The sequence below is a fragment of the Hemicordylus capensis genome, chromosome 8 (assembly GCF_027244095.1).
Source record: "Hemicordylus capensis ecotype Gifberg chromosome 8, rHemCap1.1.pri, whole genome shotgun sequence".
Lineage (NCBI taxonomy): Eukaryota > Metazoa > Chordata > Lepidosauria > Squamata > Cordylidae > Hemicordylus > Hemicordylus capensis.
In genome coordinates, this window is record NC_069664.1 from 9,322,247 (window position 1) to 9,393,965 (window position 71,719).

Below are 71,719 nucleotides of genomic sequence, written 5' to 3' on the forward strand. Positions count from 1 at the left end.
ACAATGAGCAGACGCAAGAGAACCCTGACCATGTTAATGTATTTAATCCTAAGGTTGTAGTAAGCACAAAAGATAATATACATGACATTTATAGGTATAATCATACATTTTGAAAACATGAACATATTTTTAAAAAGCATATGTGACCGTTCAATGAAGTCCTTGTAGGATAACTGGCTGCAGGTTACTTGGTAGTAAAGCCCATCCCTTGAAGAGATTAAAAAAAAGATGTAACTGATTGAAAGGGACGCTCCCAAAAAATCCTTATATGTTTGCCAGTCTAATGGTAACCAAAAGGGAGAATATAGAATCATCATTTAGCCAATGCCAAGCACATTTCAACCAACACTTGAGGGCCATTTGCACAACCTACTGGGCAGGTGGGGGGGAGGCCTCCCAAACCTTGCTCCCCCCTCGGACAATCCTTCATTGCTTGGTGGGAGTGGCCTCTGTGCTCCCACACTATCGGTCCTGCTCCGTGCAGTGCAGAGGCCGGGAGTCGTCGTCCTGGCCTCCGTGAAGCCCACAATGCACCACGCGACACACGCACAGCATCGGGGGATTCCTCCAAGAGATAGGTCCTTGAGGTGCTCATCTCTGTGTGTGTCTGGGCTGGAAGCAGCCGGTGCTTGCACATGAGCAGGTAACCAGGGGTAAAGGAGAGCTTGCTTCTGTAACCTTGGCTAACAGACGGGCTTAAAAACCAGGCTGGGCGACACTAAACCAGACTGGGCGTCCCTAGTCTGGGTTAGTCTGCATGTGAGAACAGCCTCTTGGTCTTCTTCCGTGACAAGAATATACTGGTTTCATTCTCCTCATGAATTACCTTGCTTAGAGAATGCCTAACGCCAAGTTTATACCAAAAAGGATTTACTAATGAATCTCACAGTGCTTGCAAATGACTGTTCTTTGTCCTGGTTTTCTGGTCTCGCCCCTCTCCATTTTCACACAGTCAAAAACTGTGTTCTACCCAGGGTTTGAGAGCTGTGTCTGCTCCCAATTTTCAGTTGTGTGGAAGCAAGGTAGGAGGAAAACGTGAGTAGAAGTGATTGTGTAGATGCAAGGTAGGAGGAGAAGCTACCCAGGTTTTCCTCCGACCTTGCTTCCACACAACCGAAAATTGAGAGCACACACCTGGGTCAAACACCAGGTCCCAAACCTGGTCCCAAACACCAGGTCTCAAACCACCAGGTCCAAAACCTGGGCCAAACACAATTTTTGATTGTGTGAACACAGTTTTTGATTGTGTGAATGGCCTCTGTTTGCCTTTTGAAGATGCCTGGCTAAAATGCTGTTAGCGTGAGTAGCTGCCAAAGATCCTTAGCAGTTGTCACCCTGCTAACTGAGCAAAGAGGCACCTTTGAAAGTGGCAATTCTCTTCTCTTTAGCAGGGGGAGAGCTACTGTCCCATTCCATCCCCAGCACAGCATCCCTCCTGAGGTTGTTGCTAGAGTTTACCTTATGTTTATTTTTAGATTGTGAGCCCTTTTGAGACATGGAAACAGGGGCATTGCTAGGAACTTAGAAGATCTGGGGCTGGAACCCCCCTTTTGATAATTAAACACAATCATCTGCACCCCAAGAATAATTACATATGTTTTTTAAAGTCTCTAATATTAAAATCCAGCAACTATGAAGGTGAAAGCAGCTGAGAGCTAGGCGAGGCTGGAAGCAACCACACAGGAACATATGCAACCAGGGCAGACCCTGCTTAGCTTAGGGGACAAGTCATGCTTGCTACCACAAGACTAGCTCTCCTCTAATAGGACACAGAGCTGTTCTCAGAGTGGTGGAACATAGGAAGCTGCCATATACTGAGTCAGACCATTGGTCTATTTAGCTCAGTATTGTCTTCACAGACTGGCAGCAGCTTCTCTGAGGTTGCAGGCAGGAATCTCTCTCAGCCCTATCTTGGAGATGCTGCCAGGGAGGGAACTTGGAACCTAGATGCTCTTCCCAGAGCAGCCCCTAAGGGGAATATCCCATCTATTCTAGGGGAATATCTCCATCCCTTGAGGGGAATATCTTACAGTGCTCACACATCAAGTCTCCCATTCATAGGCAACCAGGGCAGACCCTGCTTAGCTAAGGGGACAAGTCATGCTTGCAACCACAAGACCAGCTCTCCTCTCCTCTCCTCCCCAGCTCTGTGCAGGTGCCTCCATGGCTCCACTTCCTTTCTGGGAGAGATCATGAAAGATGGCGGTCTCTGATGAGATTCGGGCTCTGAGCCATTCTTGGGGTCCTATGTCCTAATGATGTCCTGATAATGTCCCTGCAGGACACCATCTTATTTATTTATTATTTTTCCAAGTAAACCGCTGTGGGTACTTCTGCTGAAAAGCGGTCTATAAATATCCGTAGCCAAAGTCGTATTGGCCCAAGGTCATCCGACGGGCTTCACGGCTGAGTGGGGATTTGAACCCAGGTCTTCCCAAAGTTAGCCCACCACTACAGCACACTGGCTCATGTTAGTTCTGGGCTCTAGGCAGGAGCACAGACTAGTTGCTTCTGGAGGAGCTGTGGTAGGTGCTCTTCTAGATTTTTTTTCTCTTTCTTTAAGCAGACGAATCATGGAAAATATTCCTCAAAACAAAAAGGAAGGCCAGCTTTGGAAAGCTGAAAACAAACCGCAGTTATAGGGGGTGTTTCTTTGGTAATGAAATAAAGCTTTTTTCCTATTAATTTTCTTTCTTTCAATTTCCTGTTCTAGTGCTTTTGCCTAATGAAATTAATATATCGTTTCAGCATGTGGTGACAGTCTGTTGTTGACTGCTTAGGATTGTGGCTGGGCTGATCTAATAAGCTTGCCTCTTTCCATGTGGGATGCATTGCTACAGAACTCTGGCAGACTTTATGGACCAGAATGTCTCTGGATAATCACTCGACCAAGGGCAGCACAAATGGGGGAAAGATACGAATGTAAAAGACTTCAACATTTTTACATAAGAACATAAGAACAGCCCTGCTGGATCAGGCCCAAGGCCCTATCTAGTCCAGCATCCTGTTTCACAAAGTGGCCCACCAGATGCCTCTGAGAAGCCCACAGGCAAGAGCTGAGGGGATGCCCTCTCTCCTACTGTCACTCCCTTGCAACTGGGATTTAGAAGCATCTTGCCTCTGAGGCTGGAGGTAGCCAATAGCCACCAGACTAGTAGCCATGGATAGACCTGTCCTCCATGAATTTGTCTACGCTCCTTTTAATCCCATCCAAGCTGGTGGCCATCACCATATTCTATGGCAAATGATTCCAAAGATGAACAATGCGCTTTTCACACTGTCAGAAACTGTGTAGGCCTCACACACAATTTGGGGTGTGTATGTGTGTGTGTGATGTATCACCAGGAGCATCTGCTGCTGCTGCTGAGATCCAGGCCCATAAATGTGGGTCCTTGATGCCATCTCAGGGGATGAATGCTCATAGTGATTTCTGGCAATAGCTACTCCGCTAGAGCTGGAAAATAGGTGATAGCACTGTTGCACTAACAGCTTTCTCTGTGTTGTCACTCCTTCCCTATCTCTACCCTCAGATGATCAGGGTAGAATTGTAGTCATTTTTGCACAGAGGAAAGAGTTAGGGTAGCAATGAACATATGGTTGTCCTCTCTCCATGGAGTGAGGACATTCCTGCCGGTTTTCATTTCCACTCCTCTGATAACATCAATAAAGTACTTTTTGTGTTCTTAAAACTTCTCAGAGCTTTTAAAACACCATGGGAGGAGAGCTGGTCAGCCAGCGTGACTTGTCCCCTTTGCTAAGCAGGGTCCACCCTGGTTGCATATGAATGGGAGACTTGATGTGTGAGCACTGGAAGAGGTTCCCCTCAGGGGATGGAGCCGCTTTGGGAAGAGCATCTGGGTTCCAAGTTCCCTCCCTGGCAGCATCACCAAGAGAGGGCTGAGAGAGATTCCTGCCTGCAACCTTGGAGAAGCCGCTGCCAGTCTGTGAAGACAATACTGAGCGAGATGGACCAGTGGTCTGACTCTGTATATGGCAGCTTCCTATGTTCCTATGTACTATTGCAAAAGTGGCTCAGGACCATGAAAGCATGAGAACACACTGAAAGCTGAAAATATTGCATGCCTGTTTTCCATCCCTAGAGTGCAGATCTTTTCCAGTGTTCCCTCTAACAGGGATTCCCAGATGTTGTTGACTACAACTCCCAGAATCCCCAGTCCAAGGCTACTGCAGCTGGGAATTCTGGGAGCTGTAGTCAACAACATCTGGGAATCCCTGTTAGAGGGATCAGTGATCTGGTCAAAAATCATAGTGAGTATTCTTCCCTCCATATGGTACCAACTACCCCAGCTGGTTCATTTAGGGGAAAGTTCTCTGTGGTGGAAAGTTCCCCCTACTTTGTGGGAAAGTTCTTTGTGGTGCAGGAAGCCCAAATCAGCAGCAGTCCACTCATGGCCCCATTTAGTCAAGACCATGCTTGTTTTCCGCTGAGGGGCTCTATCAGCCCAACAATCTCATTTGTAGCATGATCTTCCTCTGAAGAGCTCAGGGAGGGAGAGACTCCAGCTAGGAGTCATTTTCTTTCCCGCGAAACTTTTCCTTCTCTCCGTGTGGGATCTGAGGAGTTGTGAACTGATACAGGTTGCCTATCAGTCTATAAAATCTGTCAATCCTTTTGCTGGCCCGTCAGCTCATAATTGCATGCAGGCTGCTCTGAGTCTGTAAGTGCAAGCAGATGGACCCCACTGCTGAGACGTGAAATCAAAGCACAAAGACCCTCACTGTTATCTCCCATCATCAATTTACATGAAAAGCAAAGCAGAGATTTTTGCAGAGCAGAACTGAGAGATTAAATTCCTAGAGAATGTGGATTCCCAAAACACGGCCAGAAAACAAGATTGCTCAGGATAACAAAGTTTGTGTGTATATATATATATATATATATATATATATATATATATATATATATACATATACACACACACACACACACACACACACACACACATGCAATCTCATAGGAATCAAATATCTTTTATTTGAGAAAAGAGAGTAGAAAGAAATCCCTTCCCAAGGCTGTAGCAAAAGTAAAGTACCGACCAGTTGGTGTCGACTCCTGGCGACCACAGAGCCCTGTGGTTGTCTTTGGTAGAATACAGGAGGGGTTTGCCATTGCCTCCTCCCGCGCAGTATGAGATGATGCCTTTCAGCATCTTCCTAGTACCAGCAGGGATTCCAAAGGACCACTGAGCAAAAGTTAGGTTACCAAGCTGACATCTTCTCAGCATTAGCTGTCCTGCCCTACACAATGAGGCTACACTATTCTCACAACCAGCCAAAAGCGGGATAAGGGAGCCTAGCGCACTTTCAGGCGAGCCCGGTTTCCTCAGAGCGGGCAACCCACTTAAGTAGCCCTCCCCTTAGACGAGGTGAGCAGAGCGAACGCTCTGCTAACCCCACCTATGGACCGTGTATTGCCACGGCGCAGCTCTGTGCTGCGGCAACACACAAGCAGACCCCCGCCGGGAGACTGAGACAAGCCTCCCGTCCCTGGGGGTCTCTCCGGGGTGCCCTGCGCGCTCGCATGGGGCATCCTGGAACTTCCGGGGGCCGCGTGGGCCCCGATCCCCGCAGCCCCCGCCGGCTCCGTGATGGAGCTGGCAGTCCTGTGGGCAGCCGATCCAGCCGCCCAGGGCTGCCGGCGGGCTCGTCTGCAGGGAGAGCGGGCTAAGCCAGCTCTCGCCGCTAACCCCATCCAGGCACTGCTCGTGAGAACCGCCTCCGTGTCGAAGCAAAGTTGGCTTTCAGATGTCTGTATCGGCAGCAGGTGTCAAACTGAATGCTACCTCCCAATGAGCTGCAGGCAGGAGCTGGGTGGCCTCAGGGACCCTGTAGGCCCGGTGGCTGCTTCTTGCCCTGTCTAACTCAGGGCCCTCGTGCCGCATACTAAGATGCTCCAAAGCCTCCATTTTCCATAGGGACAAAGACCCACTGGAGGGCCTTCCAGGGCGCAGGCAACATGGAGCGCTCGTCCTATTTGGAGGCAACCACCCAGCGAAAAAGCAGGAGCAGAATCTGATCTCCTCACAGTGACCCAGGGAGATATTCTGTGCCGCCGATTGTGACCGCAACGGCCTGCCTGGGCCTGGACAAGGGGAGCTGAACCTGCCGGGCTTTGTGGCCATCGGTGCCCAGAGCAATGGCTCTGTAGTTGCCAAGAGAAAGAGAACAGGAGGAACTGCTCCCTTTTCAGTTCCAGCCCTGGGGATTGGGGAGACGGATGTTCTGCTGCCATTCATGGAGGCTGGGGCTAGACTGAGGAGCCAGACCTGGAATCTGTCACAGGAGCCACAAGAATCCTGTTCCCTTCTGAACCTCAGTCGAGACCAGGGGTTCTCAGCATTGGGTCCCCAGATGTTCTTGGACTCCAACTCCCATAATCCCCAACCAAAGGCCACTGGGGCTGGGGATTATGGGAGCTGGAGTCCAAGAACATCTGGGGACCCAACGTTGAGAATCCCTGGTCTAGATTGATTGATTGATTCATTCATTCATTCCTGGCATCTTGACTTTAGAGGCTCTAGGCGGTTCACAAAAATAAACACAAGAAAGACAAAACCAAACCAATGGTTAAAAACAGCCATTTAAAGAGTGGAAACATTCAAAGAGTACTAAAAGCCAGGCAGGGGTGTAGCGAGACCCCTGGGGGGGCCAGGGGACAAAATCTTATTAGGGGGCCTCCCCAAAGCGCGTGCCCCCCCATCCCCCTAAGCCATGCCCCCTGTACATGATGTCAGGTGCAAGGGGTGGGGGGTGACAAAATCTCACCGCCCCTGCCCCACCCCCGCTATTTGTGTTGGCCTGGGGGGAGGGGGAACCGAGTGGGGCAGGAGTTCTGGCCGTGATGTCACGGGCAGGCGACATCCATATCCAAACTGCCGCGTTGGGGCAGCGGCAGCAGCCTCACAGTTTGGCCAGAGAGGCAGGCAGAGAAGCTGGCCGGCCACAGCGGCTGCCGCTTGGCCAGGGGCAGGAGCGAGGGCCCAGGGACAGTTGTCCCTGTTTGTCCAAGGGGCGCTACGCCCATGAAGCCAGGCTGAAAATACTGAGCTACATGGACCAGTGGCCTGATTCTGCGTTCCAAGGTTCCTTGTAGGGATTTCCAAATGTTCTTGATTCCAACTCCCATAACCCCCAAACAAAGGCCATTGCATCTAGGGGTGCTGGGAGTTGGAGTCAACAAAACCTGGGGATCCCTATGACAGGGAACAATCCTTGTGGGCACTCAGTACAAAGCAGCCATGCATGGGTGTCCGGAGTGGAGGCAAGAGGGGAAGATGCCCCCCACCTAGATTGAGCCAGTTGCCACTGAATTCCATGGAGCCTTCCCCTGCAGTAGAGGGGATTGGGTTTTATCAGTGGGTCCTTTAGTAGAGCTGGAGCTTCACCTCTGGAGGCAGCCATAAGCAATTAGGAACATAGGAAGCTGCCATATACTGAGTCAGACCCTTGGTCCGTCTAGCTCAGTATTGTCTTCACAGACTGGCAGCGGCTTCTCCAAGGTGGCAGGCAGGAATCTCTCCCAGCCCTATCTTGGAGAAGCCAGAGAAGGAACCTGGAACCTAGATGCTCTTCCCAGAGTGGCTCCATCCCCTAAAGGAGAATATCTTCCAGTGCTTACACATCAAGTCTCCCATTCATATGCAACCAGGGTGGACCCTGCTTAGCTAAGGGGACAAGCCATGCTTGCGACCCCCAGGAAAGCTCTCCTCTCCAAATTGCCAAACGCTGCAAAAGTGAGAGCATAGATTCAAGGAATAGACCCTGCCTGGAGTAACCCACTGAGTCCCTAGCCCCACCCGGCCTGCAAGCTTTTCCAGCTCCATCTCTGTTGCAGAGCAGCTAATCACATCCACATGTGCTCACAGCGAAAGTCAGCTGCGGTGACCCTATCCTGTGAAACGGGGGCTGATCTGACAGGCCTAATCCCTTCCCCATCCATGAATGCTATTTGAGGAACTCTCCGAGTGCTGAGCCCTGGGACACTCGGCCCATATTTGGGAGGTGTGCAAAGGGGCCCGGGTGTCTGTCTGCCGAGTAAGGAGCAAATTTCTCACCGTTCCCCCAACTTCTGCTATAGCCCGGGCATTCTCAACTGAAGCAGAACTGACAGGGTGTTTAGCAAACATTTAAACCCAGGAAGCTTAATAGCTCTTTCAGCATTATTAAATAAACATTTAGTATGAGTGAGAAGACGGCAAAGGAAATTCCGGGGCGGGGCGGTGGGGGAAGCGAATGTAAACCTTCCTGGGCTCAGGGCCAGGGTAGGTAGGGCAGGGCAGAATCTCGCCAAGCCATGGGCCTTGGAGAATTTGAAAAGTGCCATCATTCTTTGGAATCCTGCACCAACAGGTAGTGTTCGTTTTGTTCACGAGACTCGAGCAAATGTTCAGTCTGATGCGAGCGTTTGGTTAAGGTTAAGCCAACTTTCAGTAAGAATGCCAAAATGTGTGTGTGCAGTGTCTTTCTTTCTTTCTTTCTTTCTTTCCTTCCTTCCTTCCTTCCTTAGTATGGCTCTGTTAAATTCAATTAAGCCGACTTTCCACCACAGATGTTTAAGGAGATCTGCATTATGGGGCCATGAGTTTTGCATATTAGGACACGATCAAAACAGTGACGGTTTGTATTACTACTATTATTTAGTTGTATTCTCTCACAACAAACAGATAGACTATGTCGTAATTTCAGCCGGCTGCCTAATGGCGCAGCGGGGAAACGATTTGACTAGCAAGTCAGAAGTTGCTGGTTCTAATCCCCGCTGGGATGTTTCCCAGACTATGGGGAACACTTATATCAGGCAGCAGTGAAATAGGAAGATGCTGAAAGGCATCATCTCATACTGAGCGGGAGGTGGCAATGGTAAATTCCTCCTGTATTCTACTAAAGACAACCACAGGGCTCTGTGGCAGTATTCCCTCTAACAAGGATTCCGAGATGTTGTAGACTACAGCGCCCAGAATCCCCAAGCAAAAGCCATTGCAGCTGGGCATTCTGGGAGTTGTAGTGAACAACGACTAGGAATCCCTGTTAGAGGGAACACTGCTCTGTGGTTGCCAGGAGTTGTGATTGACTTGACAGCACACTTTATCTTTAATTTCAGCTGACACTGCACCACTCACTTGTTTCCAAAGATGTCTTCATCATTTGCAAAACCCCCAAGAGGCCCCTGTTTTCAGCTTTAACTGCTCCCCACCCCGCCCGCAAAATGTTCATTCAGATTCTTTCCAACTGGCTCTTTTAGCAATCCGGTGCTGAAACAATTTGGAGTTGTATCATCGCTTGGGGCTGGCATGTTCTGTGATTTGTGGTCTCGACCCATGTGACTAATAGCACACTGGGCGGCATCGACTAAGTTTCCCCTGAGCAGCTTTGCTGAAACTCCTGCAAGTAACTCCTGAGTAACTTGGTCTGGATGTCAGCCATTACTTCCATGTAGTACAGGCCTGCTCCACTAAGGCCCCCCAGCTGTTTTTGGACTACAACCCCCATAATCCCCAGCCACAGTGGCCAACAGCTAGGGATTATGGGAATTGCAGGCCAACATCTGCAGGAGGGTCGAAGTTGAGCAGCCCTGGTATTGTAGTACGTTGCATCTCTCGTTTCTTGCAGGGACTCTGCAGGCCAGCGGTTCTCAAATCTGGGCCCAGAGATGTTGTTGGACTACAATACCCATCGTCCCTCTGCCCATTATGGCTGAAGATGATGGGAGTTGTAGTCCAGTTTACATTTGAGGACCCAACTTTGAGATCCCCTGCTGTAGGCCAATTTATAAGCCAACTTATACCTGTTGGCTGTGTGTGTTTGTTCATTTAAGGGGCTTATATCATGCCTTTCAGACACAAAGGTGGCTTATGAGAACTGTGCACCCTTACAAATGTTGGATCCCAACTCAACCCAACCTGGCAGTGGCACGGTTGAAAGGGGCCGTGTCAGCCCCTTCCAACCAGGGGCAGCTCTAGAACTAGTTGTGTGGTTCAACTTCAAAGGGGTATCAAAGAACATTATTAAGAGAGTGAAGCTCTTGCCGTACATTAGATACTTACAGAGGTAAGATAATTAACATTGTTTGTTTACCTTGTTAATGAAGTTTGTTGGACATTTTCGAACTTATTCTGGAAAATGGGCCAGATGTCTCTTCCTGTCCAAGATCATGTGACAAGGAAGATTGGAGTGGGGAGAGGTGGGTGCCCAGCCAGATGAAATCTGCAGGGGAGATGACCCTGCATCCCAACACCTGGTCACACCCATCCCAGTTTCTGGCCAGGGAGGAAGTGAAGGGCTTGGCCTGGTTCCTGGGAGGCTGGAGGAGTCTCCTCCCTATTGGCTGGCTTCTGCTGCTTGTTCTGGGGTAAAGGAGTGGGCCAATGAGGCATCTTTAAACAAGGGAGGCCTTTTAAAATAATTAATTAAAGCTATGGAACCATATTATGCTATGAGGCTGTTAGGAACATAGGAAGCTGCCATATACCGAGTCAGACCATTGGTCTATCTTGCTCAGTATTGTCTACACAGACTGGCAGTGGCTTCTCCAAGGTGGCAGGCAGGAATCTCTCCCAGCCCTATCTTGGAGATGCTGCCAGGGAGGGAACTTGGAACTTTCTGCTCTTCCCGGAGCGGCTCCATCCCCTAAAGGGCAATCTCTTCCAGTGCTCACACATCTAGTCTCCCATTCATTTGCAACCAGGTGGACCCTGCTTAGCTAAGGGGACCAGTCATGCTTGCTACCACCAGACCAGCTCTCCTCTCTTCTCATGAGCAGTCAAGGCCAGGCTAGGGCATGATTCCAAATGTGTTGGGATGAATCTTCTCTTTTGCGGTGGCTTCTTGTTTTGTTGTGGATCTCTCAGCTGAGACTGACCCTCTTTCTAGTTTTGTAGGACAAAAAGACCTCTGACCCATCTGCTGCTTAGAACACGATCACTCCGCTCCACCTTGGTTTTTAACTGACGGACAATCAGCAAATGGAAGCGCACCCAGTTCTTGAATTAGGGGACTGTCTCTATTCCCTATTCATGTGAGCTGTCATATACTGCAAAGCAGAACCCCAAAACTAGAGCAGACTCCAGCAGGGGCAGAGTTTGCAAGGCCCCCAACTTTCCCAGTCCTGTTTTTGGCTGGAGAACCCATCTCTGGGACCTTATGCATGCCAAGCATGTGCTTTATCACAGAGTCATTATATCTTCCCTCCATAGGAACATAGGAAGCTGCCATATACTGAGTCAGACCATTGGTCTATGTAGCCCAGGATTGTCTTGACAGACTGGCAGCAGCTTCTCCAAGGTTGCAGGCAGGAATCTCTCTCAGCCCTCTCTTGGAGATGCCGCCAGGGAGGGAACTTGGAACCTAGATGCTTTTCCCAGAGCGGCTCCATCCCCTCAGGGCAAGATCTTCCAGTGCTCACACTTCTAGTCTCCCATTCATATGCAACCAGGGTGGACCCTGCTTAGCTAAGGGGACCAGTCATGCTTGCTACTACAAGACCAGATCTCCTCCCATGGGATCTCACAACTCCCTCCAGTCATCAGAACCATATTTGCACTCGTAGGCCTTGTTATTCACCACCTTGTGAATTTTTAAATTTATGTAATGGCCAGCATAAAGATAGAGCTTGATTCAGATTAATTGCTGATGGGACCAATTCCTGAAAAGACAGCCGAGGATAGATGATGGCTCCCGAGAGGATGTTGCTGGACTTTCTGGAACGTTCCAGCCCATATGCTTGAATAGCTTGCTGATCAGGTGACCTTCACTTGCACTCTTAAGGAGACGTACAGTCACTCAGCATCAGCACCGTATAAGCATCTCTGCATGACGTGTTCGCCTCTCCGGAGCCAAAACTAACTCATCCCACAAGCATCACTCAGCACTTTCACTACAGACAAGGGCAGGGATCCCCTTTCTTAATCAGCCTTAAGTGGGTGGAGAGACACAGAGAAAACCCATCTTTAAAAAAATATTTTCACTTTTTAAAAATCGTTGAGAAAAAGTGGGGTGGAAAGGTTTCAGCCTGCCAAGAACGAAGTCAGCCAGAGGCCTATTGGAACCATGCGGCCCAATCCCATGCATGTCTACTCAGGAGTAATTCCCATCAGGAGTAATTCCCCTTCCCAGGAGTAACTCTCATCCACCACTGATGGGAATTACCCAGGAGTAATTCCCATCAGTGGCGGATTTAAGCAGGGGCAGAGTAGGCACTTGCCTATGGTGGCAACATTTTGCTGCCCCTCTTTGGGGGCGAAGGGAAAGCCCCTGTTCCCCCTCTTAAAAACAGCCAGTGTGCAGCGGAATACGGTCAGTGGCAAATGCGGGGAGGGCCTTTCTCCATGTGCAGATGCAGATGGGGCATGCAGTCATTTGGGAGGGAGGGGAGAGGAGATGGAAGGAACTCTCCTTTGCCGCCCATGCAGTGGCATTACTAAAAGGGGGAACTTCCCCCTCGGCCCACTACCACCTTCCCCGCTGCAGCTGCTGCTGTCCCGTCGCCTGCACGGGTTTTTAAAGGTAAAGGGGGGGCTTTTACCCTTGCCCCCCTCCCCGCAGTCACTGCTGTGTGGCCTTCACTGTCCTTATTGCACCGCACACAGTGGCGGTTTGTAAGGAGACAAAAGGGAGGGCTTTCTCCCTACATTTGCTGCAGCGGTGGGGGTGGCAAAAGACTTAATCCGCCCCTGGTAGAGAGCTGGGTGTGCTCCTGATTTTTGGCCGTGTGCTTGCAGACATTAAGGGGGGAGGAGGGGGAACATGATTGTGTGCGAGGCAGCAGCTGGGTAGGATGGTTTGCCCTCCTACCTCATACAAAGCTGGGGAAGGAATATGGGTAGGACACACACACACATTCTATCCAGCTGCCTCCTGGCACATGATTATTCTCCCCATTTCCTATCTTTTCATGATTGCCTTCAGGTAACGGAAAATCGAGAACATGCCTGGCGCTCTGTGCAATTTATCTATGGAATTCTCTGCCACAGGATGTGGTGATGGCCACCAGCTTGGATGGCTTTAAAAGGGGCTTAGACAAATTCATGGAGGACAGGTCTAGCAATGGCTACAAGTCTGGTGGCTATGGGCCACCTCAGGCCTTGGAGGCCAGCTGTCTCTAAATCCCAGCTGTAGGGGAGCAAGAGCAGAAGAGAGGGCATGCCTTCACCTCTTGCCTGTGGGCTTCTCAGAGGCATCTGGTGGGCCACTGTGGGAAACAAGATACTGGACTAGATGGGCCTTGGGTCTGATCCAGCAGGGCTGTTCTTATGTTCTCTCCTCCCTGCCTGGGTGCTTCTCTAATCCTGCCAGGGATCGAGTGAAGAAGCCTATTAACTGGAATTGAGCCTCCTCCTAAGTAAGCATGACTAGGATTGCAGATGGGTGGGAAATCCAACCTGCAGCTTCCTCCCACTAGTTCTCCTTGGACATGATCCACTGAAAGGTTCTCTGGCTCAAGCCCCCTTTAAATGAATGGGAGCTGCACAAGAAATACCTACACCACAGGAAAAATTAGCTGCTGCGTTGGGTATAACTCCACACAGCACAGAACTAATTCCACTGTCCAACCTTTGGGTTAGCAGCAGGCTCAAATAATGGGCTTCAACAAGATGAAGTTCAACAGAGGCAAATGTCAAGTCCTGCATTTGGGTCAGAAAAACCAAATACACAAATGTAAGATGCGGGAGACCTGCCTTGGTGGCAGCCCATGCGAAAAGGATCTAGGAGTCTTGGTGGATCCCAAGTTGAAGATGAGCAAGCAGTGCAGAGCAGCTGCTAAAAAAGCGAATACAATCTTAGGCTGCATTAACAGGCGCATAGCATTTAGGGATGCGCACAGACCTGTTTGGCGTTCTGTACTTAGGTCGCCAAAGAGGTTTGGAATCCCCGCGTTGGAACTGGTTCCGCATTGGAACTGGTTCCGCGTTGGAACGTGGTTCCCCCTCAGGTGCTCTGTGGATAAATATTCCGGCAGGGCGGCAGCATACCTCCTTGCTGCCCTGTTGTTTTACTGACCGGAAGTGACCAGAAGTACCATGTGCACATGCGCATCACGGGTGTACATGCACGACACTTCTGGTCACTTCCGGAGGTGCGCTGCTGCGCCACCGAACTATTTATCCACAGAGCACCAGAGGGAGAAACGCGCACCCTCTCCCATCCTTAAATCCACCCCGCCCACCATCGGCTCGAAGAGAGCTGGTTCCGTGCACATCCCTAACAGCGTCCAGATCGATTCTGCCCCGTCAGAACTCATTTGGAATAATGTGTCCACTTCTGGGCACCAAATCTTTAAGAAAGACATTGAGAAATGGGAATGGGTTCAGAGGCAGGAAACAAAGATGGTGAGGAATCTAGAAACCATATCCTATGAGAAACGATTGAAGAAGCTGGATATGTTTAGTATGGACGACGAGGGAATGGAATTGTTGTCTTCAAATATCTAAAGGGCTGTCTCATAGAAGGAGGAGTGTTGCTCTTGTGGGCCGGACAGAATTATGAAATGATTGATTGCTTGACTGATTGCTGTCGAGTCAGCGTCGACTCTTAGCGACCACATAGATAGATTCTCTCCAGGATGATCTGTCTTCAACTTGGCCTTTAAGGACTCTCAGTGGTGCATTCATTGCTGTCGTGATTGAGTCCATCCACCTTGCTGCTGGTCGTCCTCTTCTTCTCTTTCCTTCCACTTTCCCCAGCATTGTGGACTTCTCAAGGGAGCTGGGTCTTCGCATAATGTGTCCGAAGTACAATAGTTTGAGCCTGGTCATTTGCTCCTTGAGTGAAAATTCTGGATTGATTTGTTCTATGATCCATTGGTTTGTTTTCCTTGGCTGTCCATGGTATCCTCAAAAGTCTTTTCCAGCACCAAAGTTCAAAAGCATCAATGCTTTTTCTGTCTTGCTTCTTTGAAGCCCAGCTTTTGTATATGGAATTTTAAAAACCCACAAATCTGGGATATTTGCATTTACTTAGTTAATCTGCAAACCTGGTTCTGGTTGTTTTAGGCAAACAAAGAATAGGGCTATTCTCACAACCATTAACTGGACAGGATGAGCATCCTATCTTGCTTTGGGAGCTATGTGTGCTCCTGATTTCTCTCTGTGTGTGTGAGCTACAAGCTAGATTGGAGGAGGGGGAAATGATCATGTGAAAGGTGGGCACGTCTCTTTTTTTAAAGACTGGGAGCCCTTTTGGGACAGGGAACCATCTTTATTGTTTATTTATTTATCTTTCTATGTAAACCACTTTGAGAACTTCCTGTTGATAAACGGCAAATATTTGTTGCCGTTGTAGTAGTAGCAGTAGGCTCAGCAGTGTTTCCTCCTACCTTGGAAATATGCTGGGTAAAAGTTCTGGGTAAGATAATGCTGTCAGAGCCTGTGCCCACCTCTCACATGATCACTTTCTTCTCCTCCAAACTGGCTTTTAACTCCCAACCAAAAGTTGAAGCGTGCACAGCTCCCAAAGCTGTGCACGCTCTTCCTACCCAGTTAATGGTTGTGAGAACAGCCCTAATCTTGTGCCAAGTTCTGGGCTGGGACAGGGCCTGGGAGAAAGTAGTTGGGGTCCATGGGAAAGTAGGGTCCATGGGAGGCAGTAAGTGTGTAGTGATAAGGAAGGGACTGGGGAAAGCACATAAAGGGATGTACTGAGTACAGACATCCTAGCCCCTTGATAACCAGAAGTCTCTCAACCATCTTTCCTGCTTTATAAACTTGGAACTGTGAGTATGCCTTACATTTCTTCCCTACGGCCATAAGGACTAGGTACTTGATTAGGTTTCAAAATGACATGTGAAAGAGAAGTCCATCTTTTGTGTTGGAGGCCTTCCACTAAGGGTTACAGTGCCACTGCATCCTTTAAACTTCAATACCACCTCTTGGTAGTCACTTCACAACATAATGCATCCACACATGAGGAGCCTAATGAGACGGTCATGTAATAAAAGATGCTGTTTTTGTCTTGGCTAGTTTAAGAGAAAACAATACAAAGGGGTGGGGGTCTCAATCTAAAACCTGGATCTTCATCATCTCATATTTACCAGCAAAAATAACTGGACAAAATAGGTGGAAGCACAAGAAAACAAGACAATAGTATACTTTCAATCTAGAAAGAAAATTCCAGAGAGTCTTTCCTGAAAAAGAAAGAAGATTACAGAAAAACTGGGCATCTCTGCCTCCAGGGGAAAGGACTGGAGCACAGCACTGCTAAAATAACTGGATGCAATACCGAGCAACATTTTGTTTAGATTTCACTTTAAAGCCAAGAGTTAGAACAGGGATGGGCACGCGGCAGGATCCGGTCCCTGGAGTATTTTAACTGTCTTTTAATGGCCACAATCAAGATAAGGTAAGGCAAAGGTTCTCAAACGTGGGTCCCCAGATGTTGTTGGGCTACAACTCCCATGGATGATGGGAGTTGTAGTCCAACATCTGGGGAGCCACGTTTGAGAGCCCCGGGGTAAGGGGAAGAAAAATGTCTCAAGCAGTAAGAAATAATTCAGACTTTAATGTTAACTTCCGTCTTTTGAATCATGTATGCAAGTTGTGAGTGTACATAAACGTGCTAGGCCTGGATGCACGGGCTCTGTAGATTTGTTAATGCTAGGTGGCACCAACGTTTGATGCCACAATCAAAATAAAGCAAGGCAAAGGTTCTCAAACTTGGGTCCCCAGATGCTCCCTCCCTCCCGCTGATGACCACTAGGCACCACAGCCATGATGCGGTATAATGACATCACCACCCAGCACCTGTGGCAGAGGGAGCAAACAGGGCCTGTGGCTGATTGTGGCCCCCTTTCTGGTACGCCCCCTGGTGGCCTTTGCATGTGGCCACAAAATGGCAGATCTGCCCCTGAGCCCACTCTCTCGAGAATGAAGGTGCCCTCGGGAATACAGACTACCCCAGGTATTACATTTCTTTTGCCTCATGCTGTCTGTTTCCCATGCGGCTCCATCCCTCTTGTGAGCCTACATCCTGCCTTGGCAATTCCCCCTTTCAGGAGACAGAAAAACCAATCCAAATAGCTCTATAGCTCAACCAAAGACATGTTCTCGGCGGACAGGTCTGCTAACAGCTGGTAGCCGTGATGGCTAGATGGATCCCCCATATTCAGAGGCAGTTTGCTGCTGAAAACCAAGTACTGGGGGGCAAAAGCATAAGAGGGCAGATGCCTTCAGGGCCCGCTTGGGGGCTTCCCGGAGACATCTGGCTGGTTAATGTGAGAAGCTGGATGCTAGGTTAGATGGACCGATGGCCTCATCCAGCAGGGTTCTTCTTATGCCCCCCCTTCTGAACTTCCTCTACATTGTACCCACCCCCATAGGTGCGGTTGGCCCTCACCAACCACCTGTAGGTGTGACTCCCTGTGTGAAGCTTTGGTGGGAGCTGAACACTCTGCACAGTTCCCCTGGCACTGTGCAGAGGTGATTGTCCCCATCATGCAGTGCTGGGCTGATGCCAGCACCAAGGGACTGCTTTAAGGGAAACGGTGCCCTCGAAAGCCCCAGCGCCATCTTGGAAGCTGTGCACAGGGTGTTGGGATGGGTAACCCTTCCCAGCGCTTTCCTCCTCGAACTCTTAAGAGAGGGCACCCAGAATTGAGAAAAGTGTAGCACTGGGCAGAGGTCGGCTCAATGCGGGCCCAAATTATTTCAGTACCTAAGCCATCAACACAGCATTCGCTTTCTGCGAATGTACATGTGGCAACAGTGCGCTCAGATGTTCTCCTGCAAAAGTGAAGGACACCCCCCCACATGACCCACATCCAACAGCCCTAACCTCACAAGCAAATGGTTCAGTTAAGCAGATTTCCTTGCAAGAAAACCCCACTGGCACTGCATGTGTGAATGCTCTTGTGATCTTACAGACCTCCTCTCACATATGTGCTGCACCTTCAGGTTTTCCAAAGCAGAGCTGAGCTGAAACCACTCACAGTTTTTCAAACACATTTCTAGGCTCACTGGGGGCGGGGAACTGTGTTCCCTTTGAGGCCATTTATCAGTAATCCCTTCGCTTAAAAAACCCCAAACGTCCACTTCATAATATTGCTTTAACTCGCCTCATTCAATAATATGACTCTCACTCACTCCTCAGTGACATCATCATCAGATAGTCAACTTTAATTGGCTACGGAGTGTTGTGACATCATCCCATCTACGACAGGATCCCTGATTGGCAAGGATCACCCTTGTGAATGGTGAATGGTGAAGGATGGAGGATGGAGCAACTGCCAGGGGAGGGGGAAACGGGCACCAAACTTCAGCCAGGAAATGGGATTTTTTTTTAAAAAAGAGGGTGAATATGGAGGTGATAAAGAAAATGCGTCTACCCCCCCGCCCGAAAACATTGGTTTCTACCTGAAAACTGGAGAACTGTCTAGCTCTGTTGGAGAGGGTTGTTTTCAATATGGCCTCAGATGCTGCTGTCCTAGTAACTCCAAACCTACCTACATAAGCGTTGGAACATTCCCTTAGGGGGATATAACTGGAAGTGGGAAGAGATCAGGAAATAGAGGACACTAAAAACACAGAAAGAAAACAAGATGGATTTGAGGAACAGCATCCACGAGGAGGAGCTGCCAAGTCATAGTCTGTGCAAGTTCAGAGCCCGCAAGAAGGTCCCATCGGGCTCCGGTGGATCATTTGAAGACGGATTGGAATGTGGGGCATTCGGGGCTTTTCATTTTCTTCATGAACTTTTTGAACTCCTTGTTTTTCTTATCCCACTTGTGGATGGCCGTCAGCAGGTACTGGGTCTTGACTTTGCGCCCCATGATGAGGAACTGGTTGTTGAGGTTGTCCAGCTGATGGCAAGGGCAATCCGCCCCGTTCTTCAAGTACAGCACCAGCTTTTTGAGGTCTTTCTTCTTGATAGTGCCCAGCTTCAAGGGCTTCTTCTTCTTTGGGATGATCTTCTTGTCTCCGTTTTCCTTCTTCACCTCCTTGATTTTCATTTTTAAGGCTGGAAGACACAAGAGAGAGAGAGAGAGAATCTAAAAAGGAGAGCCAGCAGGGTGTAGTGGTTAGAGTGCTGGACTAGGACCGGGAAGACCCGAGTTCAAATCCCCATTCAGCCATGAAACTCACTGGGTGACTCTGGGCCAGTCACTTCTCCCTCAGCCTAACCTACCTCACAGGGTTGTTGTGAGGATAAAAATGAGCATGTAGCTCTGAGCTGCTCGGAGAAAAGCGGGATATAAATGTAAAAATAAATAAATAAAAATAAATAACTAAGGCCCATTCACACGTCACAGTATGAACACAGGTGCAGTCATTCGCACAAACATGTGGACAGACATCTGTACACTCATACAGCATCATGTCTGAATCAGGCTATAGCCTCCTGCAGAAAAGGTGACAACGGACCAGTTCAGGCAACTGAACCAACTATGGCAACTTTGGAGAAGCTGCTGCCAATCAGTGTAGGCAATACTGAGGGAGAGGAGAGCTGGTCTGGTGGTAGAAATCATGACTTGTCCCCTTAGCTAAGCAGGGTCTGCCCTGGTTGCCTTTGAATGGGAGACTTGATGTGTGAGCACTGGAAGATATTTCCCTTAAGGGATGGAGTTGCTCTGGGAAGAACATCTAGGTCCCAAGTTCCCTCCCTGGCAGCATCTCCAAGATAGGGCTGAGAGAGATTCCTGCCTGCAAGCCGCTGCCAGTCTGTGAAGACAATACTGAGCTAGATGGACCAAGGGTCTGACTCAGTAGAAGGCAGCTTCCTATGTTCCTATGTACCCTTGGCCCATCTAGCTCAGCATCGTCTACACTGACTGGCAGCGGCTCTCCAAGGTTTGAGGAAGGAGACTCTCCCAGCCCTACTAGGAGATGCTGCCAGGGGCAGATCAAGGCAGAGGTTTGGCGACTGAGCTACAGAACCATCCCAAGGGGAGTAACGTACAGAAGTCAGCGCTCACTTTTCGTCCCCCATCCAAATGCAAAGCATGGTGAACCCTGCTTGGCAAAGGGGGGGGGTGCATCCCTCCCTCCCTCCCTCCCACACACACACCTCTCTACAAAGGACCTCTCCCTTCAGCCAAGTTCCAACAAATGGGAAGTCATTAGCTCCCTGTAGTGATCTGCCACAAAAAGAACAGAATGTAACGGCCGCCCAACATTTTTCATGGGCTCCTCCAAACGGAGCCATTTCTCAAAGCTGTCTGTCTCGCCACTGAATGGATCGCTCTCACCATCCTTGGGAGATGTCCAGCGCTTGAGGACACCATTGCCAGAATGCTTCCTGAGGCAAGTGCCAAGAAAGTGATGCCTTGCCAGAAGGCCCCTAAAATTACCAGCTTAATATGACCCGCACAAGAACGTTTCCTGTTTCAGTGCTCCCAAGAGGAATACAAAACATAGGGACATAGGAAGCTGCCATATACTGAGTCAGACCCTTGGTCCGTCTAGCTCAGTATTGTCTTCACAGACTGGCAGCAGCTTCTCCAAGGTTGCAGGCAGGAGTCTCTCTCAGTCCTATCTTGGAGATGCTGCCAGGGAAGGAATTTGGAACCTTCTGCTCTCCCCAGAGTGGCTCCATCCCTTGAGGGGAATATCTTACAGTGCTCACACTTCTAGTCTCCCATTTATATGCAACCAGGGCAGACCCTGCTTAGCTAAGGGGACAAGTCATGCTTGCTACCACCAGACCAGCTCTCCTCTCCATTATATGGCATTAACAGAGCATGGCTTGACAAAACTCTGCTGCTTGTGGAAATCCTTTTATTTCTGAATTTACAACTGGAGGAACACTTCACTTTTACGACCAAATACAAGAGATCCTTGTTAGGAATAAATCATAGTCAGGGGTGTATTCCACTGTGCTTCTGTAAGAGTCCCTGGGCACACAGAGCAGGGCCATTACAGGGGGTCCTTGGCAACTTCCTGAGAAGCCTGTCTCTTTCCCGAGGTTGCCACAGAAAGAATAGTTGGAGAGCTCACTAAAAGTGTCGACAAAATGTGCAGCAGCTGTGAAAAGGGCTAATTCTGTGCTAGGAATTGTTAGGAAATGGATTGAAAATAAAACTGCTAATATTATAATGCCTTTATACCCAGCATATATACTTTATAGCCAGCACAGCAGAGTGCCTGGAATGTTGGACTAGGACCAGGTCGACCCGAGTTCGAATCCTCATCCAACCATGAAACTCACTGGGTGACTCTGGGCCAGTCGTGTATCTCTCAGCCTAACCTACCTCACAGGGTTGTTGTGAGGATCTGTACACTGCTCTGAGCTTCTTGGAGAAAGAGCTGGATATAAATGTAATAAATAAATAAATAAATGACTGAATGAATACAAATCTACTGTGCAGCCTCATTTAGAGTACTGTGTACACTTCTGGTCACCATATTTCACAAAGGACATTTTAGAACTGGAAAAGACACAACCAAGATGATCAGGGGCTTGGAGCACCTTCCTTTCGAGGCAAGGATACACAAGGTGCTTTTTCGCTTAGAAAATAAGATGTCATGGGGAGACAGGATAGAGGTATATCCAATGATGCATGGTGTGGAGAGAGAGAGAGAGAGAGAGAGAGAATGTCTCCCTCTCTCACAGCACTAGAACCAGGGGTCATTCCATGAAACTGACCACCAGGAAGTTTTTCACATGGGGTTTTAAAGCCCTTTAACTCACACCTCCTCCGGAATGGAGGGTGTGCGTTCACATATCGACCAGATTTACCCCGAACTCCCTGTGAGTTATCGGGGAGCAGTTCACACACAATTCGGGTGTTTCACTGTGCGTTAGAGTGCAGCCCGATTTATATCCGGGGTAAAAAAAATCCACTACAGTCATCGCTCGCCAACCACGAGGGTCTGCTCTGGGATAACCTCGTGGTTGGTGGATTCACAGTTGGCAAGGCACTGGATCTTGTGCAAAAGCTGCACAGATTTTACTGCCACCTGGAGGAGGAGCCCGTTAACTCAGACAGATCACCAGGCCAGTGAGGGCTGCTTTGGTAGCGAGAGGTCAGTTTCCCTGCCCTGATGTTTGAGATCCTCTTAACCGGGTGCAACATAGGAACCCGAGAAGCTGCTTTATACGGAGTCATCAGACCCTTGGTCCAGGTCTGCACGGACTGGCAGCAGCCCTCCCAGGGTTCAAGCAGGAGTCTCTCCCAGCCTGACCTGGAGATGCTGCCAGGATCGGAATCTGGGACCTTCTATGCGGAGATGGCAAAACTTACAACACTGATAAGAGACCCAAACTTAGAATGTTTTAAAGAAGACTGGAAACCATTTTTGTTGTATCTAAAAAATTATTTTTCTACTATGGATCTTGCAGCAGGATTTGAAATTTAGGGGGGGAAATGCAGGTTGGGAAGATTAACTGTGTTTGTAAGAGTTTAAATTTATGTTTTGAATTATTATTATAGCAAGGGTAAATTTTATAGTTGATCACTCATGAAGAGAGGTTGCGGGAAGTCCATTTTCATTTATTCTGTTTTTTTATGAATGATAATAATATTATTGTTAAAATCAATGAAAATTGAATTTGGGGGGGGAAAGGAATCTGGGACCTTGTGTGTGCACAGCAGATGTTCCTCCCCTGGCTGATGGGCCCTCTTTCATTGGCGGCAGCTTCTCCCCAAAGGCAGGAGACCCACTGCCCAGCTGTGTGGAAGGGAAGGAGCAAGGGCAGGAAGCAGACCGCCCTCTTTGGATTAACCTGACTATTCCTTGTTGAAAGCTGCCAAGTCTAAGCGCTGCCAGGAGACCCATTAGGTCTGTAAGACAAGAAGGCTGCCGGCAGTGACCTGCCAGGCACGGGGGTAAAGAAAAAAGCCACAGAGAAGGGAGAATTGATTTTATTTAAGTTTCCATGGCAAGTCAAGGAGGAAGCCTTCAAACTCCAGCTGAAAGGCAGGGACACAATTACAAAAAGTAAGGGGGTGTGTGTGTGGAAAGAATCCGTCCTGAAAACCGCAGGAATGGACAAGTGAGGTGCGAGAGACGCAAGGTCTCCTCCTGCAGAAGGTGGGATTCCAGAGGCTGAGCAGGGCTTGATCCGTGACGTTCAACCCACCGGGAAGTTCTTTTGCACAAACCCCATGGAAACAAAGAGGAGGTTCATAGGAAGCTACAAAGAGGAGGTACAGACACAATAGCAGGGGATGATGGAAGCAGTAGTTCAACATCTGGGGACCCACATTAGGAACATAGGAAGCGGCCATATACTGTGTCAGAACATTGGTCCATCTCACTCAGTATTGTCTTCACAGACTGGCAGCGGCTTCTCCAAGGTGACAGGCAGGAATCTCTCAGTACTTTCTTGGAGATGCTGCCAGGGAGGGAACTTGGAACCTTCTGCTCTTCCCAGAGCGGCTCCATCCCCTGAGGGGAATCTCTTCCAGTGCTCACACTTCTAGTCTCCCATTCATATGCAACCAGGGCAGACCCTGCTTAGCTAAGGGGACAAGTCATGCTTGCTACCACTAGACCAGCTCTCCCCTAGAGCATGGCAGTGCTTTTGTTCAGCTCATTAGAGGCAGTGTGCTGTAGTGGCTAGAGTGTTGGATTCGGACTGAGGAAATCCAGCTGAAAATCCTCTTTCATTGGATGACTCGGGTTCACCCTCTCTCTCGGGTTAACCTACCTTGCAGTGTTGTTGTGAGGATAAGCATAACCATGTACCCTGCTCTGGGCTCCTTAGAGGAAGAACGGGATATACATGTAGTAAACAAATAAACGTACATTTCAATTAGGCTCACACAGTAGAACTTCCTAGCGGGTTGCGTCCCATGTACTGTAAATGAGTAGGACGGAGTGTGCCATTTGAATTCTCTGCTACACCAACATAGGAAGCTGCCCATCTACTGAGTCAGACCCTTGGTCCATCTAACTCAGCTTTGTCTACACTGACTGGCAGCAGCGCTTCAAGGTTGCAGGCAGGAATCTCTCTCAGCCCTATCTTGGAGATGCCACCAGGGATTGATCCTGGGACCTCCTGGATGCAAGCAGATCCTCTTCCACTGAGCTATGGCCTCATTCCCTACAGGAAATATTTCACAGCAGTGCACACAGGTAAGTCACCCATCCAAATGCAAACCAAGGTGAGCCCTGCTTAGCAAAGGGGACATACTCAGGCTGGTCCCAACAGCCTGTGACTTTCTCCTTCATGTAAGCAAATGCTGACCAGCAAATGCTGACGGCCTGCAGAAAGCTAAGTAGATTGCACGCCGTTCAGGACACGGGTCTGGTTTGGAGGTCAAAGTCAGAACAGCATCTAAGGTGGGAGGCAGGATTGATGAGATGGAGCGGCAGCTAGAAGAGAGAACCGAGGCAGGAAGCTTACTCTAGAGGAGCTGCCAGGTCAGAGCTGCTCTCCAGCAAGCTCCTAACTGACACTGAGGAGCTTGTGTGAGAACAGGAGGTCTCCTCACATCCTGGACTTAAGTTGGCCCCCAGTTCAAAGCCCGTAGCAGGGATTGCTTCCTCTTCCTCCCAGGCAGGCTTGTGACTCCATCTGGCCACCTCTGTGTGGGGCTCTCTCTTTTGACTGCCTGGGTGCCAGATTATTCCTTCTAGCCCTGGGAACTCATGACCACTGCACCTCCAGCTTTAAGGCTGCCCATAGCGCCACACACTGACAGCTTATGCCACAGGCAGGTGCCGTGCCCAGCTTTTACTCTGGAAGCCCTTCCGCATCTGCCTGCACTGTGGATGCAAAAATAAAATAAAAATAAAAATGTGACTGGAAACAGCGAACCAAAACAGCAGCTCGTAATAAATCAGCGGCTGAGAACTGCTGCCCTGACATTCTCACCGGTCCCTTGTCTTACAAGAATCCAGGCCTCCGCCTACATTTACGACAGGGCATAGAGCGTTCTTTCTTTCCTGCCCAACGCTCCCTGGCTGTCCTTTCCCACCCTAGACATGGCTTCATTCCAGCAGCTGGCAAAGAGAATCCAAAGGTTAGCCTGGGAGGTGGCCCTCGATGCTCGACAAAAGCGAAGGGTACCCCTACGAGCAGGGAAGCCGTCACCTCTCTGCCTGCACAAGAGCTTAACTATTCGAGGGGTCCAGAGGGTGCCCACGCCACTCCCAAAGCTTACTGGAGAAAGAGAGAAGAAAACCAAGCCAGTCACACACATACAAGAGAGAGAGAGAGAGAGAGAGAGAGTGTGTGTGTGTGTGTGTGCGCGCGCAACCCACCCCCACACCCATAACAATGCAAGCTTTCGTTGCCAGGGTTGGCTTCCCCCCCAGAAACTGTTACCTGCCAGTTAGCAGTGTTTACCTTGGTGCAAATTCATGAGAATTCCAAGTTGGAATAGATTAGTTTCCGTTCTGTGCCAGACATAAGGCTTCGCCTGATAAGACACCCACCAGGGAACGCGAGGCCTTCCAAAGACTAAACAAGAGAGAGACCCAGACTTCTCGGAGGTGTTTGGCAAAGCTGGAGGCTGATTAGGGCAGAGACCGACGTGCGTGCCTAAGAATCACAGCTCTGGAGGGGCCCTTGAGGCCATCCAGTCCAACCCTCCTGCTTGATGCAGGCAACCCAAAAGATGACTCCCAGCTTCTGCTTGATTACCTGATATTCAGAAATATACTGTCTAGGTACATGGAGAGGTTACAAAGTCCTCATGATAATTTATTTTATTCATCTTAATATTTATATTGAGGTACCCTTATATTACAGTTATCCATGCCTTAGTCGCGTCACAGCTGGATTACTGTAAAATGCTCTACGTGGGGCTGCCCTTGAAGAATATCCGGAAACTGCAGCTAGTGCAAAATGCAGCAGCTAGGGTTTTCTCTGGAGCTGCCCGGTGGGAGCACATCACACCCATTTTGAAAGAGCTGCACTGGCTACCAGTTTGTTTCCGGGTCCAATTGTCTCTGCTGCTGCTCTTTGTATTCTGTCTTGCTTTTATGCTTTTGTTTTAAATTTTTAATCAGATTTGTTTTATATTTTTAGCTTAATATTTTAATTGTGTCTTTTTTACAAACTTGTTCTTAAATTGTGTCTTTTTTACAAACTTGTTCTTAAATTTTGCTGTAAACCGCCTATTGTGTAGACAATACTCAGCTAGATGGACCAATGGTCAGACTCAGTATATGGCAGCTTCCTATATCCCTATGTTCCTAAGCCTGTTCCAGTTTGTCTCCATCCTTTCAAAGTGCAGTACCCAGGACTCCAGGTGAGGTCTGATTAGTGCTGAAGAAAGTGGAATGATTACTTCTTGCCAGGGCAGGGGCGTAACGATAGGGGGGGGGCAGGAAGGGCACGTGCCCTGGGCGCCACCCCGGTGGGTCACGGGGGGGCAAAAAGTGGCTTTCCCCCCCGCCCCCCGATCGCCCGCCTGCGCCCCCCACCCCCGGATCGCGCCCCCCGCCCCCGGATCGCTCGGGCCGCGCTACAGCCCATCGCCGCCACGCCAGCCACCAGCCACCGCCGCACTCAGCAGGCCGCGGGCGACCCGCCACCGCACGCCACCGCCAAATTGCCGCCGCACGCCCGCCGCCACACTTGGTGGGCGACCTGCCGCCGCATGCCACTGCCAAATCGCCGCCACCACCGGCGATCTGCCGCCTGGGGGGCGCCGCCGTGCCCTCACTGGTATGTGGGGGCCGGGGGGGGCACCATTTCAGGGCCAGAGCTTGCCCTGGGCACCGTTTCCCCCCGATACGCCACTCTGCCAGGGATAACTTCAAGAAGTGGCACCCCAAAACATATTTCCCACTCCCCCATTGGCCAGACTGAAACTTTACAGCAAAGTGTCAGACAATGCAGCGATTGTATATGATAGATCTGTGCACCACCGGAAATATCGGCTCAATGCCAATCTGATAATGATACGCCAAAATAAAAAATATCAGAAGGGCCGATTGGTTAAGAGGTTTGTCCCTCATCAGGGATCAAGAAATTTTGGCTCTGTTCACCAGTCACACAAAAAATTTTTACTGGTCGAGCTGCATCGGTGCATTACTCATCAGGATTCTCTCTCTCGTCAGGCATCATTTTTCACTCGCCACAGACAAGTAGACTAGTGAATTTCCTGAGCCCTGGCCATCATGGATATTGGGGAAAAGTTGTCAAAGTCTCTTGAGGACCCTGGTTTATATTGCTGCAGATTCTGCTCTTTCACGGGAAAAAGCAGTGAGCCGAATGCATGGGGCAGGATCCGGAGTACAAGCTATAAAATGGCTATAAAAGAATCTCTCTCTCTACGTGCATCCTTACACATCAGCTCTTTGGAGAAATGCCACACCAGTGACGTTTTAAAAGCCGCCATTTGTAAACTGTGAGCGAGGAAAGTGGGGCTGCTCTGCCATGAAGGGGAAGTAATTAATTAATTGAGGGCTTCTATGAACCCGGAGTGTGTATGGTCACACACACACACACACACACACACACACACACACACACACACTCTACACACAGCTCTGACTTTGCCTCTGTTGATGCAGCTTCCAAAAGAAGAGGAGGTAATTCCATTCCTTCTACTGCGAAGATACAAGAGAACCATTCAGAAACACACTCTGCAGGCAGGCAGGATCATTCTTGCTCCTAGGCACCAAGCTGGTCCTCATGATTGTTATTTGGGTACTTCAGGTGTCCCACCCAGGGGGAGGGCACGGTTGGAGTGGGCCCTGAGATAAGAAGTGAAGATGGGCCCCCGGCTCTCTTCCTCCTCCCCACTCATGTCTTTGCTGCAGAAGGATAATAAGAACATCGGGGGGGGGGGCATTCTCGGCATGCACTTTCTCTCACTCCTATGTAGAGTTGCCAGGCCTCCGAAATTCCAGGTTTCACCTGGATTTTAAGCATCTCACCCAGATTGCTGAGCCCACCCAGATTTCACCTTTCATTTAAAAAAAAAAAAAAAAAAAAAAAGCTAAGCTCCAGCCCTTGCAGAAGCGGAGTTATGGAGCAAAACATGCAATCACTATTCTGCTCAAAAATGATTTTCCAGCCAATTTACATAATATGCAAATTAGGCACCCGGATTTGGAAAGCCAGAATATGGCAACCCTATTCCTATGCAAATCGGAAGAGAGCTAGTCTTGTGGTAGCAAGTCTGAATTACCTTTGCCACCTAATGGCGCAGCGGGGAAATGACTTGACTAGCTAGATGCTCTTCCCAGAGCAGCTCCATCCCCTATGGGGAATATCTTCCAGTGCTCATATGTAGTCTCCCATTCAAATGCAACCCGGGCAGACCCAGCTTAGCTAAGGGGACAAGTCATGCTTGCCACCACAAGACCAGCTCTCCTCCCCTTTGAGAATCCCTGGCATCACATAATGTGCTGTTTAGCCTCAAAAGCAGCCCTTCCCAGAGGGCTAGGAGGAAGGTATTTCTAACACTTAAAATGGGGAGGGGGAAAGAGACTCTTAACTATGGGACATTTGGGAAACACCAACAGCTTACAAATTACAAGATGTACAAATTATCCACCCTGTATTTTCAATCTGGCAACTGGCTCCCAGGATTACAAACGAGCGGGGCTCAGATCCCTTAACTTAATTAAGCGAGCATTTCCGGATTTGCAGTCACACGCTGTGTCTTTGGCAAGTTTGTGCTTGCAAAGGACTTCTGGCCAAAACTGGGTGAGGGGGAAACGAACACAGCAGGGAAGATAACTCCTTGTCTGATGCACAGCTTGGTGGAGGTCTGTTCTTTCCCCCTTTCCAAAAATCAATAGAAACTATCAAAAGGAAAAGAACGGACCTGATTTGCCAAATAATTCCTAACAGCCCTGTCTGGAAAAGCTCTGAGCCAAGAGCAATTAGCGCCAAGGGGCAGAAGGGGAGGGATGGCCAGCTCTGTCAAACAGCAGGGACCTCTTGGCCGCTCCGACCCGCAGTCTACTCACACTGACTACTTTGTAGCAATTAGCCCTGTTCAGACATTACGCTGTACCCCTGCAAACTGGGCCAAGAGGCACCTTTTAAAGACTCTTCTGTTTTGCAAGAGAAGAGCAACTGCCCCTACCCAATCCCAGCACAGCATCCCTCCGGGGGTTATCCCTGGTACCTAATTCGGTTGTGAGCCCTCCTGGGTCAGGGAACCATCTTTATTTATTGTTTATTCTTCTATATAAACCGCTTTGAGAACACTTGTTGAAAAGCGGTGTTTATTCATTCATTCATTCGATTTCTATACCGCCCTTCCAAAAATGGCTCAGGGCGGTTTACACAGAGAAATAATAAATAAATAAGATGGATCCCTGTCCCCAAAGGGCACACAAACTAAAAAGAAACATAAGACAGACACCAGCAACAGTCACTGGAGGTCCTGTGCTGGGGGTGGAGAGGGCCAGATAGGAAGCTGCGTTCTACTGAATCAGACCACAGGTCCATCTAGCTCAGTATTGTCTACCCAGACCGGCAGCAGCTTCTCCAAGGTTTCAGGCAAGATTCTCTCCCAGTCTACCTGGAGATGCTGCCAGGGACTCAACCTGGGACCTTCTGCATGCAAAGTAGATGCTCTTCCACTGAGCTATAACCCCATCCCCAAACAATCATGAGGAGGATGGGATGCCAGATACAGAGAGGAGGTGTACTACTGTCTGTGCATTAAACATAACGTGTGGACCACTGTTTGTATGTACAGACTGCACGGGCGTACACGATACACAGCCTGTACGTGCATTCAACATAAGGTTGGAATAAGGTTGGGCCTTCTCAGAGTTCTGGGCCCAGGGGAGGTACGTGGGACCCGGGTTCGTGGGAGGGCCTTGTGTGTTGCAGCCCCCTCCTTATGGAACACCCTGCCTCCTGAGATTCATAATGCCACCTCCCTTCTGTCCTTTAAGACGCTTAAGAAGAAACCTATCTATTTTGCCAGGCTTTTAGTTTTCAACGTGTGTGCGTGTGTGTGTATGTGTTCCCCCCTTTCCTCTTGTTTTTGTTGTTTTAATTTATGTAAACTGCCTCGAGTCTATGGAAGTCAGGTGGTCAATAAAGTTGCCAAATAGATAGATAGATAGATAGATAGATAGATAGATAGATAGATAGATAGATAGAAAGGCTGTTGTGTTCTTCTGAACCACAATTCTAAAAAGCTGCCCCCAGTCCAAAAAAACATGCAACTTCTGTCGTATGCTTTTAGCCTTGAGCATCCTTTCTCTACTTAAAAAAATAAATAAATGAAACAACACCTCTTATTTATCCAAACGAGTAGGCAACACAAGCATTCACCAAATGGATCACAGCATCTAACAATTAAAACAGTCAGTGTTGTATATCTCAAACCAGGAGACTGGCGTAAGGGAATCCAAAATAAGGAAAATACATAAATATTATTCTTATCAGAAAAATAACACAGATCAGTCATAACAATGGGAAGGGACGACCCAAAATTGTTATAATGATTGTTTTCATCCCTGTGCTTTTATAGCATTATAAACCGCTGAGTTCTAATGTCTGTTATTATGCTAGACTGTGTTTTAAAATTTGCTGTAAGCCACCATGAATTCGTATCTGTGGTAGTATATAGATTTTAAAGTAAGTTTAAAAAGTGGCATTCTGGCTAGTATTCCAGAAGTCTATAAAAAGGTCCCTAAAGTAAGTAAAGTGTGCCACTCTGGGAAGAGAAGGTTCTAAGTTCATTTATTCATTCATTCCCTCCCTGTTCCCTCCCTGGCAGCATCTCCAACGAGATAGGGCTGTGAGAGATTCCTGCCTGCAACCTTGGAGAAACCGCTGCCAGCCTGTGAAGACAATACTGAGCTAGATGGACATATGGCTAGAGTGGCTCCATTCCCTGAGGGGAATATCTTACAGTCCTCACATGTGGTCTCCCATTCAAATGCAACCAGGGTGGACCCTGCTTAGCTAGGGGGACCAGTCATGCTTGCTACCACAAGACCAGCTCTCCTTTCCATTCACAGCTGGCAGTGCAAAGCATGCTGGGAAGGCAGAGGGGCCTTTGGAGCACTTTCCATGGAGGGGCGGGGCTTGCAACTACTGATTTCATCAGTGGATGCCACGACTTCTTTGCTCATTTGTTTCCAGGGCTTGTGGAGGTTCTGCTCCTATGCTAATGGAATAGGCACTCTCCACTCTCCAACTCACCCCACCAAACAATTGTGTGAACAAGCCTATTGCCTTTAAACACATGCCACTGGCCTAGGGTTGCCATATTCTGGCTCTCCAGTATATGACAAAAAAGCTAATTGAAAAAAAGCGAAGTGAAAAAAGCTAATTCCATGCTAGGAATCATTAGCAGGGGGGCTGAAAAATAAAAATGCTAATCTTCTAATGCCCTTATACAAATATATGGTGCAGCCACATCTGGAGTCCTGTGTACAGCTTTGGTCACCATAGCTTAAGAAGGATATTGCAGAACTGGGAAAGGTGCAGAAGAGGGCAACCAAGATGATCAGGGGCCTGGAGCACCTTCCTTATGAGGCTAGGCTACAGCATCTGGGGCTCTTTACCTTTGAAAAGAGGCAACGAAGGGGAGATATGCTCAAAGTGTATAAAATTATGCATGGAGTGGAGAGGGTGGACAGAGAGAGATTTTTCTCCCTCTCTCACAACACCAGAACCAGGGGTCACCCCATGAAACTGAAGGTTGGGGAATATAGGACCAACAAGAGGAAGTACTTTTTCACACAGCACATAATTAATCTATGCAATTCCTTGCCATGGGATGTGGTGATGGCCACCAGCTTGGATGGCTTTAAAAGGGGCTTAGACAAATTCACGGTGGACTGGTCTATCAATGGCTACTAGTCTAGCGGCTGTGGGCCATCTCCAACCTCAGATGCACGATGCCTCTCAATACCAGTTGCAGAAGAGCAACAACAGGAGGAAAGAGGGCATGCACATCCCTCTTGCCTGTGGGCTCCCCAGAGGCATCTGGTGGGCCACTGTGTTAAACAGGATGCTGGACTAGATAGGCATTGTGCCTGATCCACCAGGGCTGTTCTTATGTTTCCAAATCTGGGTGCCTAATTTGTATATTATGTAAATTGGCTGGGAAATAATTTCTGGGCAGAATAGTGACTGCACGTTTTGCTCCATCACTCCGGTTCTACAAGGGCTAGAGCTTAGCTTTATTATTATTTTTTAATGCAATCTGAAATCTGGGAGAATCTGGGTGGGCTAAGCAAGCTGGGTGAGATGCTTAAAATCCAGGTGAAACCCAGAATTTCGGGGGACATGGCAACTCCACCTTGGCCATACACGTCTTTCTCATTTTCCTAAATACCAAGCTGGGAGTGGGGCTGACCCAGATTGGGTCCTTGGCACAGGCAATGGGGGCTTTAACACAGGCAGCTGCTATTGGCTCGGGGAGTGAAGTTGCCATTTAAGTCCTCTTCCGCCTGTGCCGTGGCCGCAATCCTGACTGGGGACCCTCAGGGTTGTGATTTAGCAACACGGAAATAAGCAGCACCAGAGCATGCTTTCAAAGAAACAGCTAGTTCACTGCTCTTCATTGCAAGGCCTGGGGGGGGGGGTTGGCCAGTGGTGGCCCCCATCAGCCTTAGATGCGGCTTCCAGGCTGTTTATTGGGCCTGTGTGAAGCTTTGGCTGCAGTCTAAATATCCTGCAGTCCCCCTGACACCATGTGGAGATGACCATTCTCACTATGCTGCCCAGCGTGTGTGTGTGGGGGGGGTGGGGTCTCCTTTAAGGGAAACAGAGCCAGCTTGAGCCCCTGAATCCACTTGGGAGGCGTGCATGGAGTGCCAGGAAGTGTAGCCCTTCCCTGGGCTTTCCCACTAGAGCTCTTGAGAGAGGGCTCCGTCTCCGTCTTTGCTGGTCAATGACCGAATAAACTTTATCCATCCATCCATCCATCCATCCATCCATCCATCCATCCATCTATCTCTGAAAGGGCCCTCCCAGCACTAAGGAAAGCACAGCACAGTGGAAAATGGCTCTCAGACTGAAGGTCTTCTTCTTCGTCTTTTTCTTCTTCGTCTTCTTCTTCATCTTCTTCTTCTTCTTCGTCTTCTTCTTCTTCGGCCAAAGCGACCCCAGCTTGAAAAATAGCAAAGATCCCTGATCTAGTTACTAGAGCTGGGGACAAGACCTGTCAGACCCATGAGCTATTCACACGCGTGTGCAAAACCAGGCGAAAGGAGCACAGCCCGGTTTGGCACGCGTGCGTGAACTTCCAGGATTGGGTCAATCCCAGCGGCACCACGGTGGCAAACCTGCCTAGGAAGCCTCCCTCTAAAATGGGGTTAGGAGAGTGCTCGATCTCCTAACCCCATTTTTTTGATCAACTGTCAGCCACGTCTGCTTGGGGAAGGGAGGGGGAATCCCCATAATGCACCGCACACTTGTGGTGTATTTCCAGGGGTGGGGCGACACGGTACAAGGTGATGTGTCCTGGCTCCCTGACCCCCGGCAGCGGACAGTGCTCGTCTGGGTGAGCGATCCGCCTACACAGGGAAGCCTGGAGGATCGTCTGCGGAGAGGTAAGCTTTTCTGGGCTGTCTCCCTGCAGACAGGGTAGCCTTTTCTCACTAGTCATGAGAAAGGGCTCAGAAAGTCTCCCCTGTCAACACAATCCTGTGGAGATCTTTTCGGAGAAAGTCGTCCTCTTGAGGAGACTCCTAATTATTTAGTCTACCATGTGCACAAACTGTCGTCCTAGGGTGCGTCACTGACAGCTCAAATAATAATTCTGGTTTGGACATTCCTCTGTTGTGCAAGCGTTCCGGTGACACATGGAAAAAGAAGAGCGGGAACAGAGCAAGCATCTGGTTGAGCTTTTCCATTCTTTCCCAGCAGCCAAAGAAATGCCAAAATGCTCACACAACCACCAGTGTCACTGGAAAAGGCCAAGGAATGATCCTGGCCAGCCAGATGCATTCTGGGCAACGGCACGCGGTATCCTTGCTTGGCTGGTTGTCGATCTGGCCTTCAGCTGGTAAAATTCCCTGAAGCTGTGCCCTTCAAAGTATTTAGTCCATGTTATTATTGCCAACATGTTGTAATGAACAGCTTTTTCAGGACCACACCAAGGCATTTTGACGTCGGAGATGGAAAACAGAAAACTACACCCCTCACCAGAGTTATAATAATTGGAGTCTATTCCCTTCTCCAGGCACGCAAGGCTAGTCTCCAGACCATGGTTCAACTCCTAGGCCTTCCAGTGGCCACCTCGGCCTTCCAGTGGCCCACTCTAGGTCAGACTGCATCTCCAACTGCTGCAGTGGACTCTTCTTCCACTCCAACACATCTTCTTCCACTTCCTTCCTTGATTGCTCCCTTCTCTGGTGGACCAGTCCCAACAACCTTTCCCAAGGGAAGCCATACCTTGAACCTTCCAGGATCCTTCTGACCACAGATCCCAGTCTGTTGGGCTGGGGAGCCTACTGCTCAAGGGAAGGGGTCGTCGGAGGAGGAGAAGAGACACAGCATCAGTGGGCTGGAACTCGGGCCATCCACTTGGCCCCGCTAGCTTTTCACCAACATCTGAGACATCAACATCTTTATAAGAAGTCCCAAAGTGGCAGACAGATTAGAAAACACGGGAACCTTCACACACACCTAGAGTTCACATCATAACAAAACACAACAAAACCAGCAAGTTAAGTAGAAGCACCAAAGAAAAGACAGCATTCAGGAGCACAAAGTTAATCAAGACTGAAGGCCCACCAGGCGTGGCTTGTGAATGGGCCTCCGGGGGGGCTTCTTTAAGGTAAACGCCAGCGGCCAGGTGAGTGGCAAAGGCAATTCCCTGCCACGGGGGCTGCTGGGTGGCATGGAGCACCGGCTCCATTTACTTTAAAGAAGCTGCCCACCGCCGCCCCCCCCCGGAGGAGAGTTCACGAGCCACGCCTGAAGCCCACCTAAACAAGGGGCTCTCCATGAATCTACACAAGGCAAAGTGCTTGAAGCACTGGTAATGTTCCCTCTCATGCCAACCATCTTTTGTTTTTGCTCATGAATGTTCTAGGAAATGACCCTATGATGTGACGCAGGGTTGTTTCCTGTTACATGCACGAGCACACACACACACACAGGTGACTGGCATAAGCCAGCTGCTGAGAATATTATCAGCGCTTCAAAGGCTGTTAAAACCACTACTGCCCCGCAGAGGTGTGGTTAAAAAATGTAAAAGAATTAAGCCCCTCGAGTGCCACTCATCCAGACATAAATTCCTGGTCCAGGTGATGGTTAAAGACAAAATTGAAATAAAGTGTTTAAATAGATTGAGGTAAAATTTCATACTCAGAACATAGATTCCGATTTGGACTTCAAAATCTAGACTTCAACCCTGACCAACCAACCAAGATCTGAGGGGCAAATGAGTACTTTGGGTGTATTTCGAAAATTCACTTCAGCTCTAACCTGACACGAAGGCTGCCATTTTGAATTTAAAGCCTGATTTCTGCTTCCACATCTGTTTCTTCATCCAAACTGAAAAACCAGGAATGTTTCGGACGAGCCAAGACACAGGAGTGGCTGTTTATATTATTTGCCTGCAACAAAAGAAAAATGTTCCCTGTATCCATTTTGGATGCGGAAACATTTGGCAAAGTGGCCGTAGGGAAGAATCAAGAATTTAGTCCAAAAACTCCCAAGTCCTGCCTTGACAAAATGGGGCGCACCCAAGGACTAATCCCTTAGGAACACACACCTTGCTCAATACAGGCCTTTTATAACCATCCAGGAAAGTCAGAGTTGCCAAGAAGGCATAAACATCACTCTTTTCAAAGACATTGGTATAGGCCAAGAACCAAAGCCAGTCTTGGCTACATGAGCATCCTGGATAGGTATCTCTTGCCAAACCTCACCACCATGATTAACCCGACATTCAACCTTCCTTCCCAGGGGTAAAGTGGGAAAAACATCAAGCATGTGGAAATGCTTCATTTCCCCCTGAAAGTAGAGCGGACAACTTACTAGAAATAAAGCCAGGTTTTTGTTACTTTCAGACAAATTACCAGAAGAGCACATCTTCTTCACTATGAGTCCCACCTCCCGTTGAGATAACCCGGAGACGTCCGTCCGCAGTTGCCACCAGCTTGTCTGGTGGCTACTCAGGGACGGGCCTTCTCGGTTGCCACCCTGAGACTCTGGAATGAGCTCCCTGCCGAAATAAGAGCCTCCCCATCTCTTATGACTTTTAGAAAGTCTTTAATGATACATTTATCCATCCACACTTTTTTAACTAGAAATGTGGTTTTAAATGGTTTTAATGTTTTTGTTTTATGTGGCTGTAAATGTTTATGTTGCTGTAAAGCCAGCGCGGTGTAGTGGTTAGAGTGCCGGACTAGGACTGGGTAGACCCGAGTTCAAATCCCCATTCAGCCATGAAACTAGCTGGGTGACTCTGGGCCAGTCACTTCTCTCTCAGCCTAGCCTACTTCACAGGGTTGTTGTGAAAGAGAAACCCAAGTATGTAGTGCACTGCTCTGGGCTCCTTGGAGGAAGAGCGGGATCTAAATGTAATTGATAAATCACCCAGAGACATATGTTTGGGTTGGTACACAAATATTATTATTATTATTTCTTGTTTACACAGTCAGACAGGTGTTATTGACTGGTTTGTTTTATCCAGACATCGAGTCCTTCCCAAGGACCTGGGATGGCTGAATTTTATTGTCAATTGTTATAGATACCGTCGCAGAATATAGGCTGTTCCCAGTAAAGCTGCTTTTTGTAATTGGCTGATGGTGATTTCTGTGGCCCCTGTGGTGTTGAGGTGCTCTTCAAGGTGTTTTGGAATTTTGCCACAATTTGCCACAAGTTGTTTTGGAATTGCACCTAGGGTGCCAATTACCACTGGGATTATTTTGGTCTTTTTCTGCCACAGCCTTTCAATTTCAATTTGTAGATCTTTGTATTTTGTGATTTTTTTCTATTTCTTTTTCTTATTCTTATTCTTCTTCTTACTACTACTACTACTACTACTACTACTACTACTACTAGCAGCATTTTTATACCGTCCAAAACTTGCGTCTCTGGGCGGTCTATGAAGAAAGAATATGAAGGAAGGAAGGAAGGAAGGAAGGAAGGGTCGGTCTCCCTCTAGTGACTGTAGCAGCCTGTCTCTCTAATGTTAACACTTAAATTTGTTCACACACACACACACACACTCTCTCTCTCTCTCTCTCTCTCTCTCTCTCTCTCTCTGTGAGGTATCTAAGCTGAAGGTCTGCAACAGAAGGAGTACACTTGTGTAAAACAAGTTACCTCTGTGCTAGGCTATCACTAGTTTCCCCAACGTTTACCATGCAACCAATGGATGCTGGGATTTTGGAGAAGCCTTCCCCTCTACAGTGCTATAGTGCCCACAAGTTGGCCTCTCCTGGGCCAGACTACGTCGAATCTGGGAATTTCCTTACCAAATTCACTGGCGCACAGGTGCTCAAGGATGGCGTCCGACTTCATCTCATTGTCACAAGGAGGACAGATGGCCGTGCCTGGCAAGAGAGGAGATAAACACTTAGAACAAGAGCAACTGACTATGATATGGGCAGATAAGGGGACATTATCCATTGGGGAGTAGCCATCTAATGGCGCAGCGGGGAAATGACTTGACTATCAAGCCAGAGGTTGCCGGTTCAAATCCCGTTGATGTGTTTCCCAGACTATGAGAAACACCTATATCGGGCAGCAGCAATATAGAAAGATGCTGAAAGGCATTATTATTATTATTAATTCGATTTCATCTCATACTGCACGGGAGATGGCCATGGTCAACCCCTCCTGTATTCTACCAAAGACAACCACAGGGCTCTGTGGGCGCCAGGAGTTGACACCGACTCAACGGCACACTCTACTTTACTTTACCTATTGGGGAGGTCACTAGCCATCCAGCTGACGGACCAGGGATGCTGTATCTTGGTATGCACCAGAGCAGGCAGAAGACCAGTCAGGTTCTCCTGGGAGGTCTCCCAAGAGCCGTTCCTAACCTCCAATTGCTTAACAATAGCAAGTAAAATTGCACATTCAGAAAATAAACCACCATGGCTGGGTTTGTGCTAATTGCTTATCTTTCAGCCGCAGTATACCTCGCCCCTAAAAGGAGTATTTAGTACATGAGCCAGCAGGCAGGGCTGGTACCTTGCGGGTGGGGGGATGCTTACAGTCAGACCCCACAAACAGGGATTCCAAGATGTTGACTACAACTCCCATAAACCCCAAGCAAAAAGCCACTGCAGCTGGAGAGTCTGGGAGTTGTAGTCTACAACATCTGGGAGTCCCTGTTAGAGGGAAGACTGTTCACAAGGTCTACTCCCCTAGGGATGGGAAGGAGGCAACAGCATTGCAAGAATTCCTGCTGTCCATGTATTATCAGGCTTTTCTTGTCCTGACCAACAGGCCTGCAACAGCCAAATTTGCAATGGTGTTTCAAAAGCTTTTAAAAAGACAAAAACTACCAAAATGTTACCAATGTCAGAGGAATGGAAATGGAAATTGGTAGGAATGTCCTCCAAAGCTTACCACACAGAGAAAGTACAGCCATTTGTTCATTGCTACCTTGACCCTACCCTAGCTAACCCTTTGCTTGTGCAAAAATAAGTGCAATTTTACTAGCAAGCATGAATGGTCCCCTTTGCTAAGCAGAGTCCACTCTGGTTTGCATTTGAATGGGAGACATATGTGAGCATTGTAAGATATTCCCTTCAGGGGATGGGGTTGCTCTGGGAAGAGCAGAAGGTTCCAAGTTCCCTCCCTGGCAGCATCTCCAAGACAGGGCTGAGAGAGCTTCCTGCCTGCAACCTTGGAGAAGCCGCTGCCAGTCTGTGTAGACAATACTGAGCTAGATGGACCTATAGTCTGACTGGGTATCACACAGCTTCCTATGTAGAGATAAAGAAGGGAAGGGAAATAACACAGAGAAAGATGTAAGTGCAACACTTATTTTCCATTTTTCGGGGGGTGGGGTGTAATTCATTACATTTTGTCCTTCCCAGAGCAGCCCCATCCCCTGAGGGGAATATCGTACAGTGTTCACATATAGCTTCCCATTCAAATGCAAGCCAGGGCGGACCCTGCTTAGCTAAGGGGACAATTCATACCCGTGACCACAAGACCAGCTCTCCTCCTCCCAAGACCAGCTCTCCTCCCCAACAAATTACAGCCCCGTCTCTGCAAGTTCGGCAGTGATAACTACCAAAGCTGGATGTCTCAGCACTTTGAGACTGACCTTTGCTGTGGAGTTAAAAAAGCAATGTGGTGTGTGTGTGTGAGGGGGGGAGTGAGAGACACTATAAATAAATAGTGTCCCTGTTCATATCTGCAAAATGTTGGAAGATATGCAGTTCCCAGGTTTCCCTTGAGAAGGAAAGAGTTATTAAAATGTCTGTTTAAATCCACTGCGTAGATTTACCCTAATATGTTTCCAAGCTCACAGTGACTTCCATCCCAGCCCAAAATGCTGGGTTTGGAGTGTGCTTTGTTTTGTTTGCTGCTCCAGTCTGTTCCCGACATAATTCCTCGGCTGACCCTTTTCCAAGCATGCAGCTCAAAGCAAACTTACGGTGGGGTGGGGGAGAGGAATGTGTAGCGTTCTGTTAATTGGCGACTCCCCAACGCACCCAACGGGTCTCCAGGCCCTTGCTGGGTCTCATGTTTAAAGCAAAAAAGGAATTCAAGCAAGTCAACTTTTCAGAGGCAGAAACAAAAGTCCCTTCTCAGGTGTGAAGATGGGGAGCAGGGGTGTAGCTATAATTGAGGGGATGGGTTCAAAGAACCCAAGCTCCCCAGCTTCTGAGGACCCCCCTCCCAGAAGCTGGGGAGGGATTCACCCAGAGAGGGGTGAACACAGGCCCCCTCTCCCCTAGCTACAGCCTTGGTGGGCAGGATAGGAAAGCAGTTGTAAAATCTTACTTTGGGGAGGTTAAAAACGTGACCATACAGAGCTGGTCTTTGACCTCCTTGAATTCAGCAAAACTTCAGCATTTGAAAATCAGGAACAGTTGGGAAATTTCTTCCATTGATTTGTGTGTGTGTGTGTGTGTGTGTTTGTTTTAAAAGAGAAATACGTTAGTCTCTGGTTTTCTGCACCATGCAAATTCTGTTATGCTCCTGGTTTAGTTAGTTAGTTAGTTAGTTTAATTAATTATTTAATTATTATGTACTGATCAAATACTGCTCATGGTTTGTTGGTTTGTTTATTTGTTTGTTTGCTATATTTGTAAACCCACAAAACACTCGTCTCTGGAAGGTTCGCAGCAAAATAAAACTAATTAAAACAGAAATTTAAACCTTAAAACAAAGTAAAACCACAAGTCTAAAAGCTTGGGTGAAAAAAATTAGTCTTTAGAGACTTTGTTTAAGTTGTCAGAGACGGGGAGGCTCTTATTTCAGCAGGGAGTGGATTCCAGAGTCTCGGGACGGCAACAGAGAAGGTCATCAGTAGCCATCAGACGAGCCGGTGGCAACTGCAGACTAACCTCTCCAGATGATCTCAATGGCTGGTGGGGCTCATGGCGACGAAGATGCACGCTTAAATACCCAGGGCCTAAGCCAGTTAGGACTTTATAGGTTACTAGCGGCCCGGGCGCAGAGCATCTGCACCTCTAGTTCTCCCCACTCTTTTCCCCCTCCCTCGCAGCTCTCCCCCTTGTTCTCAGCCTAACCCTCTCCAGCCACAGGCTCTTTCTCTCCCTCTGCCGCTGTTTTCTCCCCCCTCCACAACGGCTTTCTCCTCCCCCTGCCACCACTGTTCTCTTCCCCTCAGCCGCCACCGTTTTCTCTGTCTACCATCGCTTTCCTCTCCCCCTCCCGGCAGCTCACTCACAAACTCTCACGAGAGCTGCCACACATGGGATTAGTGACAGGTACGTCTTAGATAATTATATGGATAGATAATCAGCACCTTGTATTTTGCCCGGAAACATATTGGTAGCGAGTGCGGGGCATCCTAGAACTTCCGGGGGCCATGCGACCCCCAATCCCCACAGCCTCCGAGACAGAGCTGGCAGTCATGTGGGTGGCAGATCCGGCTGCCCAGGGCTGTCTGGGGATCATCTGTAGGGAGAGCGGGCTAAGCCCACACTCCCCACAAACCCTCTTAAGGCGGGTCTCACTGATCGTGAGACTCACCTCATGGTCTACGGATTTTATGCATTCTTCACATTTGTGTAATGACATGTATTTAAACATCTATGTTGCGACGTGTGACCACACCAAGCTTTTGTGTAGGAAATATCTGACAATGCTTAGAGGTGTGTGTGTAAGTACTGGGACATAATAAATTTAAATAATACATTATTTAAACATCTTTAAATGTTTATAAACAAAATATAAACATTTAAATAAGTTTAAGATATTGGGGCGGGGGGTACAGATGTGACAGGGGGGGAAATCTGGGGATTTTTAGCAAAAGTGAGTGGAATGGAAATCCGAGACCATGTGGAGTCTGGACAGAATGGAAGCCGAGAGATCCATCTTTAGTCATTATACAGCAGTATTCCTGTATGCTGAATTTTGCATGGATTTGCATATTCCACATTCCTGACATATCCCTCGTGAATTGGCACCAAGGTAGCATAGAGCATTAACTTCCCATTGTGACAGGAAAAGAGCCAGTCTGTGTTCTTGACATAATTCAAGCATTCATTGAGCATTTTAGCATATTCAAAACACTACATTTTTCTCAACGATTAGCAACAGGCCTACCCAAATGGTAGGAATGTGAAGGGCAATGTGGCCATAAAGATGAACTATGGCTGAGTGGGTGGGCATACTCAATACTTTATGCCCACAATCACCCATGACCCTTTGTTTCCAAGTCTGTTAAGCATGGCAGCCACTGTCCCATTCTGTAGTGTGAAGTGTGTTGGTTGTTGGGCATGCAAATAGACCTGAGAGGAGAATGGGAATTGGAGCAACAGCTGTTGTCACAAAGACACTGATGACTCCCCAAAATGATATCCCCCAATGCAGTCCTGGTGAGGATGTTCTCTCGCCGGTGCCCCAAAATGTACTCAATGAGGCTATTCACATGAGTGTGCAAAACTGGGCTAAGGGAGCCCAACCCGGCTTTGCATGCTCATGTGGAGCACCGGGATCGGGGTTGATCCCGGTGGCCACACAGCAGCCAACCCCACCTAAGCAGCCTCCCTGCTAAATGAAGTTAAGGGTGCAAGCGCTCTCTTAACCGCATTTTTCTCATTTATGTCCCGCTCTTCCTCCAAGGAGCCCAGAGTGGTGTACTACATACTTGAGTTTCTCTTTCACAACAACCCTGTGAAGTAGGTTAGGCTGAGAGAGAAGTGACTGCCCCCCCCCCCCGCCCCTTGTGTCTGTTTTTCACATTGTAATTCCCTTGGGGCAGAGATTTGTCTTTTCATTATTGGTAAGTGCCATGTTCATGAATAGCACTTCTGATGTTGTTGGAAACTGATATATTAATATGTGCTGTGGAACGCACTCCCTGCAGAAATCCAAAATCTGGATCCATTATTGGTCTTCAAGAGAGCCCTTCAAACCTCTCTCTTTGGCCTGGCCTTCCGTGTTTGGCCTGGTTTTCCAGGGTTTTAAAACAGTTTTAAATGTCTTAATTGTTCATTGGTTTTATATTGTTTTTATAGTTTTTGATTTTAACTGCTCATTGATTTTAATGGTTCTTGTTTTAATGTAAACCGCCCTGAGCCATTTTTGGAAGGGCAGTATAGAAATCAAATTAAATAAATAGATAGATAGATAGATAGATAGATAGATAGATAGATAGATAATTAACAACAACAAATGAATAGCAGCTATCTATATCTATGATTCTCATAAACGTACCCATCGCTAATCCCATGCGTGGCAACTCTCGCGAGACTTTGTGAGTGAGCTGCCAATCAGCGACGGGGACGGGTGGCCGGCCAACAGAGAAGCAGCTGCCATCAGGCAGGCCGAGGAAAAACAGCTATTGCTGGGCTGGCCGGTGAAAAGTGGCTGCTGGCTGCCAAGGGAAAACTAGGGGTGCAGATGCTCTGCACCAGGTAAGCTTGTTGTTATTACTACCTACATTTAGACACTACTATTACTACTGCAAATATTTATATACTGCTTTTCAGCAAACATTCTCAAAGCAAATTTCATAGGAAAATGAATGAATGAATGAATGAATGAATGAGAGGGTCCCCTGTCCCCAAAGGACTCACAATCTAAAAAGAAACATAACATAGACACCAGCAACAGCCTCTGGAGGGATGCTGTGCTGGGGCTGGAGAGGGCCAGTTGCTCTCCCCCTGCTAAATACAAGAGAATCACCACTTTGCTCAGTTAACAGAGTTGTTGTTACCTGCATTTAGAAACTGACTGTTCTGCATTGATTTGTCCCTCACCTTACCCTGAACTATCCTCATATTCCTTCACCACAAACATTTCTGGCTGCAGGCCTGGATGGAGGACATGCAAAGAAATGGACCTTTCCAAGTTCCTTAGGGCGGGAATTCCAGAGAGCAGAAATAATCTTGGCTCATCTCTAAGCCTTGTAGTAGAGTTTTAATAAGATGTACTATCAACATACAGTACTGAAGCAGAGATTACAGACCATGTATTATTTATCAGCTTTAAAAAAACAAACAAAAAATACCCTGAACAGGCTACGGTGAGAGATGGTGGTTACACAATTCCCAAGGAACTGCAGAACCATCTCATCACTATCCTGTGATCTCTGGCCCCAGATGCTGTCAACTATAGCTTCCATCATTCTCTGCCACAATGGCCGATGGTCTGACACGAGGGGGTGCCGGACCGAACTGGTCCGGTTCGGTTCAGGTCCAGTTCAAACTCGAACCGAACTGGAATAGGTGGTTCTGTGTACACCCTAACCTGGGACCCAAAGTGGAGAACCCCTTCTATAAAGGGCTTTGGAATATGCTCCCTACTTAACTAAGAGCATCTCCTTCTCTGTTTGTTTTCAGGAAGACCCTCAAGACTTTCCTGTTCTCACAAGCTTTTAATTAGAATTTTAATAATTTGTTTTATATTGGTTTTATCATGTGTATTTTACCTGTGATTTTAATGTTGGGATTTGTACACCGCCTAGAGATTTACATATCAGGCGGTACAAAAACATGATAGATAGATAGATAGATAGATAGATAGATAGATAGATAGATAGATAGAGCAAACAGGGGGAAACTAAGAATGCTACAATCAGGATGAATTCTATAATTTACTATCAGTGTGTGAGTCTTTAAACTGCAGCAAATCTCTTTACAGCAATTGCTGCAACAGAAACCTGGCTAACCCTCTGGAAGTACTTCCCAGCTGTACATCTCATAAAACTTTATTTAAAATAATAAAGTTTGACACACAGCCCATTGCCCGATGGAGTTGTTGGTGAGAGTTACCAGGCACAGCTCCCTGCAGAGTACATTCAGTCTCTGAACAATGATCTTCATCTACCCCTTCATAGTCACTGGATACATGGATGCCAAAACCAATGGTAGTCCATGCACCAGGTCCACAAATATTGGCCATCAGTACCAGGGGACGGAGAATGCCTAGTGGCGCAGTGGGGAAGTAACTTGCCTAGGGAGCAAGAGGTTGCTGGTTCGAATCCCCGCTGGTATGTTTCCCAGACTATGAGAATTCAAATAATTTTAATAATTTGTTTTATATTGGTTTTATCATGTTTTATGTATTTTACCTGTGATTTTAATGTTGGGATTTGTACACCGCCTAGAGATTTACATATCAGGCGGTACAACAACATGATAGATAGATAGATAGATAGATAGATAGAGCAAACAGGGGGAAACTAAGAATGCTACAATCAGGATGAATTCTATAATTGTTTCCCAGACTATGGGAACACCTCTATTGGGCAGCAGCGATATAGAAAGATGCTGAAAGGCATCATCTCATACTGCGCGGGAGGAGGCAATGGTCAACCCCTCCTGTATTCTACAAAAGACAACCACAGGGCTGTGTGGGAGCCAGGAGTCAACACCGACTCGACGGCACAACTTTACCAGGGGACGAACACTCATTGTGATTTTTGGCAATGTCTAGCCTCCTAGAGGCAGAAAACTATATATTATTATCCCTTCTTTAACCTGACCCCGAAACTATTAGGGTAGAATTGCCTTCATTTTTGCACAGAGGAAAGAGTTAGGGTAACACTGAACAAATGGTTGCCCTCTCTCCATGGAGTACTCTTTGGAGGACATTCCCGTCAGTTTTCACTTCCAGTGCTCTGCCAATAGCCACCTAATGGCACAGTGGAGAAAATGACTTGATTAGCAAGCCAGAGGTTGCCGGTTCGAATCCCTGCTGGTATCTATATCAGGTAGCAGCGATAGAGGAAGATGCTGAAAGGCATCACCTCATACTGCGCGGGAGGAGGCAATGGTCAACCCCTCCTGTATTCTACCAACAGAAAACCACAGGACTCTGTGGGCGCCAGGAGTTGACACCGACTCGACAGCACAACTTTACCTCTATCTCTGACAATATTGATAAAATTCTACAGTAGTTTTTTGCACTTTTATAACCCTTTTTAAACACCATTGGAAAGGTGGCTGCCTCTGGTCAGAACAATAAAAGCATGATAACACACTGAAAACTCCAAGTCTTGCAATGACATCACCTATTTCCAATCTCTTAGGGGCGCGGACTTTGTCAAAAATGAGAATTTGTCTGCGCAGAGGGTACCAACTACCTTGCTGGTTCATGTACTAAGGTGGCAGAGCTTGCAGAACATCTGGGCAGTCACGGCAGCGACACAACCCCAGTGGGCCAGGAAGAGCATGCACACACACACACACACACACACACACTGCCAAGCCCTGAACACAAAGAGCTTTGTTGGCTACGAGGTAGCAGCTCTTCAGCAGCCCTTGTGGAGGATGGACAAGTTGCCTCATAGGAACAGAGGAAGCTGCCATATCCTGAGTCAGAGCATAGGTCCATCTAGCTCAGTATCATCTACCCAGACTGGCAGCGCCACCTCCAAGGTTGAAGGTAGGAATCTCTCTCAGCCTTATCTTGGAGATGCTGCCAGGGAGGGAACTTGGAACCTTCTGCTCCTCCCAGAGCGGCTCCATCCCCCGAGGGGAATATCTTACAGTGCTCACATGTGGTCTCCCATTCATATGCAACCAGGGCAGACCCTGCTTAGCTAAGGGGACAAGTCATGCTTGCTACCACAAGACCAGCTCTCCTTCCAAATTAGCCTCCATGCAGACTAAACCAGAAAATGCAGCTTGTAAATCACGGTGCGTGATGCTGCCAGCCACCTCCCAGTGTGGAATTCCATGATACTTTATGATTCAAAAAGTCCGGGAATAATTGCATTAAGAAAAGGGCAGTTTGGGGTGGGGTGGGGGGTGGACTTTGGACTCAACATTATGCGACAACACAGAGCAAATGAAAAAAATACTTTTATTGGGCAAAATGGTCCTTAAAGATCTGGAGGCAAGTTTGACAGAATTCTTCTTCTGACCTAAATGTTTGGGGAGGAGGGGGAAGTGTGTGTGTGTGTGTGTGTGTGTGTGTGTGTGTGTGTATGTGTGTGTGTGTGATATCATACATCGCTGTGGTGCAACAGCTACTCTGGTTTTTGTGGTAACAGATTCACATGATGACCCTGGTCTTGGGCCAGGAGAACTGGTCTCCCGGTCCTACCTAGAGATGAGAGGGACTGGACCCAGGGCCTTCTGCCAGGTGCTCTACCACTGAGCCAGAATTCCCAAAAACCAAAATCAGAGATTTTTTTCAGTGAACCAGAATGGAACTCAAACCTAAAATCTCTTCGTTGCCTTGACTTTGAACCAGAATCAAAGCCCTTAAACACAAGAAGTGACCAGCAGTCCAAAACAAGTGGCATCAAATTCAAGCCTTCAGTTGTATTTTGTATTCGTATTGTATTGTAATTGTAATTGTATTTTGCTTTGTTTTCTTGATTTTTGTCCAGTGGTATGGATCCTGTTTGCAAAAACCTTTAACATTTTCAGGATAAACAAGTTAAAGACAAAGAATTTGTGTGTGTGTGTGTGAAATAGCACTGTATGCCTTCTCTTGTTCATATCACTGCGTGCATTCTTCAGCATTCTACTGCAAGCTAAATAAATTAACAACAACAACAACAATAATAACCATAAAATTGAAGTTGAAGAAAATGAAGATGTAAAAATATTATGGGACTTCCGACTACAAACAGACAAACATCTGCCACACAATACACCAGATATCACTGTAGTCGAGAAGAAAGGAAAACAAGTCAAAATAATCGACATAGCAATACCAGGGGATAGCAGAATAGAAGAAAAAGAAATAGAAAAAAATCACCAAATACAAAGATCTACAAATTGAAATTGAAAGGCTGTGGCAGAAAAAGACCAAAGTAATCCCAGTGGTAATTGGCGCCCTGGGTGCAGTTCCAAAAGACCTTGAAGAGCACCTCAACACCATAGGGGCCACAGAAATCACCATCAGCCAATTACAAAAAGCAACTTTACTGGGAACAGCCTATATTCTGCGACGATATCTGTAACAATTGACAATAAAATTCTGGCATCCCAGGTCCTTGGGAAGGACTTGATGTCTGGATAAGACAAACCAGTCAATAACACCTGTCTGACTGTGTAAATAAATAATAATAATAGGTGGCATGAAATTGACCTGAACAGGTCACTTTCTAAAGTTACTTTACAACCAGAGTTTTAAAGAATACTGATGAACCTGAAGAACCAAACCCATATTAACTCCCAGATTCACATCTCTGTGTTCCTATCTCTACATTCCAAAGCAGGGATGTGCAAGAATCACTTTTTGATATACGATCCGGAATGCATCCCCTGAATGTGTGACCTGGCTCTACTGGAAGTGGCTGTGCTTGAGATGACCGGAAGCAAAATGAAAGCTCTAGCTGCCATATTAGTCACCCATTCACACACGCAACACATCACTTAATGTTGCAGTCAAGGATCTGTGAACTTAGGCTTAGCCCACTAGCCAGTGATTATTTGCGGTCACCACCATTCCTCTCTCTTCCCTCAGATTCTTTTCTGTAACACAGGCAGAGGGCTTAGGAGGGACGTTACCCCTGCTAACTGAGCAAAAGAGACACCTTTCAAAGCAGTGGTCTCTCTTACATTTAGCAGTGGGGGAGCTACTGGCCCTACCCAACCCCAGCACAGCATCCCTCCAGTGGCTGTTGCTGGTATCTGCCTTTTTAGATTGTGAGCCCTTTGGGGACAGGGGATCATTTTATTTATGTATCATTTATTTTTCTATGTAAACTGCTTTGAGAACTCAGTTGAATAGCAGTATATAAATATTCGTAGTAGTAGTAGTAGTAGTAGTAGTAGTAGTAGACGTGGGTCTTCTGTCATTTGCGCTGGGAGGTGAAGAGGGTAAGGAACCCCTCTTCCTGCTCAGGAAAGATTCCTGCTGTTTCTTGCCTTCTCAAAAATGGCAGTGGAAAAGAGACCCCTGGGGAGAAGCTGTATGTGGTGCTGGGTGTCCTGCTCGCCAGAGGCCCGGGGTGACTTGCCACTGGCAAGCTGGCCAGTGGATTTGTAGATGCATCGGCAGCAGTGGAGTGATGCATATGCAAACCAACTCGAAGGCACTCAAGGAAAGCGACAGAGACACAAGAGGTACCTTTTCAAGCACTGTGCTCTTATATTTTGCAGGCAGAAAGCAATTGTCCCTACTCAACCCTGTACAGCTAGGCATCGCTCTTTTCAGTTACTCCGTGGCTGTTGCTGGTATCTGCTTTGCGTTTTTCTTTTTAGACTGTGAACCCCTTTGGGACAGGGAACCACCTTTGGTTTTCTTTTGCTGCGCTATGCTTTGAGATCTGTTTTGCTCTCAAATTATTTTACTTCAAGTCAAATTTATTTTAAATAAATTTAGAATTCAAATTATTTCTCAAACTTTTGTTCATATATATATATATATATATATATACACACACACACACACACACACACACACACACACACTAACCAAATAATATTAATAACATAAATAAAATAATAACATATACTAAATAATAGTAAAGTGGTTGCCATCCTAACTAAATTACTCAACAAAAGGCCTACTGAAATGCCTTCAGAGTAACTCCCTAGTAGAACTATTGAGTAGCTTAGTCTGGTTGTCAGCCAATGAGTCTAGTTACACCTTGGGCTGAGAGGCACTTCTTACACTTTTTCATTTCATAAATGTATGTGCATACATATGCACGTGTGTGTATGAACTTTCCTCCAGGGAGTTCAGTGAAGCATTATTTTATCTTCAGAATAATCCTGCAAGGCAAGTTAGGCTGAGAATGAGAGAAAAAGCTGGTCTTGTGGTAGCAAGCAGCATGACTTGTCCCCGTAGCTAAGCAGGGTCTGCTGTGGTTGCATCTGAATGGGAGACTAGAAGTGTGAGCACTGGAAGAGATTCCCCTCAGGGGATGGAGCTGCTCTGGGAAGATCAGAAGGTTCCAAGTTCCCTCCCTGGCACCATCTCCAAGATAGGGCTGAGAGAGATTCCTGCCTGCAACCTTGGAGAAGCCACTTCCAGTCTGTGAAGCCAATCCTGAGCTAGATAGACCAATGGTCTGACTCAGTATAGGGCAGCTTTATATGTAAAGAATGTTGTACTTGAAGGATTTGAACTTGGCTTTCCCTACTGCAGGGGTTGCCCGGCTTGGGTCCCCAGATGCAAGAATACAACTCCCATCATCAACTCCCATCATGATCATTGTAGCTATAGTCCAACAACAACAACATCTTAATACATGAGCCAGCTGGGGTGGTCAGTACCATCTGGGGGTTGGGGTGGGGGACGACAAATGCCCATTGTGATGTTTGACAAGAGATGGAAAATAGGTGACTGAACATTGCAATACTTCCAGCTTGCCCTGTGTTCTCCTGCGTTCGGTTTCCTGACCGCCAGGCTTGTAGCGGCCACATTTCCAATGGCGCTTTAAAAGCTTTTAAAAGTTATAAGTTTATTCGGTCATTGACCAGCAAAGATTATTCCAGGGAGAGAGCACAAGTCGATCCTTTTTGCCTTGACCCTAAGCCTTTGCTCTGTGCAAAAATGACTGCAATTTTACCCTAATCATTTGGTAAAGATAATGTGTTCTGTCGAGTCGGTGTCGACTGCTGGCAACCACAGAGCCCTGTGTTTTTTCTTTGGTACAATACAGGAGGGGTTTACCATTGCCATCTTTACCAATGGCGCAGTATGAGATGATGCCTTTCAGCATCTTCCTAGATCGCTGCTGCCCGATAGAGGTGTTTCCCATATAGGTGTTTCCCGATATAGGTGTTTCTCATAGTCTGGGAAACATACCAGCGGGGATTTGGACCAGCAACATCTGGCTTGCTAATCAAGTCATTTCCCCACTGCGCCATTAGGTGGCTGAAGATTCTTAGGGCAAAAGTAAAGTAAAAGTGTCGGTGTTGGCTCCTGGCAATCACAGAGCCCTGTGGTTGTATTTGGTCAAATTTAGGGTTTGCCATTGCCTCCTCCCGCACAGTATGAGATGAGAGGCAGTGTGGTGTAGTGGTTAGAGTGCTGGACTAGGACCGGGGAGACCCGAGTTCAAATCCCCATTCAGCCATAAAACTAGCTGGCTGACTCTGGGCCAGTCACTTCTCTCTCAGCCTAACCTACTTCACAGGGTTGTTGTGAAAGAGAAACTCAAGTATGTAGTACACCGCTCTGGGCTCCTTGGAGGAAGAGCGGGATATAAATGTAATAATAATAATAAAATAATGATGATGCCTTTCAGCATCTTCCTCTACCAGTGGGGATTCAAACCCGCTACCTCTGTCTTGCCAGGCAAGTCATTTCCGGCAGCGCCATTAGTGGGAGGTAAGGTTAAAGATGGGGTGAGGAGACAGAGAAAGCTGTAAGTACAACAAGGCTATTTTCCACCCCTAGGGAGGGAGACGTCGCCAAAAATCACTATGAGCATTCATCCCAAGATGGTACTGATGGCCAACATTTGTGAGTTTGGCTCATGGACTGAGGACCCACATTGAAGAACCCCTGCCCTACATTCAATCCCTTCCGGCACAACCCACCAGGAATTTCTCAACAGAGGGCTCGAAGGCACTGGCAATATACTGTTCATTTCGCACCAGAGAGCTTAATACTATTTGGCATTTCTATAGGATTCAGCAGAAAGGTGGATGGGCTGGATCACGACAACTATGAATGCCCCACTGAGAGACCTGAAAGGCCAAGTTGAAGACAGATCATCCTGGAGAGAATCTATCTATGTGGTTGCTAAGAGTCGACACCGAATTGACGGCACTTCATCAATCAATCAATCAATCAATCAATCAATCGGATTCAGAGCAGCACCTCACAACCATTAGCTCAGTCAACTTTGCAAGAAACCAGAAAGGCAGATTAAGATTATCAGCCCTGTAATCAAAGGAGAGGGTCGAGAGAAGAACCCTTGTCTGGAGTATCCCACCACCTGCGTCTCTGTTTACTCAGAAGTCAGTCCAATACTGTTCAGTTAAGTATTTCAAGGATCATAGCCTTCTTGCCTGCAGTCCATGGCCAAGGTAAATTTTGAACAAATCCACAATGTAAAAGATCTGAAATATAATACATGAAACAAAACAACAGAACCTAATAATGTAACCAAAAATAACAAAGCCCACTTTCAATAAATTATATTGAAAATAATTTCAATAAATTATATTGAAAATGAAACAATCAAATATATATAGTGATATGGACGAAAGTGAAACATTCAAATATCTTGGATGAATCATGGATATAGAGGAAATGTAATGACAAAACTTCTACGACAATATATACATAAGAACAACAGAACAGTATAGTAACGTAAACTATAGAAACATAACAGCTTTCCGGTAATGTTTGCTGTTTCGGTGCACTTTTTCTAGTGTCCAAAAAGTTTATTTATTTTATTTATTTAACACATTTATATACCGCCCAAAATGCAAGTCTCTGGGTGGTTTACAACAAAAAGTTCAGTTGTTCTTTGAAAAATATCAGTAATCTTGTCTTTTCTTCCTCAAGGGTTTCCAACAGATTTATATTCATATATTTAGTGGTTTTTGTTATTTTTGGTTACATTATTAGGATCTGTTGTTTCATTTCATGTACAAGGTAAATTTTGAGCCAGGGGCTTCTTGCTCCACTGCTTAGCAGATAGTCATACTAATGCTCACTAGACCTAGTCCACAAGATGTGGCGATGTAGAATGGCTTAGATAACTTTGAGAGAGGGGTGGAAAACTTCCTGGAGTATAAGGCCATCAATGGCTGTTTTCTACAACAGCAGAATGGAACCTCCAGCTTCAGAGGTAGTATACCTTTGGATATCAGATGCTGGGAGACAAAGAGCAAGGCCGTCGCCTTCTCGCACAATCTGTGGGCTTCTCGGAAGCTTCTTTGTTGGAAATACTGCTGAACCCAGGATTGCTGTGTTAGATGATCCCAGATCATCTGTGTTAGATGAGCCCAGCCGGGCTCGTCTGATGTTCTACCAAGAGGTTCTCAAGCTTGGATTCCCAATATTGTTGGACTAATCTCCCATCACAGTGGCATTGGGGCAGGGGGAGATGGGAGTTGTAATCCAAAAACATCTGGGGTTGGGAACCCCTGTTCTAACTCACCACACTAGAACATTTCAGAGGACAATTCCCCGTGAGAGATCTGCTTATCTTCCACTAGGCCACCCTTAAAGGCAGCCAATACCTGCTACCCGAAGTACCCAGAGTGGCCACAGCTCAGTGGCAGAGCATCTGTTCGGCATGCAGAAGGTCCCAGGTTCAATCCCTGGAAGCATCTCCAGGTAGGGCTGGGAGAGATGCCTGCCTGAAACCCTGGAGAGATGCTGCCAGTCAGTGAACAAAGGAACAGACCACTGGCCCATCTAGTTCAGTACTGTCTGCACTGACTGGCAGCAGCTCTCCAGAGTTCCAGGCAGGAGTCTCTCCCAGCCCTACCTGGAGATGCTGCCAGGGATTGAACCTGGGACCTTCTGCATGGAAGGCAGAGGCTGTGTCACTGCATTGCAGCCCCGAAGAGGAATATTTTACAGCGCTCACATCCAGTCACCCATTTAAATGCAAACCAAGGCAGCCTCTGCTTAGCAAAGGGGACAATCCATGCTCGCTACCACAAGACCAGCTCTCCTCCCCAAAGAAGACTACTGGGCTAGCTGGACCAATGGTCTCATCCAGGGGACAGCAGCTTCAGATGTCTGTAGCACCTTATTTCAGGGCAGGGATATCGCTGCCTAGTTTCCCCCAAAGTGGGACAGGGGTATCATCAGGAGTTGGCTTAGGGTGACATACGCCCCAATGAGTGACTCAGAGCCCTGAATCTCATCAGCCAACTCCCTCCTCCGTGTCCTCTTCCAGAAAGGATGTGGAGCAGTGGAGGCACCTGCACAGAGCATAGGGAAGAGTTCCTAACCCCACCTGGCACTCTACTGTTTCTATCAGTATAAAGTTAGAGTAAAGTTAGAGTAAAGTTAGAGTAAAGTTAGAGTAAAGTTAGAGTAAAGTTAGAGTAAAGTTAGAGTAAAGTTAGAGTAAAGTTAGAGTAAAGTTAGAGTAAAGTTAGAGTAAAGTTAGAGTAAAGTTAGAGTAAAGTGTGCCATCAAGTCGGTGTTGACTCCTAGCGACTAGAGAGCCCTGTGGTTGTCTTTGGTAGAATACAGGAGGGGTTTACCATTGCCTCCTCCCGCGCAGTTGAGATGATCTGGGACGAGCAGAAGGTTTTGAGAGCAGAAGGTTTCCCTCCCTGGCTTCATGAAGACAGGGCTGAGAGAGATTCCTGCCTGCAACCTTGGAGAAGCCGCAACCAGTCTGTGAAGACAATACTGAGCTAGATAGACCAGCGGTCTGACTCAGTATATGGCAGCTTCCTATGTCCCTATGTCTCAGTATATAGCAGCTCCCTATGTTCCTATTATAAGAACATAAGAAAAGCCCTGCTGGATCAGGCCCAAGGCCCATCTAGCCCAACATCCTGTTTTGCAAAGTGGCCCACCAGATGCCTCTGAGGAGCCCACAGGCAAGAGGTGAGGGCATGCCTTCTCTCTTGCTGTTGCTCCCCTGCAACTGGTATTGAGAGGCATCGTGCCTCTGCGGCTGGAGGTGGCCTGTAGTCACAGGATTCTATGCACTGTGTGAAAAGGTACTTCCTTCTGTCGGTCCTAAAATTCTGTGCCAACAATCAGACAATCTTCCGTTTCAGGTCAGGGACGACCCCTGGCTCTAGTGTTTCTACCGCATGCAAAATTTTATACACCTTGAACATGTCTCCCCAGAATGGCCTCTTTTCCAAAGTAAAGAGCCCCAGATGCTGTAGCCTAAGGAAGTTGCTCCAGACCCCTGATCATCTTGGGTGCCCTCTTCTGCCCCTTTCCCAGTTCTACAATGTCCTTCTTAAGATATGGTGACCAGAACTGCACTCAGTACTCCGAATCATAATAGTAGAGACTTTTAAAAACACACATAATTATTCTTAGTGGGCTATGATTGAGCAATGGTCAAAAGCAAGACTGTGGACCCAGGACCTGGCAATGCCCCTGTTCATAAGTGGGGCACAGACAAATCCATGGAGGTCTAGCAGTGGCCCACCCCCTGCCACCATGGCAGTGGCTACTAATCCTGATGGCTACAGGCTACCTACATGTTCAGAGGCAGGATACATCCTAACACCAATTGCAGAAGAGCAGCGGCAGGAGAAGGGACACGTCTTCATCTCCTGGTTGTATAGCTTCCACCTGGTGGGCCACTATGTGAAACATGGTGCTGGACTAGATGGGCCTTGGGCCCGATCCAGCAGGGCTGTTCGTATGTTCTCATGGCATCCGTCTGCTTGATGCAGAAGGACCCCCACTATCTCCTGCTTGGTTTAGGGGAGGAGAGCTGGTCTTGTGGAAGTGAGCATGAATTGCCCCCCTTGCTATGCAGGGTCCACCCAGGTTTGTTGTAGATGTGAGGGCTGTAAGATCGGAACATAGGAATGAATACGAATATGAATACGAGTATTTATATACCACTTTTCAACCAAGGTTCCCAAAGCGGTTTACATACAGAAATTGATTGATTGATTAAATGGCTGCCTGCCCCCAAAGGGCTCACAGTCTAAAAAAAAAAACATAAGAAAGACACCGACAACAGCCACTGGAGGGATGCGATGCTGGGGTTGGATAGGGCCAGTTGCTCTCCCCCTGCTAAATCTAAGAGGATCACTACTTTTAAAAGTGTCTCTTTGCTCATTAAGCAGGGGAAGCTGCTATATACTTAGTCAGACCATAGGTCGATCTAGCTCAGTATTGTCTACACAGGCTGGCAGCGGCTTCTCCAAGGTTGCAGGCAGGAATCTCTCTCAACCCTATCTTGGAGATGCCAGAGAAGGAACTTGGAACCTCGTTCCTCCCTCGCTTTCTCTTAAGTTCTCTCTTCATTTCCCCTTCCCTCTGCTATGTTTTTCATTTGGGGTTTTCTTTTGTAATTAGAAAAGTTTTTGGAGGTGCTCACAGATTGGGGATGAAAGGATGCACAGGTTTCTTGTGCAGCTGGGGGAAACCGCTTAGAATAAACTCTGTGTTTTGTAATGGTTTGCTTTTAAAAAACAACAAGGTTTCCTGGGGGGGAAGTGTTCATCTGTGTGGCTCTCATAGGAACATAGGAAGCTGTCATATACTGAGTCAGACCCTTGGTCTATCTAGCTCAGTATTGTCTACACACATTCGGTAGCGGCTTCTCCAAGGTTGCAGGCAGGAATCTCTCAGCCCTGTCTTGGAGATGCCACGGAAGGAACTTGAAGCCTAAGTTCAGCATAAGGCAGCTTCCTATGCTCCTAGTATAAGAAAGAAGGCGGCTACCAGGTAAAGGTAAAGTCTCCCATCAAGTCAGTGTCAACTTCCGGCACCCACAGAGCCCTGTGGTTGTCTTTGGTAGAATACAGGAGGAGTTTACCATTCCCTCCTCCCACACAGTCTGAGATGATGCCTTTCAGCATCTTCCTATATCGCTGCCGCCCGATCTAGGAGTTTCCCATACCAGCGGGGATTCGAACTAGCAACCTCTGGCTTGCTAGTCAAGCCATCTCCCCACTGCGCCATTATTATTTACATTTCTATCCCGATCTTCCTCCAAGGAGCCCAGAGCGGTGAACTACATACTTAAGTTTCTGTTCACAACAACCCTGTGAGGTCGATTAGGCTGAGAGAGAAATGACTGGCCCAGAGTCACCCAGCAAGTCTCATGGCTGAATGGGGATTTGAACTCGGGTCTCCCCGGTCCTAGTCCAGCACGCTAACCACTACACCTCGCTGGCTGATTAGGTGGCTGAGGCTACTGGGGATGTTGCTATAATTAAGCAGATCAAGGGCCCCCCCCCAGCTCCTGGGGGGGTCCCAGCTCCACCCCTCCCCATGTTGTTCCTTCCCTCGTGGGGGCCTCTGGGGAGAGGGGCGCACACAGCCCCCTCTCCCCGCGTTACGCCCCCGGAGGAGGCTACCCAAGAGAGGGGAGACCTACCTTGCGGCTTGGAGGGCTCCCCCGTGGCGTTGGGGGCGTTCATGGCGATGCACACGTCGTCCTGCGGGAACTGGTCGCAGCGGAGCATCTCGGGCCAGTAGAAGCCAAAGAACTGCATGACCGGCTCGCAGGAGTCGCGCACCGCCTCGCAGAGCCAGCGGCAGGGGTAGATGGGGCGGTCGAGGCAGACGGGGGCGAAGAGCGAGCAGAGGAAGACCTGGGTGCCGACGTGACAGTTCTTGTTGAGCAGCGGCACCCAGCTGCTGGCCTGCTGCTTGACCTCGGCCATGGTCTCGTGGTCCAGCAGGTTGGGCAGCACCATCTTGTCGTAGCCCACGCTGTGGCAGAGGCGCAGGTCGGCCGGGATGGCCACGCACTGCGGGGGCTTGGTGTAGAAGCGGCCGCTCTGGTAGGCGCTGATGTCCGACTGGAAGCTCACGTAGTCGTACTCACTGGCCCGCGCGGCCCCCGGCCACAGGAGGGCGCCCAAGGCGGCCCCCAGCATCAGCACCACCGGCATCCCGGGGGGCGCCTCCCCGCTGGCGCCCATCCTGCCCGCCGCCGCCAGCCCCGGGAGGAGCCTCTTGCGCCTGGCCTCCCCCGACTGCCCGAGCCCCTCTGGGCTTGGCCCTTCGCTTCGCCTCCTGGCTTCGCAGGTCGGCAGCGAGAGCGGGAGGGAGGGAGGCCAGGCGTGGGAGCCAACGCTCCGCCACTGCTGCGCCTCCCAGGCTCCTCGCTCCACAGCGTCCCTCCCCAGGTCCTCGCCTTTCCAGCGGCGCCCGAGTCGCCTTCTGGCCGCACAAAGCAGCAGCAGCAGCAGCAGCAGCAGCAGCAGGACTCAACTGTGGCCACCAGCAGCACTTTCTTCGGGAGAGTTTGAGAGCCCTTCCCCCCAGCAGCCAATCAGCGCCCAGCGGCTCGCCCACTCACTCCGCCCCCTCCCCTCCCCTCCCCTCCCCGTCTCCCCGGACTTTAGCAGCAGCAGCCACTTACTGGCTCCATTGGCCAATCGCGTCCAAGTTTCCCCCAGGGGGCTTTTGAAGCCCTTTAACTCGCATCTCCTCCGGAGGGGGGGGCGGTGGGCGCGTTCCGGCCAGACTTACGCCAAAGTCCCTGTCGGGGAGCAGTTCACACGTAATTGGGGTGGTGAGAAGGTAAAAAGTAAAGTCGTGCGTGGAGTTGGAGTCCTGTGGTTGTCTCTGGTAGAATACAGGAGGGGTTGACCCTTGCCTCCTGCCACGCAGTGTGAGATGATGCCTTTCAGCATCTTCCTAGATAGTGGCATTGCCTGATATAGGTCTTTCCCTATAGTCGTATAGGAGCAGGGATTCGAACTGGCCACCTTCTGCTTGTTAGTCAAGCATTCCCCCCCCTGCAACACTTAAGGTAGCTACCTTTGGTAAACAGGAGGGGTTTACCATTGCCATCTGACGCGCAGTATGAGGTGATGCCTTTCAGCATCTTCCTATATCGCTGCTGCCTGATATAGGTGTTTCCCATAGTCTAGCCCGGTTTATATCCAGGGTAAAAAAAATCCACTATTTGCATAGGTTTTTTGAGACAACTTTGAGTTTGCAGCAAAGCCAAGCCTCCCAGTAAACTCACGGAAAAGCCTGCTGTGTGTAAAAGTTCCTGGCACAGGCTGGTTTCACTCTGCATAGAAGATTTTATCATGAGTTTACTGGGAGGCTTTACTGTGAACTCGAAATTGTCCCAAAAACCCGCAGTAAACAATGGATTTTTTTACCCTGGATATAAATCGGGCTACACTCTAACGTGCAGTGAAAAACCTGAATTGTGTGTGAACGGCACCCCATAACTCGCAGGGACTTTGGGGTAAATCTAGTCGATATGTGAACGCACCCCCTCCATTCTGGAGGAGATGCGAGTTACAGGGCTTTAAAAGCCCTGTGTGAAAAATTTCTCTGCAAGGCAGCAGCACCTTTGCGGGGCAGTGGAGGGGCTTCCCTGCGCCTCCCTTTTGGGAGAGAACTTGGGGGCTGTGTTAGCATGCTGGTTTCCCATTTCCGACTTCAGAGGAAAGCCCCACAGGTTCTCCGCTTGCTTCCTAAGAGGGACGCTTCTGGTGCTTGCAAGTTAGCATCCGATTCAGGGGAGTCAACTTCATGAGGGCGGTGCGGCTCAAGCCCCCTCTGAGATTTCACAGAGAGGGGGCAATGCTGCCTGGTGGGGGTGATGGGGCTCGAGTCCTCCAGATTTCCTAGGGGAAACAAAATTGCCCCTATGACCCGAGCCCAGCTGCCAGGTAGCATCAGCAAGCTCTCATGTTAGAACATAGAACATAGGAAGCTGCCATATACTGAGTCAGACCATTGGTCTATCTAGCTCAGTATTGTCTACACAGACTGGCAGCAGCTTCTCCAAGGTTGCAGGCAGGAATCTCTCTCAACCCTGTCTTGGAGATGCTGCCAGGGAGGGAACTTGGAACCTTCTGATCTTCCCAGAGCAGCTCCATCCCCTGAGGGGAAGATCTTACAGTGCTCACACTTCTCTAGTCCCTCGTTTATATTCAACCAGGGTGGACCCTGCTTAGCTAAGGGGACAAGTCATGCTTGCTACCACCAAACCGGCTCTCCTCTCCTGTTCAAGTTCATCAGTCAGTTGAACCACCCAGTCAGTCCTGTGTTGTCTTTGTAGTGGCTCAGCAAGTTCTTAGGAAGCACGGCTACCTCTCCGGGCCCTTGCGCTCTATAATTCTCTGATTAGAAGTAGTAGAACAAGGCAAAAAGCTAGTAGTGCTCTCTGCATGCAGGTGCTCTGCCCAGAGCTACCCCATCCCCCTAAGGGAAATATCTTACGGTGCTCGCATGTAGTCTCCCATTCAAATGCAAACCAGGGATGGGCCCTGCTTAGCATAGGTAACAATGCATGCCTGCTACCACAAGAACTCTCCTCCTAAGTGCCCCATGCCCCCCACCCCCGGGAAACTGAGAACACCCCTGGCTCGGCCCTATCCATGCTTCACTGAGAAGTCATTCCCACCATGTCCAAAGAGGCTTATTGCCTAGCCCAAGGGGTTCTCAAGTGTGGGTCCCCAGATGTTATTGCACTACAACTCCCATCATCCCCAGACACAATTCAAAGGCTGTACTCCAATCATATCTGGGGATCCATGGCTGGGAACCCCTGCCCTAATCCAGAGGCTCTCAAGCTTGGCTCCTCAGAGGTTGTTGGACTACAACTCCCATTTCCCCCCACCACAATGGCCAAAGACTTCAGTGGCAGGGGTTGGTTGTACTCCAATAATGTCTGAGGATCCAAGAAGTTCCCAAGCCTGGGTCCTCAGATGCCAGACTACAACTCCCATCATCCCCTGCCACAAGTCCATTGTGGTTGGGGATAATGGGAGTTGTAGTCCAACAACATCTTCTGAGGTCCCAAGGCTGGGGACTCGTGCCCTATTTGCAGCAGCTGTGCCCCTGGAGCCTAGGCATTGCCTCCTCGGAAGTAAGCCCCACCTAGGGAGTTATTCCCCAGTAGGTACAAGTTGGCAGCTATGTAAGGCTTATGGGAGGGGAAAATCTTGATCTTGTGGTAGCAAGCATGACTTGTCCCCGTAGCTAAGCAGGGTCCGCCCTGGTTGCATATGAATGGGAGACTAGATGTGTGAGCACTGGAAGAGATTCCCCTCAGGGGATGGAGCCGCTCTGGGAAGAGCATCTAGGTTCCAAGTTCCCTCCCTGGCAGCAACTCCAAGATAGGGCTGGGAGAGATTCCTGCCTGCAACCTAGGAGAAGCTGCTGCCAATTTGTGTTGACAATACTGAGGCAGATGGACCAATGGTCTGACTCAGTATATGGCAGCTTCCTATGTTCCCATGTTCCTTAGATGTGCAGCCCAACTTTAAAGGCAGCTTCTACTCTGGTAAAAGTAAAGTGTGCCGTCCTGTCAAGTGTCGACTCCTGGTGACCACAGGGCCCTGTGGTTTTCTTTCGTAGAATACAGGAGGGGTTGACCATTGCTACCTTCCACGCAGTACGAGATGATGCCTTTCAGCATCTTCCTATATCGCTGCTGCCCAATATTGGTGTTTCCCATACCAGCAGGGATTCTAGCCAGCAACCTTCTGCTTGTTAGTCAAGCATTTTCCCACTGCGCCACTTAAGGTGACTCTACTCTCCTAGTGCAAATGAAATAAGGAATACTCTTCATATAAGTTGTGTTTAACACAGGAATGCAGCCTGCTGACTTCTAGGTCTGCTCCTTTACCACCCGTATAATATGCTCTCTATTTGATTTCTTCACAGCTATCCGAAACCAACAAGACCAGGGAAACCCAACGGATCTCCCTTCCCATATGAAAGATTTGCCATCTGATGCAAGGTGCTGCATTTTAAGTGTATCAGGTTTTGCAAATTAAAGAGCACATCACTAGTCTTGAAGGTCATGGGAATCCATATGAAACCACTTAGGCAATACCTTGCGAAATCCTAGACGAAGCCAGACAGTGGACTGAACTTTCGTGCTTGCATCGGTTTTTGTTCCTCTTTATAGCTAGAAGAAACCCAATCCTTTCTGCAGAAATGTGCAAATATATGCATGTGCATGAGTTTTTCCCATAGCAGAATCTGAACTTTTGGAGAAGAACACGAGAGTAAAGACAGTACTGACCACAATTTCCTTTGAATCCATCCAAAGGTCAGTACATGTAAGTGAATTTTGCCTGAACTTGAAGCTTCTGTCAGCATGGGTTGCTCCAGAGGTGGATTTACGTAGTAGCAAATGTAGCATTTGCTATGGGCCCCGCATTTTTGAGGGCCCCGCACACCCAGCTTCCAACTGGGAATTAAAGTTAAAACTTTGCCTGTTTTATTTGGTCCATGTTAGATAAAATATCCATTTTCTGCTAAATGTGCCTTTTAAGAGAAGGCCCAGCACAGCATCTGTCCAGTGGCTGTTGCTGGTGCCTACCACATTTTTCTTTTTAGAGTGTGAGCCCTTTGAAGACAGACAATAATCTATCAACTCTTTATTTTTCTATATAAACTACTTTGAGAATTTTGATTGAAAAACGTTATATAAATGTTCACTGTTGTAGTAAGTGTGAGTTTGTGGCTTGATCTCCCATACTCCAAGATATAGCAAATGAAAAAATTGAATTACTTTACTCTGCAAGTAAATAATTTCTGTTTTAATATTTATTCACTCTTTTTAAAATTTAGGGCCCCTTTATAACATATGCTACAGGCCCCGCACTATTATTATTATTGTTTACACAGTCAGACAGGTGTTATTGACTGGTTTGTTTTATCCAGACATCGAGTCCTTCCCAGGGACCTGGGATGGCTGAATTTTATTGTCAATGTTGTTGCTGTTCTTATAAATATTGTCGCAGAATATAGGCTGTTCCCAGTAAAGTTGCTTTTTGTAATTGGCTGATGGTGATTTCTGTGGCCCCTATGGTGTTGAGGTGCTCTTCAAGGTCACCCAGGGCGCCAGTTACCACTGGGATTATTTGGGTCTTTTTCTGCCACAGCCTTTCAATTTCAATTTGTAGCTCTTTGTATTTGGTGATTTTTTTCTATTTCTTTTTCTTCTATTCTGCTATCCCCTGGTATTGCTATGTCGATTATTTGACTTGTTTTTCTTTCTTCTCAACTACAGTTATATCTGGTGCATTGTGTGGCAGATGTTTGTCTGTTTGTAGTCTGAAGTCCCATAATATTTTTACATCTTCATTTTCTTCAACTTTTTCAGTTTTATGGTCCCACCAATGTTTGGCTACAGGTAGCTTGTATTTTTTGCAGATGTTCCAGTGTATCATCCCGGCTACCTTGTCATGCCTTTGTTTGTAGTCAGTCTGTGCAATCTTTTTACAACAGCTGATTAGGTGGTCCACTGTTTCATCTGCTTCTTTACAAAGGCGGCACTTGCTGTTTGTGGCTGATTTTTCGACTTCTGCTCTTATTGCATTTGTTCTTAGTGCCTGTTCTTGTGCAGCCAGTATTAAACCCTCTGTTTCTTTCTTCAAGTTGCCATTTTTAAGCCACTGCCAGGTCTTGGTGATGTTTGATTTTCCACTTATATTGTGCAAATATTGACCATGCAGGGGCTTATTTCTCAATTTTTCTGCTCGGTTCTTGACTTGTTCTTTCTTGTAGGCCTGCTTTGTTTCATTGGTGTTGAATAGTTTCTCGTTCTTGACCATTTTAAGTGCATCTTCTTCACTGTCCTTGATATATTCTTCAAGGCCTCTTTTCTCCTCCTCTACTGTTTGATGGACTTGCAGCATTCCTCTTCCACCTGAGCTGCGAGGGAGGTATAGCCTATCTACATCACTGTGGGGTGCAGAGCATGATTGATGGTCATTATTTTCCTGGTCTTATGCTCTAGCATCTCTAGCTCTGCCTGGATCCAGTCTATTGTTCCTGCAGTGTATCTGATAACAGGTATAGCCCAGGTGTTTATGGTGTGTATGGTGTTCCCGCCATTGAGTTTGGACTTGAGGATTTTTCTAACTCTCCTGATGTATTCACTTCCAATTTTTCTTTTAACTTCAGTGTGTGCAGTGTTATCAGCCTGAGAATGCCCAAGTATTTGTAATGTTCTTTCTCTTCCAGTTGCTTCCATTGGGCATTGCTTCCATTGGGCAGTTCTGTTCCTTTTGTTTTTGTTATTTCCCCTCTGTTCATTATTAATGCAGCACACTTGATAATAATAATAACAACAACAACAACAACAACATTTATATCCTACTTTTCCTCCAAGGAACCCTGAGTACATGGTTATGACCCCATCCTCAACATTGTGCATAACCCTATGCATTTTAAATGAGGCTTTAAATAGCAAACATTTGTATTTGTATTTATTGGTAGGAATACAAATTTTAACAAATACTAAGTATATTTTGGTGTAGCATAGTAGTTAGAGACCAAGCTATGAGAGACATAATGTCAGATCAAATATCTTTATATTCCCTCTCACTGTTCTCAAGAAGGAAGCAGAAACAGGGATTCCCAGCAGGGCCTTTAAAAAGGATACCTTCGGGATCAGAAATAGGGAGCACACACAACAAGTTTCTCCTCTTGATCCAGCTCTGTTCCTTGTAGCAAAGAAGTCCTCCAGAATGCTAACCCCTGCTAACTGAGCATAGGAGCAACTCTTAAAGGAAAAGAAGCTGGGGAGTGAGCATGAATTGTCCTCTTTGCTAAGCAGAGTCTACCCTGGTTTGCATTGGATGGGTGACAACATGTGACTATTGTCTGCTGTGTGATGACTCATGCTTGCTACCACCAGACCAGCTCTCCACCCCACATCAAAGTAGGGATCTACATGAAATCCACGCAAAGTCGATTTGAACTTGAATCAAATTCAAATCGATTCAATTTGGAACCACTGAACAGAGCGGAGATTCATTTGAATTAATTCAAATTTGGGTTACTTCGAATTGAATTTGGGTGAATTTGAATCACATTTGGGTGAATTCGCTCAAATTCTATTCAACTCAATTCAACTTTGGGTGAATTCAAATCTATTCCAATGAATCTCCACTCTGTTCGATGGGTCCAAATCAAATCGATTTGAATTCGATTGAAATTCAAATAGAATTCAAGCAAATTTCATGCACATCCCTTCCCTACATCAAAGCACAAATGAAGCATTTACTATTTCATCCAATATTCATACCAAATTTAAGAAGGGAAACGTTTCTTCAAATAGTTCTTAAATAAACCCACGACAATGCTTATTGCTTCTTATGGCTACACATTAGGATGGTTCACATGATCCTAGAGTCAATCAATTAATTAAGTATCATCCTGCCCAAGTTCGGAAGGTCTAAAAGTAAAGTGTGCCATCAAGTCAGCGTCGACTCCTGGCGACCACAGAGCCATGTGGTTTTCTTTGGTAAAATACAGGAGTGGTTTACCATTGCCTCCTCCCGTGCAGTATGAGATGATGCCACCTTTCATCATCTTCCTATATTGCTGCTGCCCAATAGAGGAATTTCCCATAGTCTGGGAAACATACCAGCGGGGATTCAGCCCAGCAACCTCTTGCTCCTCAGGCAAGTTACTTCCCAATTACGCCATTAGGTGGCTGGTTTAGAAGGTATAGGCACTTTCATTTTGTGATTGTATGCTTCTCCTTGAAGGAGGAGAAGTGATCACCTGCATGGCTTCTACTGGGTAGGAGGCCTTTTCCTCCTCCCTCATTCAGCAGCTGGGTACAGTTGCTAGGAAGGACAGAGCCCTCTACCCAGCGGAAGCCTTGCGCAGAATCACTTCCGCCCGCTCCCACCTTGTTTTTTTTAACAGTTAAAAACAGAAAGGTTGTGCCATTGAGTAGGTGTCAATTCCTGGTGCCCACAGAGCCCTGTGGTTTTCTTGGTAGAATACAGAAGTGGTTTACCATTGCCTCTTCCCATGCAGTATGAGATGATGCCTTTCCACACCTTCCTATATTGCTGCTGCCCGATATAGGCGTTTCCCATATTCTGGGAAACACACCAGCGGGGATTCGAACCAACAGCTTGCTGCTCTCTAAGCAGGTTGCTTCCCCGCCGTGCCATTAAGTACATGCTCACAAAACATGCTCACAAAACAGGACTTGGGAAGGACCCTTTTCCTACCCTAATTAGGATCATAAGAATGAGCCTATCTTATTCTAAAGGAATGGAGAGGAGAGCTGGTCTTGTGGTAGTGAGCATGAATGGTCCCCTTTGCTAAGCAGGGTCCACCCTGGTTTGCATTTGAATGGGAGACTACATGTGTGATCAGGGGAAGATATTCCCTGTAGGGCAGGGGTGGGCAAACTTGGCCCTCCAGTTGTTGGTGTGGCTAGGGATGATGGGGGTTATTGTTCAACAGCTGGAGGGCCAAGTTTGCCCACCCCTGACTTAGGGGATGGGGCCGCTCTGGGAAGAGCACCGGCCTGCTTGCATGCAGAAGGTTCCAGGTTCCCTCCCTGGCAGCATCTCCAGATACGGCTGAGAGAGATTCCTGCCTGCAGCCTTGGAGAAGCCGCTGCCAGTCTGTGTAGGCAATGCTGAGCTAGAGGGACCAATGGTCTGACTTGGTAGAAGGCAGCTTCCTATGTTTCTAATGCAGATCTTGCAGAAATAGGATCTTAGTCCTGCATAATCTTGTTCCAGTATTCTCTAAGCAGGCTCTGTCTCTCCACAAGCCTCTCCTGTTCCCATCATGCAAAAAAAGAAAAAGAAAAAGAAAGAAAGCTAGAAAAGGATCACACTCAGATTGCAGATCAAATTTAGGATTGCTGGATAGCTGCTTCGGAAGTGCACCTGCCTCCACGGCCGGCCTCTTTGGATGCCAAGAGAGTCTCTGGAAAAGGCTCGTTTGTTTGTTTGGGAGGAAAGAAGCTCCATGTCAGAATCTGCCTGTACCACCACCTCCAAAAAGCTCTGTGAGGTCCTGAAACTCAGCCAGGCCATGAAGCATTCTGCATAAGGCCTCACTTGCCTACCAGGCTTACTGGGAGGTCCTCCACCTAGCAAAATTCTGGTTTGCTCCTGCTCAGAGCGCTGATATAGAACCCAGCTGTGAAATTTGGCTTCTGTGGATGTGCATGAAGAATCGGCGGACAGGCCAGGCTGCAAAGCACACAGGCTGCCTGCACTCGTGTCGAAATCTGTTGCTCATAAGACAGACGTGGAATCCGAACAAGACCGGAGGGAGGCCCATCTGTGCCTTAAAATGCCCTGCTTGACATTCTGTCCTGGGTAGGGGTCTTACACATTACTTCAAGTAGTACCTTCTTCTGCCTGCCATGAGCCTAGAACCCCGAATAGCTTTTGGAGAATGATGGAAGTTGTAGTCCAACAGGCCCGGGGACTCAGGAATGAGAACCCCTGCCTTACAACAGCCTTCTGAACTGGGTCAGTATGATGGCAACCTGTAGGGGTGTGCAGAGAACAGGCTGGTCCAGTTTGGTTCAAGTCGGCGCTTAAAAAAGAAAAAATCAAATGTACCCCCTCTGGGGGAGTTATCTGAGGTGGCGGGGAGGTGCACAGAGATTCCTCCTCTCCCTGCCAGCCTCCCTTAGTTCCAAAATCAGCTTAAAAATTTAAAAAATAAAACCGCAAACCCCCTGAAGTGGCCAGGAGGGGCGGTTCGGTCTGGGCTTGAACGGAACAGGAGGTGGTTCGGTTCGACCACGAACAGCCTAACCGAACCGATTCAACGTCGATCATGTTTGATGTTGAACCTGTTTGCACATCCTTAGCAGACTGTGCAACAGAATGGCGAACAGAATGGTCTCTAGATCCGGACATTCACAAGACCTGTGCCTCAGACTCACTAGGTGACCTTGGTCAAGCCACCCACTCGGCTTTAGCCCTTGCCCCTTGCAGAGTTTTTTTCCTGAAGCAGTGAGTGTAGGGAGGTGTCTTGAATTGAATCAGAACATTAGTCCACCGGTGGCTGCTCTCCAACAGGGGAAGCAGCCCTAAATACCACTTGCAGGGGAGCGACGCAGTTGAGAAGCATGCCCTCAGCTCTTGTCTGTGGGCATCTCAGGGGCATCTGGTGGGCCACTGTGGGAAACAGGATGCTGGGCTAGATAGGCCTTGGGCCTGATCCAGCAAGGCTCTTCTTATGTTCTTATAGGGGCTTTCTCATCACTACTGCTACCTGAGCATTGGCTTTTAAAAACAACAACAACTGAGGATTGAACCTAGGACCGTCTGTATGCCAGGCGTGTGCTCGCCCAATGAGCTACAACTCCTCCCTGTCATGAGCCTGGACCTTGGAGCATCTCCCCCACCACCACCATTAGGGATGGGGACAACAGTCTGGGAAAGGAGTCAAACTGGGAGGCACCACTGACCCAGGCCCAAGGACATGGCCCCACCAACGCCATCCAATTCGGAGGAATCTTTCAAGGACCAATCAACAGTGATGAAGGTCCCCCAGCACCGTCAGAGCAGGTTCTGGGGAATTGGCCAAGGCCCCTTTAAAAGATCAGTACTTGCTCCTGGAAGGGGTGGGGCCAAGCCATCCAGCCTGAACAGCAGGCCACAGAACTTCACTGAGAAGCACTGCTGGAGCAACTACCACTTTCCGTTGGGATACCACCCAGCTCTCAATCCCCCTGATCGGCTCTGACCGTGGTCCTGACCTGGTGCCCTGGGAGCTATCCAAGGTCAGGATCCTCCCTGATCTTTCACAGGTATCTGGAGCAGGACACTCCAGGTAATATATACGTTTTTTCACAGACCAAAAAAATTATTGTAGGTAGGAATTCACGACTATGAATTCCCTAAGGCGAATCAGTATAATATATGAGACTGTACCAAGTCTTTACAACTCATCTGGTGCAGGAGTTAAGATGGGCCCCTTAACTTGCCATCCCCATGGTTTTTTAGAGAGTAAAAACTGAAATCCCCTGAGCTTTCAAACTGAAGGTTTTTGGATGACTGCCTCTGCAGGGTTTTTGAAAAGGAAAATCTGATCGGTTACTGTGGGAAAGGGAAATTTAACAGTAGCTCTTACGATGACTAAGTGGAGCCTCCATATTTATAAGCAGTATATCTCTGATGTAGGAAGTTCAAGTTCAAAGCAGTGGCGGCCGGTGATGGCAGTGCTGGGGTGGTGGCAGGGAGAGGTCGCTTTAAAATTAAATTAGAAAATGCTTCCCAGTGGTGCTGGTGGCCCCTGCAAGCTGCTGCGAGCAAGCGGCACTCCGCCTGGCATGCTGGCATGACTCCAGCACTCACCTGGTCTCCTTGCATGCAGGGAGACAATTGGCATGGTCAACAGGGTGTTGCTGACACCCAAATGGCCTCTGCACATGTGCAGAGGCCAGGTAGGTACCGGAGCTGCACTGCTGCCAGTTGAAATGTTGCTACTCACGGCAGCTTGCAGGTGCTGGCGGTACCACTGGCAGCTTTTTAGTTGACACCCATTACATTTCTAATTTAATTTTAAAGCTGCTTCCCACTGCTGACCCAGCACTTCCCTCTCTGGCCACCACTGGTGCCAAGGTAGTCCACCACCATCTTGTGTGCCCTTGAAGTTCTCCTGCCAGGGAGAAAATAAAAGCCCCTAAAAGGAAAGAGGAGTCACCTTAAGTGGCGCAGCAGGGAAATGCTTGACTCACAAGCAGAAGGTTGCTGGTTCGAATCCGTGCTAGTACTGTACCGGGCAGCAGCGATATCAGAAGATGCTGAAAGGCATCATCTTGTATTGAGATCATGGTAAATGGATAATGGTAATAGAGGAGGCAATGGGAAATCCCTCCTGTATTCTACCAAAGAAAACCACAGGGCTCTGTGGGCACCAGGAGTCGAAATTGACTTGATGGCTTACTTTACCTGTAAAAGGAAAGGGAGAGAGGGAGGGGGGAGGGAGAAGGAAATATCTGTTTGTCTCTAGAAATGCTGGAGTGCTTGTAAAGGTAAAGGTAAAGTGTACCGTCAAATCGATTTGGGTGATTTCGAGTCCCCCCTGAGACAGGATGAGGCCCCCCCTCTAAGACCAGGACCCCCAAGTCAGGGGGTAAGAGCGCCTCTGGGTGCCTAGTTGATTTCGCCCTATTATTGTGGAAACTTCAGAGGCTTCCTAACTCAGGAAATACTAGGTCATCCTCCCCCACCACACTCAAAACACAGGATTATGCTTCAGATGAAACTGAGTTTTTAAAAGCATTATAGAAGTATATGTTATCTGATGCCAAAAACGTGTAGCGGACACAAGAAGCATCTCTTTTTAGGAGTGATATCTGTTGCATCTCTGCCATTTTTCAATGGATCTGTACCAAGTTTGGAAGGGCAGTATCTCTTGTCACCTAGTTAATATCTGCATGTAGTCAGATAGATTTGACAGATGTTTTTGATGTTATGACCAATAGCATGTTCAGGAGCTTATAATGATAGAAAGTTGAGCCATAACTAGCGGTATAGCAATATCAATCAATCAATCAATCAATAGTACAACCTATTTGATCCAAAAGAGACAGAGTGCAGGGGAAAAAAGAAAGTTTACAAATAGAAATGGTGTTTGAACTTCAAATACAGAGGCCAGAGTTCTACGACAGAACTCCAGTAAGAATTAGCAGAGGCTCTCCTATCTCCCATAATGGAAATAAAATCTGCCATACAGCAACTCTATTGAGAACATGCTTACCCCGAATATTACCATTAATTCAAAACAGATGCGTAAAAGCCTCCAACTCTATAGCATTCGTATCGCAACGTGACCTGACCTTTGGAACTCGCTGAAAGTTGGGCTGTAATTCACCGGAAAGCATCACAACTTCTGTAAAGGGGTTATTTCTTGCAAACCCATAACCCATTTTTGTTATGGATTCCCCCTGCCATCAGCCATCATCAGGATCCCCCCGCTGCCATCAGCCTAGAAAACAAACTGGATCTGAAAAATAATAATCACATGCACTTTAATATTAGGCAGACGTACTTGGGGTAGGGATAACCCTGGAGTTTTGATGCCGTAAGCCAGGGTTTCCCAACCTATGGTATTCCAGGTGTTGCTGAACTACAACTCCCATCATCCCCATTATACAATGTTTTCATCATTGTGGGTTGATAGGATTTGTAGTACAGCAACATCTGGAGTACAATAGGTTGGGAACCCCTGCCCTAGGTGAAGTTTGACTTTAATGTCTCCCCAGCCAAAAGTGGCAAGCCCTAGCATGGGTGAGCGTCCATTGGAGAGGAGAGCTGGTCTTGTGGTAGCAACCATGACTTGTCCCCATAGCTAAGCAGGGTCTGCCCCGGTTGCATATGAATGGGAGACTTGATGTGGGAGCACTGGAAGATATTCTCCTAAGGGGATGGAGCCGCTCTGGGAAGAGAGGAAGGTTTCAAGTTCCCTCCCTGGTGGCATCTCCAAGATAGGGCTGAGAGAGATTCCTGCCTGCAACCTTGGAGAAGCTGCTGCCAGTCTGTGTAGACAATACTGAGCTAGATAGACCAATGGCCTGACTCAGTATATGGCAGCTTCCTATTTTCCTATGAAGGCCAAATGTCCCCCGGCCCAGAGCATCAGGTGGCACACAAGGGGACCACAAGGCTGCTAGCGGGTGCTGCTGGGGCATGCAACACTTTCCCTGTGCTTCCTCTCCCCAGCCCCTCACCGCTGCTCCACCCCCTGGCCTGCCTGCCATGCAGGCGCCACCGGAGGTGGGGCTGTCTGGCCCCGATCTGCTGCTGCCCCCAGACAGAGGACAGCGTCCCTGGCATTCCCACGCTCGGCCCCAATCTGCACTGTTGAGCTGACACTTCTGCGGCCACCCTCCCGAATTACCAAACGGTGAGTTCAAGAGGCGGGGAGGGGAATGTTTGCAGTGGGTACAATTGACCTGCCCCCTTGTGTCTGATGTCAGATGCAGGGGGCGTGGCTTGAATGAAGACCTCATGGCTGGATGAAAGCCCCATGGCTAAACTTTGTCCCCCGGCCGCTGGGAACCTTGCTATGCTGAGCTTAAACTTGCTTAAAGAGCTTAACTTTACCCTGAGCTTAACTTTACCCTGAGCTTTAACTTGAGCCACACAGGAAGCCTATTCCGCTCAGGTGGAATGACCAGCTTCATGGATGACCAGCAAATAGGGGTGTGCATGCATCGTTTGGCACAGTTCGGTCCAAATTGGGTTCAAATTCAGACCGAACCGCACCAAAGCAAACCAGTTCAGTAAAACACTTAAAGAAAGAAATAGAAGTCAAGCAACTCGGGAACATTTCCTTTTACCTTAAAATACAAATAGAAAAGGAACAAGATGGAGGTTATCTTCTTAATCAGAAACAAAAGATAAAAGACTTGTTAAAAGTTTGGGTCTCACAGATGCCAAAGAAAGTCAGCACTTCAATGGAATCCAACCCAAACAAACAGCGTGCTTCTTCCAGACAACTGGCAATATAGGAAAGCAATTGGGAAACTTCTATAAATTGCCACAACAACATTGCTGGAACTGAGGGACATTTAAGCAGGAAAGTGAGTACACTCACCAAAAATGATTGGATTGCAGTTAAAAGACTGGATAGGTACCTTAAAAGGTATAGCACATCTAAAACAAAGATTGCCAGCAAGAAGTAATCCTAGACTGGTGGGTTATGTGGATACAGACTGGGCAGAAGACAGAACAGATTGTGAATCTACAAGTGGATACCTGTCCTTTTATGGAGGTGGAGTGATTAGTTGGTGCAGTCAAAAGCAAAACACTGTTGCTTTTTCTTTTACCTCTGCTAACTGAGCAAAGAGACACCTGTTAAAGTGGTGGTTCTCTTATATTTAGCACGGGGAGAGCAACTGGCCCTATCCAACCCCAGCACAGCATCCCTCCAGTGGCTGTCACTGGTGTTTACCTTATATTTCTTTTAGATTGTGAGCCCTTTGGGGACAGGGGACCATTTTATA

General features: G+C 47.9%; 1 protein-coding gene across 2 annotated transcripts; it reads right to left on the bottom strand.

The window, feature by feature from the left end:
* Positions 1–16,489: 16,489 nt before the first annotated feature.
* Positions 16,490–57,248, bottom strand: SFRP1 (secreted frizzled related protein 1). Of its 2 annotated transcripts, XM_053270228.1 has the most exons (3): positions 56,369–57,248; positions 37,269–37,346; positions 16,490–18,963 (listed from the first exon to the last, which is right to left on the bottom strand). In XM_053270228.1, the coding sequence occupies exons 1-3, from the start codon at positions 56,916–56,918 to the stop codon at positions 18,641–18,643; spliced, it is 951 nt and encodes a 316-aa protein (XP_053126203.1). In that variant the 5' UTR covers positions 56,919–57,248; the 3' UTR covers positions 16,490–18,640. The 2 variants fall into 2 exon arrangements, with proteins under 2 accessions (XP_053126203.1, XP_053126205.1); XM_053270230.1 differs by lacking the exon at positions 37,269–37,346.
* Positions 57,249–71,719: the final 14,471 nt, after the last annotated feature.

Excerpts from the sequence above, each read along its gene's own strand:
- SFRP1 (XM_053270228.1), bottom strand. The coding sequence starts at position 56,918 with ATGGGCGCCAGCGGGGAGGCGCCCCCCGGGATGCCGGTGGTGCTGATG. Across the intron at positions 37,347-56,368 it reads GGAGCCCTCCAAGCCGCAAG|GCACGGCCATCTGTCCTCCT; the intron begins GTAGGTCTCCCC and ends CTCTCTTGCCAG. Across the intron at positions 18,964-37,268 it reads CCTGTGCGCCAGTGAATTTG|CCTTAAAAATGAAAATCAAG; the intron begins GTAAGGAAATTC and ends TGTGTCTTCCAG.